This window comes from Miscanthus floridulus, chromosome 1, assembly GCF_019320115.1.
Source record: "Miscanthus floridulus cultivar M001 chromosome 1, ASM1932011v1, whole genome shotgun sequence".
Lineage (NCBI taxonomy): Eukaryota > Viridiplantae > Streptophyta > Magnoliopsida > Poales > Poaceae > Miscanthus > Miscanthus floridulus.
In genome coordinates, this window is record NC_089580.1 from 20,844,803 (window position 1) to 20,914,718 (window position 69,916).

Consider the following 69,916-nt stretch of genomic DNA (forward strand, 5'->3'; position numbering starts at 1 on the left):
ATCCGCCATCACTTTCTAAGATATCATGTTGCTAAAAATGATATATCACTAGAAGGTGTAAGAACCGAAGATCAATTAGCAGATATCTTCACTAAACTGCTAGATGAGGCTACATTTTGTAGATTGCGGAATGAGCTCAATGTGCTTGATTTTAGCGACTTCACTAAAAATTGAGCTTGTGTTGTCCCTTGCATTGCATTGTAATATACAACATGTTTAACGCTTTATAATGCATATAGGGCTTGTCTAACATGGTTAAGATAACCACTGAAAAGCGTGTGAAGAAACTTAACCTTGGATCAAACTTGACAAGCAACTAGATTTACTTACAAGTATTGCATATGCATGAATGTTGTTTTGTCGTTTTGTTCCATTTGCCCTCTTATTGCCTATTTTCTTAAAAAGAATTATAGCCTAAGGCAAAATATTTTGAAAAATATGAGGGTTTGAGAGAGGTCACTCACATCCGTCCCAATTGGTGTTTATTTGGATCTTAATTGAGTTGGGACTTGATTGAGAACAGACAGCGCGAAGGAACTTTGAAGATTTGCTGGAAAAGGGTGACCGGACGCTGCACTGGACTCTGTTGTCCAGCGTCCGGTCAGTTCACAGGAGGTGAACTCACTGCGAAGGAGTGACCGGACTCTGTCTTTCAGCATCCGGTCAAAAGACGTCTCAGCGTCCGGTCGTGTGAAGAAGACGAAGGCTAAGTTGACCGGACTCTGGCTACGTCCGGTCGGTGTCCACCGGACGCGTCCGGTCACGATTCTAGAGGAATTGGACCTCTTTGGAATCGACCGGACGCTGGGTGGTAGCGTCTGGTCGCTACCACCAGAGCGTCCGGTCAGTAGATTTCATGCGGCATCAGATCTCTTTCCATGTCTCCTTTTCTAACTCGTTGGGGGACCCTTATTTAATCCAAATCTTGTGCGTGTGTTTGCCCTAACCGCCAACATCGCCGAGCCTTTCTAGTCCCAAGCCACCGCAAGCCCTAGCCACCGAAGTGCTGCCCGCGCTTGCCTCTGCCCACGCCGCCGTGCCTCCACCGCCGCTGTGCCTGCACAGCACTTCCCCATGCCAGCGCCATCAAGCTCTGCCCGCGTGCCACCACGAGCCTCCCCATGTCTGCGGCGCGCCCACCTCCATGCCACACCTGTGTTCACCGCACCACCGCACCCTATCTAGCGCAGCCGCCATGCTCTGCCTACCCACATCGCAGAAGCCACCACAACAGCACCACCCAGCATGTCGTTGAGCCACGCCAACGCCCTAGCGCCATCTGTGCCACTGCCAAAGCTCTAGGGCCATCATTGCAACCCTCGGCCGTCGATTCACCGCATTGCATTACCGATCCTCACCGACTAGCTAACCCTAGTCGATCCAGAGGTTCCTCGCGTGTTGCTTCTCTTTTTCTTCAGATCATCGGTTTGTTAGGTAGCAAGCTAGTCGATTCAATTTCGTACCTACATTGCTTACTCTCATAGGGTTTCGCATCTATTAGATATATCGTATTTACTTGTATATCCTTCTATTCCATCATGCAACGAGTCGGTGCCATTGAGGTGTCAGTGGCAGTTGACAGTCAACTTGGAGCCAAGCTCATGAGTACGGATCAAGGCCAAGCCTCGAAAGTGCCAGTGGATAGTTGATCTTGTCAGCGACAGTGGTTCTAGTCAGATCAGATGGCTCGCACCAAGAATATTGGTGGTGGTCCAGGAGATGATGATCGGAGGCCTCTACCTCGCCTGCCTACAGGTCCTAAAGGCAAGGCGATGAAGAAGACTGCATCAAAGAAGCGCAAGTACCCTAATGCAGAGACAGCGAGAGCAGTAGTAGTTGTAGAGGCCGTAGAGCGTGCCGAGAGAGGAGCCCGCAGTGGAGTTGTCATTGCAGATCATCTATCACCAGAGACACAGGGCAGACTTGAGCATATTGAGCATCTTCATGGTAGTCCACCTAGGACTGTCATGATGGCAGGACGATGTCTTCCCATTGTGGATCCTCAGCCTTAGGGGGAGTCACAGTAGGAGTCACAGCAGCAGCCCCCACCCATAGAGCCTCAGCCAGCTTAGGAGACACAAGAGGGACAACCGTCACAGCAGCCTCAGGAGGGTGAGGAGGGCTAGCAGGCCGAGGAGACCAAGCAGGCACCCTAGCCACAGCTACGCCGCTCTAGTCGTTCCCATGTTCTAGTCTCACCGAGGCCACCGACACAGCGGAGGGGATCATGTCCACCGCCTAGACCACAGGGTTCGCCTCTAGTGACCCACCTTGACTTGAGGGCCACCACAGCCAAGCAGGTTCAGCAGCTGAGGTTTATAGAGTTCGAGGTATGGTTTCCGCCCAGGAGGGATGAGAGAGCATCTGAGGAATTCTACACACCACTCCAGGAAGATTTCTACAATGCATATCTGAACAGTGGAGCAGTTTTCAGATCTCAGTGGGTTTGCAGCATTGAGGCTATAGTCACAGCAGCTGGAGAGCATATTTGCCCCTACCTTGCATATCTACCGAGGCTGACAGACCTGATTGGCCAGACAGGATTGTATGTACCATCTTGGGTTCAGCAATTCTATGCTTCGCTCTACATTGACCCGCATCATAACTTTATACACTTTGCATTCAAAGGCAGAGACTACAGGGTGATGAGTCAGAGGGCTAGGGAGATACTGAGGTTACAGGAGCAGCCTATCAGGTTACATGAGGTATGTTATGGACAACAAGAGCCTCCCAAGCACCCTCATGGTGGTATGGTGCCCCCTACAGATCTTGTGCGCCATTGCTTCAAGGAGCCCTTTGGTAAGGGGTCGAGGAGGAACCCCAGTGACCTTACTCCTATAGCTAGAGTGCTAGAGGCTATCATAAGGAGGACACTACTTCCCAGGATGGGATACAGAGAGGGTTTGACTTGTCTCTAGCTTTGGCTCCTCAACGCCCTGATGCAGCAGACAGTGTTTGATATTTGGGACCTCCTTCTATTAGAGATGGAGGATACTATAGCTGAGGGTTTCAAGGGTCGTAGGCAGCTTCCATATGCACATTGGATCACATTCCTTATACTCAAGGCTGTGCAAGTTAGGACACCAGAGATGGTTGTAGAGTACAGAGGTGCCACCACAAAGTTTCTATCTTATAACATGGCATAGAGGATCAGGCATAGCACACCTCAAGCACCCACTCAGCCTCACTGTCGTCCAGATGTACCAGAGTTCGTAGCTCAGCAGGATGAGATTATCAGAGGCATAGCCGCTACTGAGGAGGAGCAGCTTGAGGCTCAGGAGGAGAGGAGCGAGTCTAGTGATAGTTCAGATGACGACTACCTACCTATTCCTTAGATGCCTCCATGCAGACATGATGCAGAGGCTGGCAGTTCTAGCTCAGCTCTACCTGCACCACAGATGGACCCTGCTTTGATTGCTATCCTTGAGCGGATGCAGCAGGATTAGGCTAGCCAAGCTTAGGAGACCGCTGCCAACTTTGCACAGTTTCAGGCTCGTTAGGATGAGTTTCAACGCCAGCAACAGGTCCTCCAGCAGCAGATGCATCAGCAGCAGTTACTCATGCAGCAGCAGCTTTTGTGATTCATGCAGCATGTAGTGACAGCCATTGGGGCCCCACAGCCATAGCTTTCGCCCCAGATTGGTTAGCCTACTACCACTATGATGACTCCAGCAGTACAGACCAGTGGGTTTCAGAGTCAGGGACAGCCTCTAGCTCTGTTTGCTTCACCGACTATATAGGTGTCCCAGTGGTTATCCTCGCCAGTGGTAGCCTCGCATTTCACACCATTACAGACAGGCTTCACACCGGATCAGTCACCCTCGCTATTTATGCCTGACACATCAGTCTCCAGGAGTCTTGGAGCATCTTTTAGTGAGTGGACAGGGATGCCTACACCGCCACATATGCATGCCGTCGGTCCTTCTACAGCAGCTCCCATCATCATGACTACTCAGAGGCTCCCTTCTTCTATCGCATCTTCAGATCCTACGACAGATATACTAGCAGCATCATAGGCTGTACCTACCCTAGCTAAGACCTAGACCGCTTCAGCGATGCTTCTAGCCATAGAGGGTCAGTCAGTATAGAACTCAGGGTCAGATGATGATGGCGTCTAGTTCCAGCTTGCCCCTCATACCTCAGTGCCCGGCTCGTCCGCTACAGCCCTGCCAACCGACCCTTAGGTTTTGGTGTTTGACGCCAAAGGGGGAGAGGGTTCGAGTATGTAGACTCAGGGGGAGCAACTTTTAGGGGGAGCCTAGTTAGCTATTAGTCTATTATATATATTTGGAGTTTTATTTGTGTGATACACTATTACTATTATGCATTCGTGTGTTTAGTTTTCTGCATACTATTATATCTATGTAATAGTGTTATCTACGTGATTGTGATATATGACATGTGTGCTCTCTACTTTGAATTCCTTTATATGTCATATCACTTGTGTTATGCTCATTTGCCTTTGCTTCCGCGCTTTACTCCAATGCAAATGAGCTTTATTACTTGTACTCATGCTTATTTCATATCTTTTGAGTACATCGTGTTGGCTTGGGTCATATAAGCTTGCCTAAATCCTTTGTTCTTAATGACAAAAGCTTATATGAACCAAGCATGTCAAAAACCTCACTCTTTCACATACTCGAGGTGGTATTGTCATCAATCACCAAAAAGGGGGAGATTGAAAGCATCTAGGCCCCTTGTTGGGTTTCAGTGATTAATGACAATACAAGATTACTATGACTAACGTGTGTTTTGCAGTGGCAATTAAGTTAGGTCATGGTAATGGAGATCAATTGGGCAATCAAGGTGGTCATGCCCCTACGATGGAAATCATTTTGGTTTTCAAAGGATGGATGACAAGGTTAAGGATGACTAGTTCTAAGTGTCAATTGGAGTTAGAGAGACACTTAGAGTAGTTTAGGACTTTGTTTTTCCTTTGGTCGTATTATTAAGGGGGTATGGACGGGTAGCTTGACCTAGGTGAGTCTAGTGAGTTAGGTGTGGTGCACACTTGTTAAAACTAGCACTAGGTAGCTCCTATATATGCCTAAGATCCTTTGGAGCAAACTTCATTCATATATGATCAAGAGTTGGAAGTGAATGGAGGGTCAAATATTGACCGGACGCTGGCTCCGGCGCGATCGGACGCTGGTCATAGGGTCCAGTTAGTTCATTTGACCAAGGAGATTACATCTGGAGCGATCGGACGCTGGAGTGGTCAAGTGACCGGACGCTGAGGTCCAGCGTCCGGTCGACTCTAGTAGGGTTCCAGAAGAGAATATCTGCGACCGGACGCGTCCGGTCAGTACTGAGCGGACCCTGGGGTTTCAGCGTTCGGTCGAGTACAATAAGGTTCCAGTGAGGGTTTAATGCGACCGGATGTGTCCGGTCAACACTTAATCACTGGTGTGCGGGTTGAACTGACCGGAGCGTCCGGTCAACATGACCGGAGCGTCCGGTCACCCCGTAGAAGCACATAACGGTTCGTTTTTCAGCCAGTGTTATAAATAGAAGCTCCACTCGTGTGTGGAGTCACTTTTGCTCATTCCAACAGCTGAGAAACACGTTTGTGAGTGCCAAGAAGAGCAAGGTCCTAGTAAGGTGATTGAGATTTGAGAATCTAAGAGAGTAGCCTCATTAGTGAATCAAGAGTAGCAAAGTGTGCATCCACCGTTCTCATTAGGCTTTGCATGGTCAAGTGAGAGTTCATGCTTGTTACTCTTGGTGATCACCATCACCTAGACGGCTTGGTGGTGATTGGGAGCTTAGTGATCACCCGATGGAGCTTGTGGGTGACCCAACTCAAGTTGTGAGCGGTTGTGGGTGATTCACCACGACGGAGTGTCAAAGAATCAACCCGTAGAGAGCACTTGATCCTTGTGCGGATCAAGGGGGAGCTACACCCTTGTGCGGGTGCTCCAACGAGGACTAGTGGGGAGTGGCGACTCTCCAATACCTCGGCAAAACATCGCCGTGTTCCTCTCTCTCTATTTACTTTGAGCAATTACTTTGAGCATTTACTTTGAGCAATTCAATACTTGTTTTTACATTCATAGAATTGCTATGCTAGAGTAAGTTTGGGATATAGATTGCAAGTCCTTTGTGCGTTAGATTAATAGAAACAATTTTCTAGGCACAAGGGGTTAATTGGGCTAACCATAGGATTTAATTATTGCAAGAAAATTTAGAATTAGCCCAATTCACCCCCCCTCTTGGGCATCTTGATCCTTTCAGTGGGCACATGTATGACATGGGGCTGGACTGACCCAACGTGAGATGTTATTATTATCTCTATTCACATCATGTATGTTATGTCCTTAGACCTAAGATTGTTGTATGTATTCAAGATGTGAAATGACCTACTCAGGGACTATCAAACGCTACTCCATAACAGGGTAGTTATAAAGGTAGTTTTTCGGGTTTGTTGGGAAACATGCTATGAGACATAGACAATCAAGAAGGAATTTGTCCTTCTCTATATGAGAGAGATATCACTAGATCACTCTAATGATTAGATCAAGAAATGCATGGCCATGCTTGGGTTAAGTGTTAACCTATGAGTTGGACCAAATATCGTGAGGCAAGGGAATAACAAGTATGTGGTTTTGTGGTAGTTCGTCTAATATGATCTTTGCGTATGCATAGGAGTTGGCATGCCATGCTAGAGGCCGCTATCAACTAATGGCCGAGTAGGAGTACTCGGGCCATGTCTATGTGTGCGTGAACCCATAGGGGTGCACGCTTAAGGGACTAGAAGCCTAATTCAGATTGGATCTGAGTTAGACAAGGCTTAGGGTTACTAATGGGCCTCCAACTCGGGAGCTCATTAGGGACGCCTATAAATAAGTGGGGTGGGCAACAGGGCTAGGGATCCACGCCATTTTGGTAGCCGCCGCTGCCCATCCTACGCCCGTGCCTGCTGCTCCTCGTGGACCTAGCAGTCCGGAGGCACGACGCTTCCTCCCTGTACGTGTGGATACCTCAGAGTTGCTACAGCTGGAGTACAAGAATGAACCGCACGAAGGGGACAAACGTATGGACGACCTTGCAACTGCACGACACTGCTACGACGCGTACGACTACATCAAGTCGCTTCTGCTGTACCTGCGCGTCTAGTGCTAATCCCGTGATCTATAACTAGCAGTAGATCCTGGTTTATGAGGTTGAATTTTTTTTGTTTTCTGGCTAGCGTAGCATCCTCATAACCCTACATGTTGTTGGATATCGATGTCGGTAGCGGCTCTGCTCTGATCGATCTGGACGGTGGCGACGGTGGTGGAGGGGTGGAGCCGATGCCATCGGCGACAGCGATAGGGACACCGGTCAGCTCCAACAGCATAGATGGTACCTCATGCCTTGTGAAAGGTCCTAATGGCTAGAGGGGGGTGAATAGCCTATTAAAAAAAATTTACAACAACACTTAACAAACCGGTTGAACAATTATAAGGCAAAGCAAGTGTTCGGCTAGCCTACTAAAATAGCAAGCCACCTACCATAATTCTAGTTTATATAGTTTCTATCCACATAATAGCTATGACACTACACTAAGTTAGTGTGCTCTCAAAAGCTAACTAAAGAGCCACACTAACCAAACTAAGAAGCTCTCACAACTAGCTACACTAAAGAGCTTGACAACTAGTTTGCGGTAATGTAAAGAGAGTGAGCAAGATGTTTATACCGCCGTGTTGAGGAAGGAGCCAAACAATCACAGGAATGAATACCAATGAAGACCAATCACTTCAGAATCAAATGATGAACACAATGATTTTTTACCGAGGTTCACTTGCTTGCTGGCAAGCTACTCCTCGTTGTGGCGATTCACTCACTTGGAGGTTCGCGCGCTAATTGGCATCACACGCTAAACCCTCAATAGGGTGCCGCACAACCAACACAAGATGAGGATCACACAAGCCACGAGCAATTCACTAGAGTACCTTTTGGCTCTCCACCGGGGAAAGGTCAAGAACCCCTCACAATCACTACGATCAGAGCCGGAGACAATCACCACCCTTCGCTCGATGATCCTCGCTACTCCAAGCCATCTAGGTGGCGACAACTACCAAGAGTAACAAGTGAATCCCATAGTGAAACGCGAACACCAAGTGCCTCTAGATGCAAACACTCAAGCAATGCAATTGGATTCTCTCCCAATCTCACAAAAATGATGAATCAATGATGGAGATGAGTGGAAGGGCTTTGGCTAAGCTCACAAGGTTGCTATGTCAATACAAATGGCCAAGAGAGTGAGCTTAAGCTGGCCATAGGGCTTAAATAGAAGCCCCCACGAAATAGAGCCGTTGTACCCCTTCACTGGACACAACACGGGGTGACCGGATGCTCCGGTCATATTGACCAGATGCTAGACCTTAGCATCCGGTCACACGATGCGTGCCATGTGTCCCCTCTCTTCAAATGTTGATCGCCCGATCTCAACGGTCAAGTGACGATCAGACGCAGTAGTTCAAAGTGACCGGACGCTGAACCCCAGCGTCCGGTCGTTTCCAGTAAGCATCCACAGACGACTTTTCACGACTAGACACGTCCGGTCATGCTCGACCGGACACACCCAGTGTCCGATCACTCGGTGACTCCTTTGTCTACTGCCATGTCAGAGATTGACGCTGCGCGTCCTTTGCTGCCACTGACCGGACGTGCCGGTCCAACCGAGACCAGCATCCGGTCACTGAGCGGCCCAGTGTCTGGTCAGAGACCGATGTTGTGCGCCCTCTGCTGCCACTGACCGGACATGCCGGTCCAACCGAGACCAGCGTCCGGTCACTTATAGTGACCTCCATCTTTTCTGTCTAGGGCGCCGGTGGTACCGTCGGACTGTCCGCACTCTATGGGCGGACACTCTGCCGGTGAAGTTTCTAACCCTTGCTCAAATATGTCAACCATCAAGTGTATCACCTTGTGCACATGTGTTAGCATATTTTCAGAAACATTTTCAAGGGTGTTAGCACTCCACTAGATCCTAAATGCATATGCAATGAGTTAGATCATCTAGTGGCACTTTAATAACCGTATTCCGATACGAGTTTCACCTCTCTTAATAGTACGGCTATCGAACCTAAATGTGATCACGCTCTCTAAGTGTCTTGATCACCAAAATAAAATAGCTCCTACTATTTATACCTTTGTCTTGAGCCTTTTATTTTTCTCTTTCTTCTTTTCAAGTCCAAGCACTTGATCATCACCATAGCATCACCATTATCATGTCATGATCTTTATTTGCTTCACCACTTGGAATGTGCTACCTATCTCATGATCACTTGATAAACTAGGTTAGCACTTAGGGTTTCATCAATTCACCAAAACCAAACTAGAGCTTTCACCTTGGTAAGCGTAAATCTGGGGCCTGGGTTGATTTTGATGAGATCTATGAGACTGTGAATGATCAAAAGGTTCAAACTGCTGCTATCTGTAAAATATGTAAGAGTAGATTGTCTGCTAGATCTTTTGCTGGCACTGGCCATTTGATTAGGCATCAGAAATCTTGTAGGAAAAAGGTTGATCATGCTGCTAGGGTTCAGTCTAGGCTTTCTTACAATCCTGATGGATCTGTGCATAACTAGGACTACAATCCTACTGTTGCTCGCTCTGAGTTGTGTAGGTTGATTGCTAGGCTTGACCTTCCATTAGGTATAGGTGAGTCATAGGCATGGGAGGATTACATTGTTCTTACTCATAACCCTAGATTTGCCAAGGTTTCTAGACAGACCACCACTAGAGATCTTGGTAAGCTGTTTACTGAACATCATGATAAGCTTAAGAATTTTGTGTTGTCTGCTGCTTCTTCTATTGCTTTGACTTTAGACATTTGGTCTGGTAATGCTAAGGACTATATTAGTGTTGTTGCTCACTATATGAATGCTGATTGGGAGTTACAGAAAAGGATTATTGGTCTTAGGCTAATTGAGGTTAAACATTCTGGTGAAAACATTGCTGAAAGAATTACTGGTATGGTTGAGGAGTATTGTCTGATTGATAAGATTTTCTCTGTCACTCTAGACAATGCTTCTTCTAATGCTAGGGCTATGAATACTTTGACACCTCTATTTGCTTGTTACTTGGGTCCTGGTCCTATGGATCCTAGTAACCGTAAGTACAGTCTTGTACATCAACATTGTGCTTGTCATATCATTAATCTTATTGTAAAATCTGGCTTAAAGAGGTTGAAACCTTACACGGAAGATTTTAGAACTGCAATTAATTTCTTAAATTTCTCTAATCAAAGAATTGCATTGTTCAAGGAATACTGTAATGCTAAGGGTGTTAGACCTAGAAAGTTTGGCTTAGATATGGATGTTAGATGAAATTCTACTTACCTGATGCTTACACACTTGGTTCCATACAAGAATGTCTTTTTTGTGTTCATTAATTCCCATTATGGTTCACAATTGTTGACTATAAATTATTGGTATTTTACTGAGAAGTTACTAGAGTTCCTGGAACTCTTCTATGACTCAACTGTTGTATTGTCTGGTGTTTATTATCCTACAAGTCCACTTGTTCTGCATCATATCCTAGAGATTGCTTCTCATTTGCATGCATGTGAAAAGAGTATAATCTAAGAACTATTGTATTACCTATGAAGCTTAAGTTCCTTAAATATTGGCAAGACATACTTCTATTATATTCATATGCATTCATTCTTGATCCTAGAGCTAAGATGAGAGGTTTCTTTAATGTGCTATAATTACTTGGTGAATACACTAGTTCTGAGTATAGTTCATACTATGCTGATGTCAAAACTGAATTGTATAAACTGTTTAACAAATATGAGAGCAAGTTTGGTGCAGCTAGGTCTCAAAGGGTTGCACAACCATCACATCATACAGGTAAGAAAAAGTAGGCCTAGGGAAGAATCTTTGACCATGGATCAGGTGTTGTTGGTCCTTCCCCTCTCCCTGCCACTTCATCTTCATCTACTTCTGCTGTTTCTGAGCTATCAGCTTACTTAGACAGTGACAATGTCACTTCTTATGAGGATGATTTTGACCTACTTCTGTGATGGCGTGACCATAAGCTAACCTTTCCAATCATGTCTATAATGGCTAGAGATATCCTATTAGTTCCTGTATCTACTGTATCTTTGGAGTCTTGTTTTAGTTTGACAAGTAGGATAATTGAGGAACGGCGGCGGCGCTTGTCACCAGAGACTGTGGAGATGCTGACCTGCTTAAAGGACTGGGAGTTAGCAGAAAAAAGGGAACAACATGTTGTTGACAACCAAGAACTTAAAGACTCATTCTAGAACTTGTACCTTGATGAAGATGGACCTGCTAGTGGTGCTCCTAGTACTTAGTGAGGTACTAAAGTTGAGACTTGCCTCCTGAGTGTGCGTGTGTATGTGATCTGTGACTGTGAAAGGGTGTGTGTGACTATGAAAGACTTGTCTATCATTTGAACAATGGTTAATTAAGAGATGGCTGCACTCTTTTTTTCCTTTCTAGGGTTTCTCACAAGGATGAGTTTTACCTAGAAAGATTTTTAATGAGGCAGCATTGCACTAAATAGCTCATTTTGGTTATGAAAGCATCTAGGCCCCTAGTTGGGTTTCAGTGATTAATAACAATACGTGATTACTGTGACTAACGTGTGTTTTATAGAGACAAATAAGTTAGGTCATGGTAATGGAGATCAATTGGGCTATCATGGTGGTCATGCCCCTACGATGGAAATCATTTTGATTTTCAAAGGATGGACGATAAGGTTAAGGATAGACTAGTTCTAAGTGTTGATTGGAGTTAAAGAGACACTTAGAGTAGTTTAGGACTTTATTTTTCTTTTGGCCGTACTATTAAGGGGGGTATGGACGGGTAGCTTGACCTAGGTGAGTCTAGTGAGTTAGGTGTGGTGCACACTTTCTAAACCTAGCACTAGGTAGCTCCTAAAAAGCCCTTAGATCCATTGGAGCAATCTTCATTCATGTATGATCGAGAGTTGGAAGTGAATGGAGGGTCAAATACTGACCAGATGTTGGCTCTAGTGTGACCGGACGCTGACGCAAAGTCTGGTCAGTTCATTCGATCAAGGTGAAGTCATCTGGAAGTGACCGGACGCTAAGAGGTGAAGTGACCGGACGCTGAGTCCCAGCGTCCGATCGACTCCAGTAAGGTTCCAGAGAGGGAAAATCTTGACCGGACGTGTCCGGTCACCACTTGATCACTGAAATTCGGGGTGAACTAACCAGTGCGTCCGGTCAATATGACCGGAGCGTTCGGTCACCCCGCAGAGGCATATAACGGTTCGTTTTTCAGCCATGCTTATAAATACTTCCTCTATTCGTGTGTGGGGGTACTTTTGCTCATTCCAACAGCTGAGAAACACCTTTGTGAGTGCCAAGAAGAGCAAGGTCCTGGTGAGGTGATTGAGATTTAAGAATCCCAAAGAGATCCCACATTAGTGAGATCAAGAGTAGCAAAGTGTGCATCCACCCTTCTCATTAAGCTTATTGTGGTCAAGTGAGAGTTCGTGCTTGTTACTCTTGGTGATTGCCATCACCTAGATGGCTTGGTGGTGATTGGGAGCTTGGTGATCATCCGGCAGAGCTTGTGGATGACCCAACTCAAGTTGTGAGCGGTTGTGGGTGATTCACCATGACGGAGTGTCGAAGAATCAACCCGTAGAGAGCACTTGATCCTTGCGCGGATCAAGGGGGAGCTACACCCTTGCGTGGGTGCTCCAACGAGGACTAGTGGGAAGTGGCGACTCTCTAATACCTCGGCAAAACATCACCACGTTCCTCCTTCTCTTTTTACTTTGAGCATTTACTTTGAGCAATTAAATTCTTATTATTTACATTCATAGAATTGTCATACTAGAGTAGGATTAGAACATAGATTGCTAAACTTTTGTGCATTAGATTAATAGAAACACTTTCTAGGCACAAGGGGTTAATTGGGCTAACCGTAGGGTTTAATTATTGCAAAAAAATTAGAATTAGCCTAATTCACCCCCCCTCTTAGGCATCTTGATCCTTTCAGGTTATTTCTGTTGTCTATCGGCTTTGGACTTTGATTCTGTGAATCAGTGAATGTATGAAACTATGATCTGTGAATGTATCGGACATTTCGACTTTGATTCTGTGAATGTATGAAAATGTGACTGTATCAGACAAGTTTTGGACTTTGATTTTATGAATGTAAGAAACTATAATGATGTATTGATGCGAACTGTGAATGTATGAATTATGAAACTGTGAACTGTTATCTGTTTGTGAAACTATGATTCTGTGAATGCAACGGGTAACAGGTCGTGGACTGGCACAGCCTGTGATTCTGGCCGTGCTTTGTGGGCCGGCCCGGCACAGAAATCGGCCCAAAGGGCCGTGCCTGGGCTGAAGGCCATGCCCGTGAGACACGGCGTGCCGTGCCGGCCCGTTGGCTATCGGGCCGTGCTGGCACAGGCCCGTGCCGTGTCGGGCCAGGCTGGCCCGTTGGCCATATATACTTTTATCATATCCTCTTGCTTCTTTTTCTCTTTGTCTAGTGGGGCCAAACTGTCAGCGATCCGGCTCCACCTTCCTCCTCGCCGCGCGCCAGCCTCGTGTCGCGCCGACGCCGGGGTGGAGCTCGCTCGCCCGCGCCCGTGCCCACACGGGGGTGGAGCTCGCTCGCCCGCACTCACGGTGGCCGGGCGGAGCTCCTCCGCATGCGCGCCCGTGGCGGCTGGGGCGGTGCTCCCCCCTGAACGCGCTCGCGGCGACCGGTCTTGGCGAGTAGGTCGTCGATGGCGGAGAAGATGACGAGCTCGGCCTCGGCGCGGGAGGACTCGAGGTCACGCGATGGTGGGATGTAGTGCTGCATGTACGGTAGGCACGTCTCCTCCCTGAGCCCGAAACGCTCCAGCAGCCATGTCATGAACCGGACACTGTGCTCGTCGAAGCCCGGCCACACGCGGGAGAGCTCCAAGAACGTCGTGAACGGGATGCGGCAGTTGGGTTTGGTGCGGAAGCACACGAAGTACACCAGGTACACCGCACGCGGCCGGAGCATTAGGTACAGGGGCTTGAGCCGCTTGAACTGCGCCGAGGAGCCACAGTGGAGGAGGGTGCGGGGAGGCGGCATCCACGACTCGTGAGTGATCTCCACCGGGCGCGCGAGACAGTGGCTGCGGCGAGCTCTACCGAGACGCGTGCAAGACAATGGCCGCCGCGAGTGGAGGGCCATCTAGGCCGGTAGCGGCAGCATAGTCGGGCACGATGCGATGCTCAGCAGCGGCCATGTCGGTGCAAGGCAGCGCGAAGCAGTTAACATGCGCTTCGGCAATGGCGTTGGCAGCGGCGCGATGTCGCCGGGGTCAGCAACGTGGGTAGCAGCGCGATGCCTTCTCGTGTTCGTGCTCACTGTGTCTCGCGATCGCCAGTTGAGGGGACGCGAGCCGGGGCTCATCGCTCTGGGCGTTGGCGTCTCCGCATCTCTGTCGACCTCGGCCTTGGCCTCCTGCACCGCTGAGGCTCACCGCCACGCCAAGCCGGGAGACAACCTCACCTTCTACGACCTCATCAAGCGAGCGTTCAAACCTACGGCCGCACCACCTCGAGCACTCGGGACGGCAACGAGGCCGGAGAACCAGGCCGTAGCGTAGAGCTCCCTCTGCCCTTCATGTACATAGGAAAGAGAAGAGAAAGAGAAAGTTTGGGTGGCTGACAAACGAACCCTGGTAAAATGGTCATTTCACATGTCTGTTTGACACCGTTAAATAGAAAAGCGGACGGAATGGTTTGGAGAGCAAAGAAGTTTAGAACGATGGCATTCATGGGAGCTTAACTTTTTTAATGGTTTATATGTAATTATAAACTTTTTTTTAATGGCATATAGATAAAAGCCTCTAATCTAATTCATCACTGCCAGCCACAAATAAACTTCTACTACTAGCGTAGAGATGGCATGATGTCACGAGGCACTTTCAAGTTAGGCAATCCCATTGGGCCAACATCGGGCCCACTACAAAACCCTATAGGGCTATAGGAGTCCACCCTCGCATCAGGCGGCGCTTGGCTTCGTTGCGGGGAGAGTGTTTTTTCAGGCGGCGGCGCGGTAGGGGGAACCGGGCGACCGAGCAAGCGACTGCCATGGCGTTCTGGCAGGCGCGCGATTTTCTCTTCTGCGGCGTATGCGGCACCCTCCTCACCTTCGACTCCGTCCGCTCCGCCTCCTGCCCTCTATGCGGCTTCAAGCGCGATGCCAAAGGTCTCTTTCCTCCGCCGCATTCTCCTGTGCCAGTGTCCCCTTCGCTGATGTGTGAGATTAATCGATAATAATGACGCATTTTTTCCCGGTTTCGCAGAGATTGAAGGGAAACAAATACAGTACACGATGACTGCCGAGGTAAAACTCACGGCTCCCTTTCTAGTCCTGATTAGTGATTCCTGAGGCTATTCTCATCGCCTTGTATTTCAAGCTAGACGAAAACGCATAGCCTAGAAGAACCTCTCTATCAAAAATTTCCCCATCCTGAAGCTATGCCATTGCCAACCATACTGCTGAGGCCATTGGCGAGGTCTAGGTTGATTTTCCTTTGAATTTCTGGGAGAATACCAGAGTTAAAACGCACAACATAGGAAGATGGGCATGTTTTCTGAAATTATGGAAATTGCCATCAGTGGTGAATTCTAGTGTAAATTTAGCGCAAAGTTTTGTGTAGTACGGTAACAGTTGAACTAAGCACTGATGGCTTTTTAGGCTAGTGCATACGGACCATATGCTATATTGTCCTAGGAATTCTATGGGATGTGTTACCAAGGAATTCTATGGGATGTGTTATCAAACTAAGCTTTTGCAGTATGCCTTAGTTGCTAAATAGAAATTTCAATTGCTGGACTTCAGGTGCTTTTTGGTTCAATGCTGGGAACAGTAATGGGAATGTAATCGGTTGACAGTGCTAGCTTTTGCAGTAGTATGGCATAGTTGCTGAATGGAAATTTCAATTGCTGGACTTCAGGTGCTTTTTGGTTCAATGCTGGGAACAGTAATGGGAATGTAATCAGTTGACAGTGCTAGCTGTTACAGTGGAACCGAAAGCATCATTTGTTCGGTTGGCTTTGGGAATGTTTTTCATTTCCATTAGTGTTTTGATAGGAGCAATGAGAACTGCAATGATCAACATTAGGGTTTTGAAAATATGGCTAGGGTTTGGAGAAAAGGTTGCTATAGAGGGAGAGGGAGGGGATGGGGGATTGGCACTCAGCAGTACTCACTGGTGTGGATGCAGCAGGGCAGTTGGAGTCGCCGGCGCATGGGCGCTGGTGGTGAATGCGAGCAGAGAGGGGTCACGGAAGTGGAGAGTAGTCGTGTCCGTGCGGCATAATCGGATAACACAGGGAGGTGGACGGTAAAATTGTTTCATAGGCCCATATCTGATCCCTTGGTTATCATTTCCGGCCCAAACCAAGCAAACATGATGTGTGTGATCTGATAGCAGCGTGAACCATTACAGGTGCAAATACGCTGAGCCGAACAGATCCTCACATCCTGTATGTACTTTTGTTCTAGCAGGAACGAGGAGTTGTCTGATATACTGAATTAGACTGGTTCAATCATCAGTGTGCTTCTTGTTTTTTACCGTGTGCTGTTTTGCAGGACATTCGAAGAGGGTTAAAGACACCAACGGAGGACATTGTTGTGCAAAGACCACTGGTAAGTAGTTTGTCCTTAAAATATATTGCTAGTCTAATAAGTTCTGTTATTCTGGGATATTCACAAATCTGGTTTTTGCAAATAGACAAATAAATCCTGTAAAAACTGCGACCATCCAGAAGCCGAATATTACAGCTTGCAGGTTAGCAACCAATCCTTCAGCATTGGATGGCCACTCTTCCTGGTTTTATGTATTCAATTATTGCTCCTGACACTGGAAATTGCAGATGCGTTCAGCAGATGAGGGAGAGACGATATTCTACACGTGTACAAAATGCGGCCTTAACTTCAAAGAAGACTGAGGGACTTTTCAACCACTTTTACGGATATGGCATTGGTGCTAAAGAAATTTCGAGCGTTGACCTGACAATTGATGTTAAAATAGTAGTTGCAGTCTACTCCTTGACATTGTTACATGGATGCGCTGATCCATGCGTTGTGCCAAACTTCCTTTTTTTTTTGTAACTGCCAAACTTCCTTTTGATTGAACCTGTTTTGTATTTTATTCGAGCGTGCACATGTCTGCTTAAAGCTTTCCAATCGCTATTGACCTGAGCTGCATTTTCGAACCGGTTCGTGGCCGTAGACGTTATTTGTCGGAGCCTTCTGTGTTAAGCTTGTTAGTTCTTCATTATTCTAATTTCTAAACAAGAACAGCAAATATCTAAGCTCGGGCTAGCCGGGTTAAATGTCTCATCCGTATTTAAGCGGGTGTCCATTCTAGTTCTTATATGCGGACCGTGGCCCGTGGGTGTCCATTGAGTTCCTGTATGACATGACACTGCTCTTGGCGATGCTAAAAAAACTATCTAGCCTACCCAGCTATAAGAGTTCGAGTTCTGTGAGTTTAATAAAGAACAGGTAGTGCGAAGAGCAGGGTCGATCGTTTTCATCAACGACTAGTTGCATTCGACATGACATTGGACAAACCGTTGCGGTTCCAACTAGCTGTACATAACGTCTGTAGACAGCCGTTGGACTGTTACAGCCAGGAACTCATATATAGATGGCCATCGAATTCTGAATTGCATAAAACGCTGGTAGCGTTTGATATCCTTATAATGTCGGTTGGTTAATATTCTTCTTATAATGTCCCTGATTCTGTTGGGACACTGGACACATTTAGCAAAATGCTATATTCCACGGTCATCAAAATGTTGTGATCAGTTCTGGCCGCAGGAAATCCAGCGGGCCACCAGCTTAACGAACTATCGTCAACTATATGCCAGAATGGCAATTTTCTGAAACCCACCTACATCTTCAGGGGTTGTATTCTGAATACAGTAACCTTGACCAATCTCCGCAAACCCAAGGCTTATAATGGGACTACAATTAAAAAAGAAAAGAAAAAAAGGCATACCCAGTGCAGAGAGCTTCCGCTCTGTGCGGGATCTGGGGAAGGGTGTTAGTGGCAAGTCTTACCCTCGCCTGTGCAATGCGAGGAGACCGCAACTCGAACCCGGGACCTTCCGATCACACGCGGTAAGACTCTACTGCTTGCACCAGGCCCACCCTTCAAAAAAAAAAAAAGGAACAAAAAAGACAGCGCTCCTAGGTCTCATGCCAAATTTGTTCAAGGGTGATTCACTGATGATGGCATGGCAATTGTCATGAAAACAAGGTAACAGCAAAACTGTACTAGGCTCCGCGAGATGTAGGAACAGCCTCAATAAGAACAGACCATGCCTCACGCTTTGATCTGCAGAAGTGACAGACAGTAACAGCTATAACATTTTGAGAGATAGTCAAGTGCAAATAGAAGAGGTGATATAACAGTGAAGTGCCTACTTACATGTACAAGACCTACATCACGCGAGCACCTTGTAGACTGTTTGATTACTCAAATGAGTCAATCAAAATTTAGATTGATTGCTACGTTTCTGTTCTTGGCGGTTGATCATCCTTCAATCCTTTGGTGAGCATATCGTAGTTGATGGAAGCAAGTTGTGATAGATTCTGCACCAAAAATGATGTCAGAAGAATGTTGTGGTACAATCTTCTAGGCAAGTTATCAATGGATAGCGACTTTGTTTCTCTCAAACTCGCAGATCTACGTATCATCATATTAAGAAGAAAGGATACTGCCTTTGTAGCATTCAAGATCTAGCTCACAGGTACTACAACTGCGGTAACATTGCAAATGTTGATATTTACTACTTGTGCAAATATAGACTTTTGCCTATTGCTGAGATGCAAAACAAAGAGAAGAGTGAAGTGGCTAAAGTTGAGAGGGAATCAAGTAAAAGCAGACTGCCTGCTCTATGATAATTTAATCTTGTAAATTGCCAAGCTTTGATTGCTGTCAAAGACATGATACGAAATCATAGCCCAGTATATCTACCTTGAACGAGAAGTTGCTGAAAGAATAATTGACATTTGCACTAGATTCAAACTCATTGAGGCCACCGCTGTCCTCCCCCTGGTACAAGATATATGGAACAGTTACAAAGGAACTTAAAAACAAAAAGCTAGATCAACTATGCACAATACAGTATTCTTTTTTACTTTTTTTCCCCTCTAAGACTCTAAGGTTAGTTTTTATTTGTTGTTCAGCAAATAAATAAGAAAATTACTCATACCATGTCATCTTGGCGGTTGCTCACACAACTACTGCTTCCACTAAGGCTTCCATTATCACTGGAATCCTCAAACTCGTATGCTTCATATATGTTTTCATCAGATGGATTCCAAGAATAGCGACTGGTGAAGTAGCTAGTATCAGATGCACTATCTGAGGAGGGAACAAAGGCAGCCTGCAAATGATTTTCTGTTATCCCTGGCATACATACAGAAACAATATGCACTACAAGTTTGAAGAGTTAGGTAAATTTTGCCCCTTCCTCACCTTCTGCCTAGCAAGGGTATCCCAGCTAATGTCTTTGAAAAACGGATGTTGTTTAACCTAAATGAAACAGGATTCCCGTCATGTCCATATCATTTAAAAAAAAAAGAATAACCAAGAAAGATGGTCTGTAGTGTCTTTAAAATACCTCTGAGGCACCATTTGCTCCTAGTCGTTGATGAGGATCTTCTGTCAATAATCTGGACAAAGTTGTTATAAGATCTTCAGGTTAGTTTTATTTAATCATAGCAGAAATTAACTTCCTATAATAATTAGAAAATGGGTATGAACTAGATAAGTAGCACTGCAATTGAGATTTGTATTGTCGATGGCATATGCCTGTATTAACATACAACATCCGAACAAATATAAGGGAAAAGCCATAACTCTGAGGAAGAAACTAGAGTAATTTAAAACAACATAACACAACTGATGGGAGATAGCATATCCTATAACAGTTTGATGCTCTCATTCTCAGAATTTAATAGATAACATTGATCCAACCGCTAATAAAGTAATAGGCTAATAGTTCATTGATGATTTAATAATTAATATATGGAAGGACATATTTATGTTCTCTTTTAAGCATATTTAAATAGTTAATGAAGAATGTTGGATCAAATAACATTGGTAATATGTGTGGACTTTGAAGCCTGAATTGCTACACTAAGTTAAAAGGAATGCCACAAACAAAAAGAAAAATGATTAACTGCAAAAAAAAAGTAAAGAAAATGCAAATCAAACATGCAAAAAACATAATGTGATTAGCCTTAAACTGCGTGCACTATTAAGATACTTGCAAACGAGCATAATTATCTACTGAATAGACATTTGAACACAAGGGGCTATAACATGAAATCCAATATCACAAACAATTGAGTGCTGAAAAAAGGTTTGACATATTTCTTACTTGTCAATTAAATCTTGTGCATCAAAACTCATCTCTTCTGGAACATGCGGCCAAGGTATTTTGCAATTCAGAATATTGTCAAAAATTGTCTACAGAAACAAGTAGAAAATAACAATAATGTTAAGCTAATTCTAAACAAAGTTTTCAGATAATTGATCTACAGAGAAGTCTGATAGTATAATGGTGAATATTTGCTCCAATGGCCAATACACATTGATAATGAACACTTCTTTCCAGAAAATATCTAATGAGCCCTGATTGGCTGCAACTGTGTTAAACTGATAATTCGATGTTATGATTTATGACCATGTAAGAGTTACTGGAAGATTGATAAACTAGCTGCAAACAATTATTCACTTAACATAATGTACAATACCTGGGGGTGTTCTGCATTGAACGGAGGTATGCCAACAATGAGCTCAAACAGAATGACACCAACAGACCACCAATCTGCACTGCAACCTAGGAGTATATACATAATAATAAAGTAGTTAGTATCAAATAGTAATCAAAATGAATAGGTATAGTGAGCCTAAAAACTGACTTTGCTCAGAATTTACCATGTCCTGTCCCCAAAAGGATTTCTGGTGCTAAATAATCAGGAGTTCCAACAGCAGAACGATTTTGTCTCCGTGCTCGGTGATCCATTTGCTCAAGTTCATTCATCTGAGGCTCATCATCTCCATACAGTGAAGCCCCACTAACAGCAGGACCAGACAGATCATCTGTGCTGTTGATCAAACCAACCTTGGACAATCCAAAATCTGTCAACTGGATAAATGAACATTAATAAGCAGCACACAGAGAAAACACACTAGTACAAGTAACCAAGTCAAATTAAGAACAAAAATGAATTTGCATGTCCATAGAAGTATAAAAGGAAAAGGATACTCCCTCCGTTCCAAATTATAAGTCGCTTTGACTTTTCTGATACATCGAATTTGCTATGTATCTAGACATAACGTTGGTCTACATACATAGCAATTTCGATGTACCAAAAAAAGTCAAAGTGACTTATAATTTGGAAAAGAGGGACTATTAAATTAGTGACATAAAAAATTGAACAGTAAAAGTAGTTTGTACTTGGCTTTTTTGTGAAATACAACAAAGTGCTGCCTTTCTTCAAGGAAAAAAATCTCCAAGAATAAGCATGGCCTTATATTCAGTATGTGAAGTTAAAAAAAAACATATAGCATCATTCTAAACATCCATCATGATCTCTAAAAGTAAAAACAACTATCCTCAATAGTCACATGTTTTCTCCTGTTACAAATCTAGTACATGCTGTTCTGACAACTGCCAATAACTGTTATCATTGTTATAAAAAAAATGTTATCATTATGCATTTTGATTGCAAGAACTGAACATATCAAGTTATACATCAAAAATATTCAACCAGCCAGACAACAAACAAACAAACAAAATATAACAAGGAGAGAAGGTTTAATGAGCATGTGCGTGTCTCTGAACCTTAATATGTCCATCATGGGCTATCAACAAATTGTCAGGCTTTAGATCTCTATGGACTATGTGCATAGAGTGCAAATATTCCAAAGCTAGTACCTGCAGAACAAACTGATCATGAGACCAAGGGAACGAAAAAGATGGAAAATTAATGGATACTACAAACTTACAACTTCCGCAAGATATACACGAGCAACATTTTCATCCAGGCACCCTAAATTCCTCAGTAATGAGTAAAGGTCCCCTCCATTCAGGTACTCCATGACCAGATACAAATTCTCCCGTGAGGTAAACGAATAGAAAAACCGTACCTTCCAAAAGCATGAGCATTTCAGAATAAAATTATTAGTGTTCCAGAACAGGGCAGATTTGTATGTTCACTCACCACAAATGGGTTCCTGACTGTAATCAAGATATCACGTTCAGCCAATATACTCTCAACAGCATTTTTCCGAATCATATCTGCCTTCCTAAGAACCTGCTTAAAGTAGACATCTCGTTAAATCAACCAACAAGATAGCAATGTGTGCCCTCGAATGAAAGGAAGCAGGATGCACTTAAGGATTTGTGAGAATTTTCTATTATGATTATACAGGAAAATAAGCTGATAAATGGTAGTGAAACTGGTGCCATGGTAGTGCTACTTGCTAGAAATCCACCTACATTGTTTCAGCAGAGTCAGATCCCTCCTATGTTGTTTCAACATTGCTGGTACCAAGCCCAGGTGAAAGAGGAGGTTTGTGAGTTGTCACAGACTTGGCAGGCCAGCTTAAAAACAGTAAAACACAGCCGCTCTTATAGAGATGAAACCAAAATTAAAACTGTTGTTGTATTGCTACTTGCTAGACATCTTAGAATAATGCTTGCAAGAAGCAAGCAATATGTTATATATTCAACAAGAAACCCATACCAGAAGTATTACCATTAGCATTAAAGGTACTTAGCAATAAAAGCTATCATGCAAAAGTTATCCCAAGAACAGCACAGACATGACAGGGTGCAATCTGAATCTGTAATAGACACTTGCAGGTACCAGTTGTGAGCTCTCAGATGATATGCAGTAGAAAAAAGAACATTGAAATTGTTACATATCAAGACAAAGCCATGGTCCAGAAAACACAATTACAATATGCAGCACAAGAATGCAAATGTTTAATTGGATAGTCAAATCATAATGGGTGTGGAAAGTGATCAGCCAAGCTGCAATAATCGTTTCCTCTTTAAAAGAATTGTTCAAGTTCAACAAAAACTGATTACTGGATAGGCTTCAATGACAGCCATTCGGCTTGAGTGTAACTTCGTGAGAACAGTTAATGAATCGATGGTGCAGGGACAAGGCAGACTCACATTGTAGATCTGAAGGTGACATAAGGACATCAAACTAATTGGACAGCAATCACAGCACTAAGAAATATGTGCACACGACTTGGAAACAAAGTAATTGGATGAACCCCATGCTATGAAGCAATACGGAAAAGTTTCAATTTCTGGGGCAGAACTACTTGCACAAGATCTGCCAGGGTATGAACCATAAGGCTAGTGCCTAACGAAAGGTATGCATGGTTGCATGAAAGAACAAAAAAGTTAAGCCAATGAATACCTTTATAGCAAAAAGGTCTCCTGTAGTTGTTTTCTTGGCCAAGAAAACACGTCCAAATGCTCCACGGCTAATAGGTTTCATGATTTCAAAGTCATCAATTGAAGTGCGATCCTTCACTGGATGGACAGGACTTGCGCGCAAGCTACGAACAACGTCGTCTTCTTCATCCATTATGGTGCTTGCTGAATCAACCTTGTCCATATCGACTGAGTCACAGAGCTGCAGATACTTCTCCCTGAAGGATTATACAAATGCGAAGGATTATACTGTGTTGATAAGCTTCATAAAATGAAGTGGCCCGCAAGAATATTTTTTATGTGGTCAGAATATCAACTAAAACAGAAGGCCAAGTCCAAATAAGAATATCACCTGTGTAGTTTTTCTATACGTGTTCCAAATGTCTGCACTGTGAGAGCCTCATGCTTCCTGCAGTTAACAATTTCTTGAAGATCTTCTATGCAGGTAACCATTTGGGATAATGCACTTTCTTCATCCAGAGGAGTATTCGCTATGCATCGTGCAATATCAGCAAGTTCAACAATCTGCACAAATTGAAGGAAATTATTATTATAGCAACTCCTAAAGTTTGATATCTAGATTCTACAATTCAAGGTGGAGCCAAATATCCAGAGTAAAAGTGTTAAACACCTAAGTTTGTTTTCCTTACAGGCAAACAAGGAATAATGTGAACACAAGAATGCGAACCTTTTCAACTACTACCAATACCAACTAAAAAAACTAAGGCCCACTCTTACACCAGCAAGGACTGTAAAATTACTGTTCCAAGATGAACCATCATTTCTGGTATGACCTACGTGTTGGAATCATGCACCCCTTGTGTTGCCTACTTGCCGTCTAAATCTTGTGCTCTCTCTAGCATAACCACATATCCCAAAAGTTTTATATATGTTTTTTCAGTCTGCACGCCCACCAATGCAGAGGACATCTCAGACCATCAAGCCATAACCAATTCACCATGTCACAAACTTACTTCAAATATTTCTGTGTCCTGAAGTCTGTGGACTTCTGAAATTTTCAATTTCATTGCTTCTGTCATTTCTAGCAAATATTTGTCGACACACCACTTTAATACACTACTCTAGACACTTTCAGAGTACCACAAATTCAATATGTTTGAAACTTCCATACAAACATATCCAGCAAAACTCAAGTCAGTAATAGGATTTACAAGATAAGCCAATCTCTTTTTTTGTGAAGCGATACAAACTATTCAAACCTCATGACAGGGTGCAGTTCCATCGGTTCTTCAATCCTAGTGAAAAATATACCATAAGGGAAATTTCTAGGAATTCCACTCAATGCCTCACTGATATATGGATCCTGGTCCTGGGCGAATGCAATGGTTTATGGAATCCCATTGAACAGAGCAGTATTTCATAAACTATCAGAGTTATAGAGACCAAACTTTCAAGAGAGAGACACAGGGTGTGTGGACAGAGTTGCATACTATGGTTGTGCTAGAGCCCTACATCCCTACCAAGTGTGAAATGTCACAAGGATTAGAAGTGGGTCATGGTGACTAGAAGGGAAGGTCAATAAGTGAGATATCAGAAGATAATTATGTTTCTCCTCGCACCTTTAACTAGGAAGCCTGCATATTTGCAAAAGCTTGAAACTAGGACAGCTGTACTTGAACTTAAAGTAGCAAACACGAGACCTAGCATATTGATAAAATACACCAGCATTTAATAGACTCTGGTAGCATGCAATTATCTAACATAATAGCCAATACATTTTAATAGAATAAATCTATTGACTGTTTCAAATTGCCTGGATCACATGCTGATACATGCTCATTTATTTTTTACAAGTGATATGCAGCAGCAGCTGGATGGGGAAAAAAGTCAATTGCCATAAACAGCAGACAAGTATAACGATATATTTGACTTTTGTTGTGGTCAATAGCTTTGCACATTTCACCAGCAAAAAAAATGCTACTTCTTTAGTCACGTATCAAATGACGAATTTGTAGCACAATCATCATCAGGTATGTAAAGAGAAAGAGAGAAGAAAAATACAGAATCTGTATCTCTTACCTGCGGAAGATCATCACTCTCATTAATTGCATTTTTACCGGCTAAAAGCATGTCTATATGATTTGATCTTGGAGTTGTTAATGGAGACCTAGGAGTCATACTTCCCGCAGATGATGTGGCCATTCCATGATCAGATTTTGGTCCAAAACGAGTCTTACATGTCATTGAAGGAAGATTTTTAATGTCATCCAATGAAATAGTGTTATCAGCCTCTTGGAGATAGTCAAGCATATCGGCAGATCCTCTTCTAGACCAATCAGACAGTTTAGGAGAGGGACCATCAGATTCTTCATTGATGCTTGAACTTGAAACTTTTGCAACATCTGGGCTGACTGCAGCATTTGGCAGGTCTTTCGGTGAATAAGATTCTACCATCTTTTCTAGCATTTCCGCAACTCTGATTAAGCGTTCATCAACACTAACACCTTTTTGATCGCACCTGTCAGCAATTGCACAGACCCTTGAATGGTCTTCTACATAATGTGTCGGAACATATTCTTCACATATGCGGCACATTATTGAACCCTCTTCAGAAATATTTGGCTGGTCAGACCAGTGTCCCCATGAAGTTTTATGTTGATGCTTGACAGGAAGCTGTTGTTGTGGTAAAGATTCAACTGGACTGCTTAATTCAACATGGCTACTAACTGTAGAGTGTGCATCTGTTTTCTTATTAGGTGATTCCAATTTAGTAGGGGTAGATTCTTTTGGGACCTTTGTAACAGGCGATGGAAAAGGTTTCCAGGAAGATATCCGTTCTTTGGTTGGAGAATCAGGCTCTTTCTTAACATCTGTGTCAAGTGGTGGAAGAAGCTTAACAGGCTTTATCTCCTGGCTGCGCTTCCATTTCAAATTATGCTGCTCCTGACTGTATGATTTTCTTGCATCACTTTTACTGGCTCTGGATGTTGTGTCATCCGCACCTGGTTGAGTTAAAATCCGCCTATCTGCAGACTGTATAATCTTATCACGCTGATCGATAACAACTTCATCCTCAGCAAAACCACTTTCTTTGTGGAACTGGAGCAGCCTTGTGCATCTTGTAAGGATAAAAAGCATTCGGGTGTATAGTTTCTTCAGCACACCCATTGAGAGCTCCTGACGATGGTCATCCAAATCTTGCACTATACCTTCACACTGAAGCCAGAATTCCCCGGGTGTCATGACACAGCAGGTACGTGCAAGTATTAGCAAGTCCTCCAAGGTTTCTTTCCACTCAGGATGAGAGTCTGCATACTTTTCCATTACGCTAACCAAGTCTCCTGCGAAAACTGCCAAATCTGAATTTACCTCCTCCTTTGCCTTCTCAAATCTCACCTGGATAACTTTTATTACCTCCTGCATAGATAACAGGAGACAGTATTGTTATTACCTAAGAAATATTTGAAAAACTGGAATGGGTAAAAGAAAAAACAAGGCGACGTATCATTGACCCTTGTCTCACACAAACGGTGGACTGGGATTACCTTTAAGTTGTAAATGCCCCGAGGTTTCCAAAAAGGAAATGGGCGCACCCCTTTAGAGTTCAGCTCATGTGAAAAACTTTTTATATCTGCAGGGTGTCTCTTCCTCGGTGCACTAGTAGCCTGCATAATGGCTTTAAAGCGTGGAGACTCGGATTCCTTTGGTGTCTCACACGGATCATATGCACTCTAAAATGCAAGCAAAAAGAGGCAAGGATGGATTAGCCATTGTTTATTTAAATGAAAGTCGTAGAAAAGAAAAAAAAATAGAAATATCACTACCGCAGCCTCTGGTATGTGAGTAGGTGTCCTCAAATCTCCAGAATGGTTCCGCTGTGCACTAGGTTTAGCTGTGTATGAGATGGATTAGCCCATGTATCACATAAGGTTGTGGAGAGAGAAAAATAGAACAAAGCCCCAAAAGGAGAGCCCACCAATTAGCGTTACAAATATTTTCATATCACAGACAAAAAGAGGAGGAAATATTGGAGAAATTACTACGGGCATACACAAACAAGATATCTATGCTGCAGAAGCAGCATTTGACTAATATTTTTGCAAATCAAATCTGCAACTGTTAGATACTGTCCTATGGGCAGCCCAATGGGGAAAAGTAAGACTTGCTGCTTGCAAGCCTAACATAATGCAGCTTCATGTGGGATGTGCAGAAATATATAGGCACAGATCACATAAGCATCAGCTATTTGGGGTAGGAAATGCATCCTTGTAGTAAACCACTCTCACTCAACCACAAACTACCATCCAGTGTGCTATGATTCTCAAAACAGATTGATTTCTTAAAGCGTAATAAGCAATTCAGAGTATTGACTTCCACGGCTCCTATACACATTGATAAAGTGTCAATGAAGTAATGTAAAGTGTGGATGGTATCTAGCATGTGCTAGAAGAACACTTCAACAAGCACAAATCCAATGAGCTGCATATAGAGAAATAAACAGGGCTTATGAGCTCACTCATTAGAAATGTCTCATATTCAAGCAACAAAAAGAGCAAGTACTAGCTAACTCGACTTATAAATTATAACCCTCCTAGCTTGCTGATTTCACTTTAAACAGGTAGAAACTTCCTTCGTTTGCACTAGTGTTTCAAGTGTAAACGGCTACAGCATAGTAAGACAAATCGATGCAATCTCAACTCCTAGCATCTCAGTAAGCATTTGAGGGAGTAACTAACAGCTATTGTTTGCTCACACATTTTCCCTCATCCCTGCCTAAACAAGAGCTCAAAATAGCAAACTTTTAACCCCTAGCTTTGACACAATCAATAACCAGCTTAGAGCATCTCCAAGAGATTGTCTAAAATTAGTTGCCAAATTCCATATTTTAGCTATTCTGTAAAATAGAAAACTCCTCAAAAGAAGAGGACTCTACAACAGCCTAGCTATTTCTCATCTTCTATATTGAAAAGTTCAACGTCACCTGCCCAAATCCCAACCGGGCAAACTACCGTGATGGTGCCTGAAACACAGGTAGTAGCATCTTCATCGTGCTCACATTAGAAGCAGCTCCTTTACAGAGTTCTTATCGATGACATTGCAAAGTACAGATCATTGACATGGCTCAGTACAAAACTGTATATTCCAGCACAATATAGATGAACTTTGTCAAGTCTGATCACTGCAATTTCCAGAGCTAGCTGCTGATCTCTTCGATTTGTTCTACTGGAGTAGTAGCCTAGTACTCTATTAAAAGAACAGCATTGCTGCTAGTCTGCTACTACTGGAGCCGTGCAGGTGCAGCGCGGTGGCCAGCAGAACCAGCAGCATACGAGTTTGCTACAAGGCGCCAGAGTTCGGCGGCCTCCACAGAGCCCCTGGTGCGGGTGCGGCTGATCTGATGACTAGTTAAGCTGTGCCTGTTCCCACCGTCACCCGCGCGCCGCCATGACCGCCTCCTCCTGCAGCTCGGCCGGTGTGGGGCACTGGGGCGGCACGGGGACAGGGAGGATGATGGCGAACGCAGGCACGCAGCTACGTGAATTTGCGTATCCATGACAATGTTGACGAGCACCGGCACCTAGAGGGAAGCGACGACGCCGTAGAGCACGACGGTGGTTGTGGATGGGAAGGGTCGAAGCCAGACAAAGCAGTGTACCGGCAGGTTGTCGGGAGAATAGAGCCACGCGAAGCGCTCTCTCGCGGGAAGGACTCCCCGCACCCAGGAAATCGCGCGGGAGGAGCGATGGCGAGCGTTGTAGGTTTGCTTTATTTACCTAGCGGAATTCATGGGATAGCCGGCTGGGTATTTTAGAAAGCTAGATACAATATCTGTTGGAGTCTATTTTATACCACAAATTATCTAAACTGGATTCAAAATCAAAAATAGCATCTCTGTTGGAGTTGCTCTTACAGGCTCATGCTTGATAACTAAACTAAACTGGTTTTGGAAATGAAAAAACAACAGACAGAATTGCTACCTTTCACAGCGCTCTTCCCTCCTGCTCCCAAGCTCGTCCCAACCGCACTTCGCGTCGGCAACTCGGTCGTCTTCCCTTTCCCGCGGCTGCTACTACTCGTATCCGCCCAGGAGCTGACGCCCTTTCTCCCGCCGACGCCGGCTGAGGCAGCCCACGGTTCCGCCTGGCCCTGCCCGCGCGAGAGGTTGCTGCTCCCGAGCGCGGCAGCCATGCGTTGGCCCTCCTGCGGCAGCGGCCCGGATCTCGTCTTGATCCGGTTGAGCCCCAGAGAGGACGCCAGGATCGGCGAAAGCGCGGCCGCCGACGCACCACCCCCCGCCCCCGCCGCCCGCATCCCTATGATGCGGCACGGACCCCTTCCTCCCATCACCCGCCGGGCTTGACGAGGCCGACGACGCGGCGCTCTTGGGGGCGGTGGCCGCGGAAACGAAGAGCTTGTCGCGCTTCTTGGGGGTCTCCGATTTAGTCTTCTTCTTGTCGGATCTAGAGGACGACGACGACGCCGGCGACGCCGCGGATGCCGAGGCCGGCGCCGAGGTAGGCGTGCGCGGGCTGTTGCTGCCGTCTGGACTGGAAGAGGACTCCGACGACTTGTGTCGCGACGAGAAGAAGCGCCCCTTGAACACCATCGAGCCCCCTCGCCCCGCCCGCCGGGGAGGGGTTTCGTCGAACAGGCAGGAGAAGCAGAAGCGAAGCAAGCGACACAGACAGACGGAGGAGAGCGTGCAAGCGGGGGAACCGGGACTGCGGGAGGAAATTGCAAGGACCGAAGGAGTGACTAGTGAGACTAGATGTAACTATGTAAGTATAGCGATGTAGATACACAACCTAGGCTGCTATCAAATTTACAATTTGGCTAGATAAATAGAAGATAGTGTATGACTAAGATAAGACATTGACAGTAACTAGACAAACATAATATTATAGAATTATAATGACTAAAGATTTATAATATGCTTAAAGAGAGATGAGAGCATGACTGCATAAGTGGACATAGTAAGAGCATCTCCAGCAGCAGCAGAAAATCTCAATCCCAAAACTAGTTGTTGGGGGAGGTATAATTTTGTTTTGAGGGTTTTAAAATGCTTCATCTCCAACGGAAGAATAAAATCTCACCTTCAATATCTCCTCTGACATATGAGGTCAATTTGTCATTCGTAACATCGTTTCTTCTATTGTTTCTCTCCCCACTCGTTCCTTCTCCCCCCGACCTCCGAACACCGCATCTCTTCCACTGTCGCTCCTCTTTCTCCGCCACTCCTCATCCACCGCGGCTCCCTCCCTTCCTACGGCCATTCTCCGCCGCAACTACCTCCCTTCCGTTGTGACTCCCTTCCTACGCTCCTCTTCCGCCGCCGCTCCTCTTCCTCCGCGAATCTGAGACCACCGGTGACTTTGGAAGATGCCAGGTGCGTATTGCAAGCGAATCGAGATCCCCGGCGGGCGGGGCTTGGTGCTTGTTACTATTGGAGGTTGCCATCTCCTAGACGGCTTGGTGGTGGTCTCCGTCGAAGCCCACAAGAAGCTTGCGCGGTGCTTCAAAGAAGAGCTTTGTGAGGGGCATTGTGCTCGCCCCGCGGGAGCCACGAAGAGCAACTCTAGTAAAGCGTGTCATTGAGCTACCCTCACTTTCGGAGTAGGTTCTTGCGGTGCCCGACATGCAGGCTTGGCGGGTGATGCCAATTAGCCGCTGAACCACCAAGTGAGCGGTCGACACAACAGGGACTAGCGTGTTGGCAAGCACATAAACCTCGGGAGAAAAATCACCGTGTCAACTTTGTTTTTCCCGTTGGTTTACATCCTCGTTACACAAGCTTGTAATTACTTTCATATACATTGTGCTTGTGTAGTTGCTCTTGTAATTAGTTTATTATATAGCTCACTAGTTACCTTCTTGCTTGTGTAGCATAGAAGTAGCTCCCTTGCGTGACTAATTTGGTTTGTATAACCTTGTTAGTCACATTGCTTAGTTTGTGTAGCTAAGTATTTGCGCTCTCTAATTTAGCATTGGTTGCCTTGTTATTGAGCATTGCTAGTGTGCTTAGTTGGCTTTATACTTTTGCTTACTAGCATGTGTAGGAGCTTCCCGTTGCTTAAAGTACTAGTGGCATAGGTTTGTGCTATCTTACTTCTAGAATTGATTTGGTGAGCTCTAGCTACCCTGGCACCTTAGTTACTTAATTAGGATCTTTGTAAGATGCTAGAGAATATAGATAGAGGTGTGTAGTCTTAGCTAGACTAATTATTTTAATTTCACACTTGTTTCGGTTAGCCGGCGTGATTAGATTTTAGAAATGACTATTCACCTCCCCCTCTAGTCGCCATCTCGACCCTACACACTGCGAGCAAGGAAAATGGCAAGCTGGTGCGCATGGTCCGCGATGAGGTGAGGCGGCCAGCCCGAGCTCCGTGGCAAGCCTCGCGAGCTCCGAGGGTGAGGTTGTGCGAGCTCTGCAGCGAGCCTCGCTACCTTTGTGGTGGCCTGCGCAAGCTCTACGACAAGGTTGCGCGAGCTCCATGGCGAGGCAAACCATCTTCACGGCGAGGCTACATGAGCTCCGCGGTGAGCCTCGTGACCTCCACGGTGGCCTAAGCAAGCTCCATGAGCCCCAAGCTAGCACTGGCATCTACGTCCTCACAAGCAAGCAAGCAACGTAAGCTTTGAGCAAGCGAGAAACTGCGGATGAGATTAATCAATAGAGCAACGCTAAAGCAAGCAAGCAACACATGTGGCTACCATAGGAGACGCTGCCGCGAGGTCCACCAGCGCTGAAGCCAAAGCCAGTGACCTCCCCGTCAATCGCGCCCATGGGCGGCGACGAGGATAAGCTTCGCGTGCGTCGAACTTCTCTAGGCTCGGCAAGCCAGCATAGGGCCGTGCCCTGGCAAGCCGACGTTGCCAGGATGGGTGTCGAGCCATGGCAGGGAATGCGGCATCGGGCCATGGCTAGAGCTCCCATGCTCACGGTGGGTGGGTAGGGGGTGTCTGCTCGGTGACATCCGCGCGGATTGGCGGTTTCGTGCTCGACGACGTCTTGCTCGGCGGCATCCGCTCAACAGGGTCAGCACGTGCGTGGGAAGGGATGCTGGCGGTGACGAGGAGCTAGGGCCACGTGGTGCAGACGGCGGGGAGGTCGTGTCCGTACAACGTCGCGCCGGGGATTGGCGTCCGTGCGAGGTCCGCGACGGTGGCCACACGAGCGATGCTTCTGCTTCACTGGCGATGCGAGCTCCCACTGGTGGTGTGCACAGGATCCCCAGTCGCCCGATGGAAACAGAGCTAAAAGGATCAAGATGCCCAAGGGGGAGAGTTGAATTGGGTTAATTCTCATAGTATTTGCAATAATTAAACCCTACACTTAGCCCACTTCACTCCTTGTGCCTAGAATATGTTTCTAATGTTCTACCGCACAAAAGTTTTGCAACCTAAGTTCCAATCCTACTCTAGCATGGCAATTCTATAAATGTAAAGACAAGAATTGAATTGCTCAAAATAAAGAGAGAAGGATGAACGTGACGATATTTTGCCGAGGTATCGGTGAGTCGCCACTCCCCACTAGTCCTCGTTGGAGCACCCGCTCAAGGGTGTAGCTTCCTCTTGATCCGCACAAGGATCAAGTGCTCTCTACGGGTTGATTCTTCGATACTCCGTCGCGGTACATCATCCATACCGCTCACAACTTGAGTTGGGTCATCCACAAGCTTCACCGGATGATCTCTAAACTCCCAATCACCACCAAGCCGTCTAGGTGATGGCGATCACCAAGAGTAACAAGCAAGGACTCTCACTTGACCACAACAAGCCTAATGAGAAGGGTGGATGCACACTTGCTACTCTCTTTTCACTAATGAGGCATAAACGTTGGTTTCTCAAATCTCAATTACCTCACTAGGCTCTTGCTCTCCTTGGCACTCTCAAAGGTGTTTCTCAGCTGTTGAAATGGGCAAGAGTGACCCCTTAAGTGAATAGAGGAATTATTTATAACCCCTCATTCAAAATGAACCGTTACGTGCCACTGCGGGGTGACCGAACGCTCCAGTCAAGGTGACCGAACGCTTTGGTCAGTTCTCCCCGCTACCGAGCAATTAAGTTGTGACCAAACTCTGTCCAGCGTCTGGTCAGCACTGACCGGACGCGTCAGGTCATGAAAACTGCTCTCTGGAACCTTACTGATGTTGATCGGACTCTGAAACCTAGCGTCCGGTCACTTTGCTGCTCAGCGTCCGGTCAGTAGTCGAAACCTGACCAGCATCCGGTCAACACTGACTGGACGCGTCCGATCAGGATTCTCCCTCTCTGGAACCTTACTGGAGTTGACCGGACTCTGGCACCCAGCGTTCGGTCACATTTCACTCAGCGTTTGATCGTATCTAGACGACTTCTTCTTGATCAAATGAACTGACCGGACTCTGCATTTGACCCTCCATTCACTTCAAACTCACAATCATATGTGAATGAAGTTTGCTTCAATTGATCTAAGGGATACTTAGGAGCTACCTAGTGTTAGATTTGACAAGTGTGCACCACACCTAACCCACTAGACTCACCTAAGTCAAGCCACCGGTCCATACCCCCCTAATAGTACGGTCAAAGAATAATACAAAGTCCTAAACTACTCTAAGTATCTCTTTAACACCAAACGACACTTAGAACTAGTCTATCCTAACCTTGTCGTCCATCATTTAAAAACCGAAACGATTTTTATCGTAGGGGCATGACAACCATGATTGCTCAATTAATTGTCATTACCATAACCTAACTTAATTGCAGCTGTAAAACACACATTAGTTATAGTAATCTCGTATTGTTATTAATCACCGAAATCCAACTTGGGACCTGGATGCTTTCGGGAGCCCTCCTTCCCAACGCTGTATGCGATGGTTTCGACTGGCTTGTCGCGCGTGTGGACGTCGTTTCTAAGTTTTTTCCCTTCTCTCCTCGTTAAATTAGCCGTCACATCAGCAAAATATCTCCGTTATAAGTTAATTAATAGAGATAGAACATGCTGATTTCTACTTTGGAGTGCTCTAAGCACGTGCTCTAAAATATCTACATTATAAGTTAATTAAGTGCGTGTTTAGTTCATGAATTTTGAAAAATTGGCTACGGTAGCACTTTCGTTTTTATTTGACAATTAGTGTTCAATCATGGACTTATTAGGCTCAAAACGTTCGTCTCGCAATTTCCAACTAAACTGTGCAATTAGTTTTTTTTCGTCTATATTTAATACTCCATACACGTATCGTAAGATTCGATACGATGACTACTGTAGCATTTTTTGAAAACTAAACGAGCACTAATAGAGATAGAACATGCTGATTTCTACTTTGGAGTGCTCTGAGCACGTGCTCTATCATTGCTGGTTCGTTTATGTGAAAGAAAAGTACTGCTGGCTGATTCGCATGAACAGTAGCCATGTGAGGGGCTGGCCAGCCCCAGCCCAGCGATCAGGCTGGAAGTTGCTCCGCTAGGCTCGGCCCAGAAAGCAGGCGCGGCACCATGCCACCATTCCATTCGCCGTACCGGTAGTCGTGCATTTATGCTTACCATTTCTCGAAGCGTTGAACCTTCCGTCCGGCTCTCTCTTCTCTCCAGTAAAAGCAACCAGGCTCTCTCTTCTCCCCAAAGCAACCAGGCTCCATCCATCCGGTGCACGCCGCCGCCGCCGTCATGGGAAAGCGCAGCTACGAATCCGATTACGAGAGCGTCCGCAACGCCCACATCTCGGAGAACAAGGTAGGCGCACACGTTTCCCCATGCTTGGATCTTCATTCATCCAACGAACACGAAGGATTTGATCGCGCGCGGCACCGCTGATCCTCGGCAAATCTTATGTGGCACGCAGGCTCGGATGGAGATGCTTGGGCTAAGCCGTACGAAGGAGGAGCTCAACATGATGACCCCGCCCCCCGCCCCCCGCCCCTACACCTACAAGCAGTACGCCACGGGCCCGCCCCGGCGCTCCCCGCGGCTGAACGGGCTGGCCGTGCAGCACAAGGCGCTGCCTCTCAGAGGTCTGCCATGGCGGGCGTGCATTCTCTGTGTCTCGATTGGAGGCTGTTCCCGACTGTGTCTGAGATTGAAACGCATTTGATACTGTTGCCTCCTCGTAGGTCATCTGGGCAAGGCGACTCCTATGTTGGTGGACTACGACAGCGATGCGCCGGCAGTGGTCGGCGGGGAGATGGCGCCGGCGCCGCAGGACAATGGCGGCGAGGAGATGGGGGCCGTGTATGAACCTGTTCATGGGGAAACTGCCACCTCTGTAGGTACAGTCGTACAGATGCCATTCCTCCTACCATCTGTACTGCTGATTTATATTCAGCAAGTTCTATTACTACTGGTATACAAGTAGCAACGACAGTCGTTTCCTTGAGCGAAGAACGTATGGAGTCAGATATTCAGATTCGCAATATAGCTTGCTGAGAAAGCTTGGTTGTGTGATCAAATGCAGGTGAAATCGTGCTGCGCGGATGACTGCAAATCGGTGCGTGGAACGAGGCCTGAACCGGCCGTGCATAGGTAAATGTCAAGCAGCAGCAAGTATCTCTAATATCTATCACGTTTTCCACATCTCCTCTGATAATAGTCATCACTTGGATTCATCTTTTGCAGGCATGATGCTCATCTTATCTACCACCAAGCTTCTGCCTTGATCTCCAGCTAAATACATAATCACCCCGTGTCTAGTAGTATTAGAGTCGATTCCATGAGCTTTCGTTTCAGATTAAGGTGTCAGGATAGCAGGCAACGCAGAGGTTGGGTTCAGGTACCAGACTCCAGTCTCCAGGTGTGTTTGGAGCATGCTATGGTATCTGAAATTTTGTGGCTGAGTCTCTGTTGAATTCCTGTAAGGCTGTGTTTAGCTCGCGAATTTTGGAAATTTGGCTACTGTAGCACTTTCGTTTTTAGTTGGCAATTGGTGTTCAATCATGGACTAATTCGGTTCAAAACATTCGTCTCGTAATTTTCAACTCAACTGTACAATTAGTTTTTTTTTCGTCTACATTTAATGCTTCATGCACGTATCGCAAGATTCGATGTGATGGCTACTGTAACACTTTTTGGGAATTTGGACGTTAACTAAACAAGCACTGATTCATCGTGCACCTCCGTTCGCTCCCTTTCCCCGTCGGGCCTATGTGATAAAAGCTTGCTTGTTGTCTCAAGTTTTACCAATGAAGCTCATCATCAGCTTCCCGTAGTGTCACAGACGAGTAGCGCCGGCCTTTGCAAAATGCAAAGTACAGGTGCGTTGTGCGCGTTCGGTTCGCCACTCTCCACTTACTGTACAATTGTGAGGCCATTCTGTGGGGCTGTGAGCTCTTCTCAACTGCTCGCCGTTACTGTCGCAAAGCCTCATTGTAGTCGCTCCCACTTTACCTCGGTTGATGTTGCACATGAAAATTTCATACCACCTTCGCCATGGTAGAGAAACTAAAACCAAACTTGCTAAAACAACAAAGAGTAAAATACATGGATGGTCCTTCAAAATATCGTAGTCGAGGTTCATAAACTAAAAAACTGCACATTAGGGTCTATGGTCCTGCTAAAGGCCCTGTTCGCTTCTCTTATAATCCGTACTTTTCAGCTTATTTTTTCAGCGGGAACAATGTTTTTCTCTCACAACAAATCAGCGGGAACAGTGTTTTGGCTTTTTTTCAGCGAAGCGAGCGGGGACAAAATGTATTGTATCACAGCTGAGTCTGAATTACCTAAATACCTGGCTTGTTAGTTGTTACCATGAAATCTACACACTAAACATGCACTTAGGATTTCTGGATAATGTATCTAACAAGTTTAGGGACCTTAATCTGTATTTACAAAGTTCACGGGGACTGGAACTGAGTGACGCTTCATTATAAGGATTGTTCGTACATTTCACTTTAAATTAAAGGGTAAAACTAGAATGCCAAAAAGAAACCCTGGACAGACAAACATACAATTATTTTTGGCTATGGCCTATGGGTATTGATACCCATGGTCTACTCGTTTGGTAATTGGTTAGGGTGTAAATGCCATGGTGTTCTCTATTTGCATTTCGGAAGGTCGGAATCCTGTGGACCTGGCCAGCTAGCCTCATGTGTATATATGCATCTGAGTATGAGGATTTGACCAAACTCATGGTGTGACACGTGGCATAATTCATGGGTGAATGATCCCGAAAGGAAACAAAATAACAGGTGCTGCAATATTATTGGGGCTTAGCTTGTGTCCTAACGCCCGCGCCTGCAATCATTTTTTCACGTTGTTTTATGCGCTCACGTGGGGCCGTGTCACTCCGAACATCATCAGCATCGAGAAGAGAGGGAGAAGGCGGCAGATGCCCAGTCGATGCCGGGTGGAGGAGACATCGAGACGAGGCAGCAGAAGGCAAGGAGGGAGATGCAACATCTGATCTACTTTTGAAACATTCAGATACAACACTTACAACATACGTTTAAAGGCACATAAAACACTTAAAATATACATCTGAAACACTCGCAAAAACACCTGAAAAACACTTGAAACCATTGCAAAAGCATACACAACATCCAGATAAAACACTTGCAAACACATATGCAACGTACAAATAAACACACTTGCAACATACGTCTGAAAAAACAAATGAAATATTAGAAACAAAAGCTTGCAACATACGTATACAACCATTGCAACATATGCAACATCTCGACCTACTTTTGCAACATCCATATGAAACACCTGCAATATATCTCTGAAACATTTAACAAACTTGAAACAGTCGCTTGCAACATGCGCTTTCAAACACAACATCTACTTGCTGCCTGGACGAAAATAGAGGCTACAAAGTGACGCGGAGGTCGCCAGTGTGGAGGTTGTCGGCAGCACGGACCTCGGTAGGGAGCGCGGCAGGCGGATGGAGTCGACCGCAACAGGAGGCGTGAGTACGAGTTGGGGAGGTCGAGATCCGTCCTGCGAGCAGGGGCGCGCAACGGGGAGGACGGGATCTGTCCCGCGAGCAAGGGCACGCAGCAGAGCGAGCAGGCAATGCATACGGGGTGTTGTGGGCGGGGTCCGTTCCACGAGCGGGTGACTCAGGCGGGGTCCGGACGAACGGACGACCGAATATGAGCATTACCCTTTATTATATGAATTAGCCGTCCTTCTTGGAAGATAAAAGAAGAATAAAAAACTAGCTGTTTTACTCCCTCACTCCAGACAAAAAAAACAATACGTCATGGTCTCATGGGCAAAATAGTAAAAAATATAATACTCTTCGAACACTTCTGCGGCGCCCGACGCACATAAAAAAAAATAGAGCCGTTTGTTACCTTTGTTCCATTCAAAACTTCACAGAGCCAAGTCCGACTCAGCACTGTACCACCAGAGTACAGATCTGCCGAGCACCGCAACCAAATCTTTGCAAGCCGTCCAAAGCCGCTGGCCTGACGCCGCCGCCATGGGGAAGCTCGGAGCCAAGTCCGACTACGAGAGTCTCCGCAACGCCCGCATCTCCGAGAACATGGTAAGGCGCAGGCACCCTACCCGAATTCGATCTCCACCGGATGAGGAATTTCTTGCGTCATCTCCGATTCTTGTTTCGTGGCGTGTGTGCAGGCCAGGATGGAGATGCTCGGCCTTCTCCGCTGCGCGGGAGAGCTCAGCGACATCGCCTCCGCCTCCAGCCACCGCGCGTCCGGGAGCGCGACGCCTCGGAGGACCCCCAGGCCACGGGTGACGAGCATGACCCCGCTCCGCCGCTCCGGCCGCCTCCTCGCCGCGACGCGCCGCTGTTCCGCCCGGCTGAATGGGCAGGGCACAGGTTGAAGCATCGAATGCCCTCTTCCGTGGATCGACTCGTGTTGTTTGTGACGGGAAACAGCTCAAGTAAGTTCCTTTTATTTTCTGGCAGGAGCTCTTAGTAAATTGACGGCGGCGGGATCGGAGGAGGAGGATGATACATGGGAAGATGATAAGGAGGGGAAGTGGGCGACGGCGGTGGCCAAGGAGAGAGTACAGGCGCTGCAGGAGAGGCGGTGCGACAGCAGGGGGAGGGGCGGCGTGTACGACCCTGTTCTTGGGATCTGCTGCCATTTCTGCAGGTACTCATCATTACAAACATGAATCACCGATTGGTGCTTCCGGTTGCGTTCCTGAGAAAGATCGCACGGGATTAGTGTGCAAGTAGCTGACAAAAGTCGTTCTCTATGATCAAAGGCAGAAGAAATTGTGCGGTGAGGAGGACTGCAAGCGCTGCGGGGAAGGAGACCTGAAGCAACCATGTTTAGGTAAAAAGAATCCGTAAAGGATTATCCTCTTTTCCCCTAATTTCCGCATCTAGTATGATCATGTCAACACTCAATACTTTGGCAAATATTTGACAGGAAAGACAGAGTGCTCATCTTGCCATTCTTCTAATGGGATACTCTGCCGTGCTTGCCTGAAAATTAGGTACGGCGAAGGTAAGCGGACTTGCTTAGTTGCTCAACGCTGAAATGGCTTTGTTCTTGGTGGATTTTATCGGCCTACTTACTAAACTTTGAGATGTGGTAGCAGAGATGGAAGAGGTGAAGAAGAACAAGAACTGGCTGTGCCCTCACTGCGTTGAGGAGAAGGGTATCAAGAAATTCTGGATATGCAACAGGTGAGCGTTTCACCAACCTTGCTCTATTTAGTTCTACAATCAGAGGTCTGAAATGGTGCTGTCAGGATACGTAGTGTTTTAAAAAATTCAGTTTCCCACCACTCACTCGGTAACCTTTGGTCACACGACGATGCAGCTCCTTCTGCTTGAAGAAGAGGAAGATACCACCGACTGGGATTGCCATATATAATGGTAATTCTGATTCTACTCCTGTTCACATATGTGAAATATGCTGTTCTTGCTGTCACTGATAAACATATCTGCCTCTTTTTTTCACTTTCTTTGCCATTGCAACAGCAAGGGAGCAAGGATACGATTCAGTTGCGCACCTTCTCATGGACAGGCTGAAGCGACAAGCTTTCTGATGACGACTGGCTCTGGCACGTGCACTTCTACAGCGATGATGATGATGATGAATTGATGATATAGAGATGTAAGTGAGTCTCGTCTGACGAAGTCTGGTTTTGGCATGTTCACTTCTGCAGTGATTTAATGATGGTGGTAGAGATTGTAGCGAGTCCGTTTTCTGGCAGTTCAGCTGATAGGCATCTTAGCCTCTAGGAGAAAATGTTTCTGTTGAAATGAGTCCCACTTTTGTGCCCAAGAATGTGAAGCTAGGAGAACAGTCTCAGTGGCCTTCTGAGTGGCAGCTTGTCTGTTTATTGTAACCGGATTTTGTTGAGGGTCAGAGCAAGGATTAATGAGAATTACCATTTTTACTGTATCTGTGATAGAACTAGCTATCTGGTATCAGTATAAAATTCAACTGGTCTTGAATCTATGGACAAACGGAATCAGCTATCTGTCTTCAAACTTATATATACTACCAGTATATTTGTTATTGAGGCAGTGTAGTGTGGAGTCACCAAAATGACTCCAGATAGCTAGCCTATGGTTAGCTAGAACGTTTTGTATTATTATTTCAGCAAATGACCACAGATGGATTTTTCTGAGCGTAAGGAATCACACAAAATTACCCATATTCTCAACTATATTTACATTAATTTCCTTTATCTAAAAAAATTAGCCAAATAAAGCTGCTTGTGTAGGACTTGCATATTGAAATATCAGTAAATACAGGGCCAAAACTCATTCCTCCTTGCTGTGCAAAGCTCTAGCTACTTGCTTAGTCTTTAGTTTTAGGGTCTGTTTGGCAGGGCTCTGGCTCCTCTGAAAATGGCTCCGGCTCTGGCTCCTCTGAAGGAGCAGCTCCTCTGGAGGAGCTTAAGTCGTTCTGGAAAACGTTTGGCAAAACGGCTCCTTCGTACTAGACGACGTGAACCCACAACAAGGAGCCATGTGAAGCTCGTTTTTGAGACTTCTCCTGCGCAGGCAAAAAATGGCTCCGGCTCTTGACCGGCTCCCCATGCGGAGCCCTTTTTAAAACAGGCATTTGGCACAGCTCCTGCAGGAGCCGGAGCTGAAGCTCCTGCCTTAGCAAAGAGGCTCTTAGTTGGGCCAAACAAGCTCTAGTTCCTTTAGTTTACCAAGTTGGACCGGGCCTGACTATAGGCTACAGCGCTTAGTTGGACAACTTGAATTAAAAAAAAAAAGTTGGGCAACTTGAATCCGGCCGGAGGCCGACGCGGTTTGGACATCCCCACCTACCGGATGCACCGCCGGCTTGCCCTTGCCACCGCGGCCGCAGCGCCCGCGCTCCGGCGGTTCTCGCACCACAGCGCTCCTCCCCGGCCTGACCTAAGGCTAGCCTTCCTCCGCTCCGAGGTCGACGATCTCGAGCTCTCCCCCTCTCATAAACCATCGCCACGGCCTCCCCATAGAGAGCAATGCCAGGTTTTAGAAGAGCTAAGAAGCGGCCTTGCTCTTGCTGGAAACGCTCCGGCAGCTGTGGATATAGCGCACCCGTGGCCGGAGTGGGTTGCTCTGATGGAGCACCTCCTCCGTCGGGGCCACGTTGACCCCTCCACCTTCGCCGCCGCCTCGCTGTCTTCTAAGGACGCCAACGCTGTCCGCACCGCCTGCCTCCAATTCGGGCGCCAGCGGCCGGAGCTCATCAGGTGAGGTGGCCGTGCTCGGACTAGTGGTTTTGGGGTTGGGTTCTTGGCCTGGGTTGGTGTGCGCGTTGAGGCCATTATCTCTGCTGGGGCTATGATTTTAGCTGCAAGCTAGGTGTTTGTTGAAATGTGCTAGCCATTCGCGGTGCCTTTTTTCTTCCAGGCACCCCAGCTGTGCATGTAAAAGTGGTTGCATGTTTACCATGAAGGGAACAAACTTTGGCGGTTGTTGCAACATTTTGGCTAATTATACGTGCCCTGACACTGTGCCAAATTGATGTGTCACACTTCAATAGCAACTCGTGGAGCAAAGCTTGCCTAATAGTACCATTTCTGGGGATGGTAACAAGTGCAAAGTACATTATGGGTTTCCTCAAGTTATATCACTGTACCCTACAGAAACTCTTAGATGTGTGCGATTACAAGACATTGTTTCAGCATGTAGAGTAGTACTGCTATCTTTTGTTTCATGAGTCCCAACTTTTAACTAAAGGACTTAATGGATGCTGTAAGCTAAAGTTGAAAGTCTATTGTTGCAGGCATATATCAAGATGGGATATTCAGGTTGCCATGCGATGTGGTTGTCCCAGCATTGACAGGAAGGTTGTAAACTCTGGGAAACGACTGCGGGCCTATGTAGGACTTGATGAAGGAGAGGTAACTACATGGAAATATGCATTGAAGATTTCTCTTGATGCACTGAATTTTTATATTCTTTTAATTACCACAAACTTTAAATATTCTGAATGTAAACTCAAGGTTTTGTGTAGGATCTACGAATCAACACTGAATTATAGACACAAAAAAGAATAGTAGACCAGGCTTATGCCCAAGCAAAAGCTTTGTTAGGCTTGTGTATGGTAATACAATTGTGTGTGACCTTAATATGTTTGCTTTTAAATCTCATGTTTGAACTCTTTGAATACAAACATGTGGTGTGAAGGAATAGAACTGGTCACCTATTTGACCTCATCAACAACCTTTCTTTCACTAAATCCACTTCACACTAGTGAACTGGCTAGTAGAAAATATGTGCAATATGGATTTTCCTTTTTCCTTTCTCAGGAACTAGAAAAATATTTGCTTACTGTGCAGTATAATTTCCCAAACCTGTTGGATCCTCGATCCTTATATCGTAAATACATTAATTTTGTTTACGCTTGAAAGTTTGGTTGCTCTAAATCTAGGACATTAATTTATGTAGTATCAGCTTATGCTAACAGGTTTGCAGCCAATGCAATTTAAGAGGAAGCTGTGATAGGGCATATGTAAAGGCTCGGAAAGAGGAAGTTGGAAGAACTGTGGATGTTATGCGCGTCCTTTTGACTTATGGTCTTGATGTTATTACCGGCAATGTAGAGAATAGAGCATGCCTGAACAAAAATGTCAGGGAATCAATAAAAATCCTACTAAATGAGGTTGTCGAGGTTGATTCTAGGGGACCTGGTTCCAGCACTGTGAAAGCTGCACAACGCAAAGGTCAATCTGCTGTACCCATGAAGCAGGGTGATTGGAATTGTCCCAAGTATGTTAGAAAAGTTAATATGCGTGTCTACACATATCCTCCTGGTCATAATGCTTTGCATTTATTGTCAGATGTGACTTTCTGAATTTTGCAAAGAATATCAAATGTTTGCGCTGCGATGGAGAATTCCAAGAGAGGTATCGGTTGCTGCATGAAGACCAAGAGCATCTACCTCTCAAAAAGGGTGACTGGATATGCAAAAGGTGAGCCTGCTTATAGCTCTAGTTTATGAGAAATATTTACTGCAAGTTCTGTTTTTTTTTCTTTCTCTTATACTGACCTTAAAGTTTCAGGTGCAACTTTTTGAATTTTTCTAAGAACACAAGATGCTTGCAATGCCATGAGAAACCAACAAACCGTTTACTCAACCCAGGAGAATGGGAATGTGTGTCGTGAGTGCCTATTTCTACTACACTATTATATCTGCTTATTTGTTGAATATTTGAACTGTTCTGATGTCTACTGCCAATACAATCTTATAGTTGAAGATGGTGTTGGCCTTGTGTGACTATCCTTTCACTGCTATGATTTTTATTTCTAGAATTCTAGTACATTTCAGAAAATGGAAGATAACTATGTTTATGTGTTATGTTCAACTACAGGTGTAACTATGTGAACTTCAAGAGGAATGGATTCTGCTTGAAATGTGGTTGGAAAAGACCAAAGTCTCTAAACAATCAAGATAGTATTGAATCACGTCATGATTTAGAGCATAGTAAGAAACCTAGTATTTCATTTGTTCAAGATGGCGTCCAGCTGAAGAGGTGGCCAAGTCCGCAAAAGAATGCTTCACCATCTGACGAAGATTCAGATTTCTGGAGCGCAGACGATGAAGGAGGTGATAGCAGGGATAATGATGCACTCCTGCAACAGAAGGACTACAGATTCCTTGAGAGTTTTCCCATTGTTGGGGGCAGGACTGCTAATTCCCAAGATCGTCTTGCAAGGGAGAAGTGGAAGGACGAAATGTCCAGGAGAAATAAAGGCCTTCAAACTACGGAATCACGAGAAAGCAATCGGCCTTCTAGCCCCGGCCGTCTTCCAAGAAGCATGGAGCTGGTTGAGTCTGATGATGATATCGCTTCTTGGTTTTCGGGTGGGAATAATAATAGGAACTTGGACAAGGCATAACCAGATCTTGTAAGCGGGTGCAACTCGTGAATTTCTTCAATAAAATTTGCATCTCTTGGAATTATTGAAATCCAGCAAAGAAAAAAAATATTAAAGCTCACTGGAGAACTGTACCATTTAGTGTTTCGGAATTCTGTTATGGGCTGCTCAGCAGCTCAGGGATGACATGCTATGATTTTTGCAAGGGGCTTGTATACCTGCTCTCATGCAATTAAGTTTTGGGGACCAAGCTAGTAACAAGTGTCATGTGCCTACGTGCGAGCGTTTGGTTCGGCTCCGCGCTTGTCTAACTAGATCCAAAATTGCTTAGGCCCTGTTTGGTTGAGCTGTGGCTGTGGGAAAAAGCTGCTGTGGGCTGTGAGCTGTGGAAAAGCTGCTGTGGGCTGTGAGCTGTAGAAAAGCTGAAAGTTGTTTGGTTAAACAAGTATAAAATATACCTTTTATCTTTATCTCTCTTGAAACAACTATGGAAGAGCTTTTTATTCCACCAATTTCGGAAAGCAGAAAGCCAAAAACTAAAAGCAGGGTCAAACCAGCTTTCAAAAATGAACTACGGAAAAGCAGCTGCTTCTGAAAAAGCATCCTCCAAAAACAGCCCCTTTGGTTGGGCTTTTGGCTTTTAGGGCCAAAAGCCAAAGCCAAAAGCCCAACCAAACAGGGTCTTAAACTAGAAGCGAAATGTAGCAATATAACAGAGGAGGCCAACGCATCCTTCGCATCATGAGTACCGACGAAGTCATCTTTCACTATTACTGACGAGATCAGACCAACGACTTATTCCTCACGATAATGTCCTTCTTAGGGCTTCTCCCAACGCTCCGGCTTGGGCATGGGCGTTAGGTAGGGTTGCAATAATATGAGTGTGCTTTGGTTCCTTTGACTTCCCCTGTCTAAGGTCCAGTTTAGTTGCAAAAAATTTTACAAAATTTTTTAAGATTCCCTGTCACATCGAATCTTTGAACGCATGCATGAAGTATTAAATATAAATAAAAAATAAAACTAATTACACAGTTTAGACGAAATCCACGAGACGAATCTTTTAAGCCTAACTAGACTATGATTGGACACTAATTGCCAAATAACAACGAAAACTGCTACAGTGCCATTTTGCCAAAATTTTCAGATCTAAACAAGCCCGCTCAACGGAGCTAACTTGGGCCTGTTTAGTTGCCTAAACCGGCCTTCAGGGCACGCCCAACAATGTACCAACCATACTGAAGCCAGACCAGATTCAAACGTGCGCGGGGGGAGTGTTCCTCTCCGTCGAAGTCGGAGGTCCTGTAGCAGCCCCTGGTCCGGACGCCCTAGCGCTCACCCATCTTCGACCTAGGCCTGCACACGCGCCACAACCTCGTCATCTCTGCCTACCTCTTCCGCATGCTTGTCTTCATCACCCTCGAGTTCTTCAACCTCCACGCAGTGAACTCCCGAAGCAGTGATTGAGTTAAAAACTCACCTTCAAAAGAACATGGTGACTGTATCCGAGCTAACCAGCCAACCAAACAGGATCTATACAAGCTAGGCTTATTTAGGATAAGCAAACCAAACAACAACCTCTTTTATTGCAAGAGCCAAGTTTTAGCTACCTGGCTTAGCTAGCTAGGCTAGGTTTAAGACGAGAACCAACATACCCTAAACACAAAGCCCAAATATGGGTGGGTGGATGTTGCACACAAAGGATGAAGTTAATACCCCACGACAGTGTGTGGGGGCGGGGGCGGGGAATCTCCTAACTTGACAATTCAGATTCATAGCTAAGAGCCTCTTTAGCATGGCTCTAGCTTCTTGTGTGACTCTTGTTTATGGAACCGTGTTTAATGTCCACCTTACAATATTGCTACTGGAGCTGTTTTTATTGAATGTTTGTCAAAATGATTTTAGCTCTACTAAAGGAGTGAAGCTGTTTTAGAAGGAATTCAGAGCCACGACAAACGGTCTCTAAAGTGTCAATTATTTTAGGGCAGGAGAAGTATGTATTTTTTTTTCAATAAGTGGGAGCTAAAGCTAAACAACTCCATTTATTCTAACCCTCTTTCTGCTGCATCCGGTATCCCTTCCCCTGTCTCTGCAGACTGCAGCAGAGCAGTTCCTTTCTTGCTGTTTTTCATGTTATTAGGATCGGACCGGAGATTGAACCGGCAAGGCCATTGGTTCACTGGTTCACTGGTCCAACCGTTAAGAACCGGTTGAACCGCTGGTTCGATAGTTTTGGACCGGATGAATTGAACCGCCCACAAATATTTTGAACCAGTGTAATATAATAATATACAATAAATAATCAATAATATATAATTGAATAATTGATTACATATGCAAATTAGATGATAAAGAAACATAAAATGCGCATGAAAAGATAATATATGGAGTATTTATAAATTGGTAAAAAAACTAAATAGTAATTTAAATATTCATCATTGTAAAACAATCTCAAATACTGAAATGGAGTGCACTATTGTGAAGAGGTCATTCAGATAATCAAAATGGATATATTCAGCCTGCCTGTTGGTTTCAACCAGGGCTTATCAGCCAGCCAACAGTATTTCTTTCTCATAACAAACCAGCACCAGTCAGGTTTATCAGCCAAAAACCAACTATCGAAAAAAGTTTTGAATTTTTAAAATTTAAAAGACACGTGAAGGTCCAGTACTCCGAAAGTCCAATCAACGAACCATCTGCGTGAGCGCGTGCACAACAGGTGGGGCCCTGTGGGGACCATCGCAGCAGGTGCACAGCGGATGCACGCCACCAGCCAGAGCAGACTGCACGCACAGCAGTACAGCACCATTCCGGACCGGCCGGTTCAATGCAAGATTTGGAGCCAATTTCCAATAATGCCCCTAACTAGATAAGGTCGTACTCAGTGCACAGAAGGGTAATTTTGGAAAAACTCAAAAACTCATCGGTTCGTATGGAACCGGCCGGTTCATCGGTTCCGTAAAAAACCGGCCAGTTCAACGGTTTTTAACGGTTCAATTGCACAGACGGTCTTTTAAGTGAACCGGACCGGTGTAGACTTAGTTCGGTCTTTTAGCGGTCGAACCGCCGGTCCGGTCCGGTCCTAATAACTAACTGGTTTTTTCTACTCAGTCCCCAGTCGCCACTCGGACCTCGGCGTCCCACCGAAGACGACCTCACGCGGGGGCGGGGCTTGGTATATTCCTTCTCCTCCCTGCTCGGTTTAGCACGGCCGCTTCCATCACGCATCCTCGCCTCCTCCCGTCTCAAGAGATCGCAGGGGGCAGCGTCGAAGCTGGAGGAAGCGGACGGGTTCGCCATGGGGTCCGAGGGATCCTCGGGTCCGGTTATCGGTGAGTAGCAGTCTCTGTCCGTCATTTCTCCCGAGGTGCCTAGTTGCATATGGTGTGTTTGTGTGTTCGTCGGTCTGCGAATTCGAGTGGAGAGTCGGGATCTCTGTGGCCAACAAGGCATGGTTGTTTGGATTCCCGATCGGATATGGGCGCCCTTCGAGTAAGGGAGGAGCCGAGGAGAGAGCTTGGTGGGAGTGGGCTCAGGGTCACCTGGGGCTGCTTGGGGAACCCGATCCGGCATTGCCTCTGATTGGAATTGACGCCACATCAAGATTGCCGTGCGCAACTTAGGTGCAGAATTACCGTTTGTACCGCCATGTAGTCAACAACCTCTTGGGCTAAAGATAGGTCTATCCGGAACTAGGATTGCCTTCGGATGGGATTGTAGACTTGTAGTGCCGAGGTGGAATCTGGGGGCAAATTTAGCATCTCCCCGTAGCTGTTGGTGAGGCCCAATTGATCCTTCCTTCAAATATAAATGGTAGTTATGTAGGTTTTGGTCGAGACTTGGAAGCTACTTGGAAGCTTGTTCCTTAATGGATATAAGCAAAGAAGAGTTAAGTTACTTGATTATTGGCGCGATTCTAGATGGATCGATTGGTTAGGGATTTGGCTGGACCACCTGAATCTGTTGCGCAGTCACACTCATCTCTTGTTGGGAATCATTGCTCTTGAAATAGTTTCGTAATCTGAGTTATTTCTGTAAAAGTTTCTGGATGGTCGAGTCATATATTGATTTGGGTACTAGTAATTAGTGTGGTAGTGAACTAGCATGTATGTACAGTGCCTGTTATCCTTATCCAGCAGGAATGCCCATTAATCCACAAGTGCAATCTGGTAATTGGAATCAAATTTCCATGTATATAGTAATCTAGTGTATAGATCATTATGTGTAGCTACAGTAATGGTATTCAGAATTGAGTCAAGGTTAGCTATTTCTGACCACCATGCCTCAAATAACCAAAAGATAATTCTCCAAATTGTAAAGAAATGAAGCTGAAATTACTCCTAACAGTTTTTTAACATTTAAATAGGACCCATGCTTGCTCTTCTTGGCAGTGACGCCGATTCTAATATTAGTCTTTACCTACTTGTTAGTCCTATGCCTACCCATGGCCATCTTATCATTTTCCTTCATTTCATTTGACATTTTGTTAGCCATTCCTTGATGTAAATAGCATGAGTCCACAACTCACCTTGATCAACCAAATTTCCTGAAACCAGCAGTAGCATGCGCTGAGTCAATGTGTGGCCTTACTTACGTAGAAGAACCTCTATGAGATTTTGCTGAAAGATTTGCATCTGCTGGCCTAAAGTAGATAAATAGACATTCACTAGCTCTGAGCTAAAGAGCAGCTTTCCATGAGGACAAGAATAGTGAGATAACATGAATGTACTTTGGTGTAGAGTTGTTGATTTGGTATCTTCAATAGCAGTGGTAAATGTAATTCAAAATTGCTGTGCACATGCATACATGCTTGCTTGGGAGCGGTGTTCAATGGCCTAGTCCCTAGTCAATGGTATTTTTTTAATCCCAATATCGCAATTTTATAACTATACTGATTAACTGATCATCATGAAGCAGATTCCAATCAAACTTATTTTTATACTGTCCCAAAATAAGTGCACACCTCATATTTCGAGCTTGGGAGCAGTAGGGTGTTCACTGGCCCTAGTCAACAGTCTTCTTTTAAACCCAATATCACAATTCCATAACTATACTGACTAGTTCATCATCAAGCAGATTTCAATCAAACTTATTTTTATACTCCCTCCGTCCCAAAATAAGTGCACGTTATATTTCGAGGAGTCAACCAATCTCAAGTTTGACCAAATATAAATACAAAAAAAGTACTAATATTCATGATATCAAATAAGCATCATTGGATTAATCACGCCATGTATTTTCATAGTAAAACTATTTGGATATACAAATGCTGATAATATTTTATATAAATCTAATCAAACTCAAAATTAGTTGACTCCTTGAAATGCGAGATGTGCACTTATTTTGGGATGGATGGAGTACCATTTACTTCATGTTCACTTCCACCGGTACTTTTCCATGGCCCAACAACATATTCTGTAAGGCCATCACATAATGACATGTCAGCCCGCTATAGCTGACCGGAGGTACCTGGTAGCTCATAGCCGCATACTCAAAGATGTCAACAACGTTGATTTCACTGACTACACAATTAGAGTTGGGACATGTTTAGCGTATGTGGCTTATTTGCTAAGTTTAAGGTCCTTGACTTAAAGTCCATTGCCCCCAACTTATTTACGACAGCCTATTAAGTTTTAAGTGTCAGAAAAGTTGTCAGAAGGCTGGGATAGTTCTGAGTGCACTCATAATTTGATTGGGAATTACATGTTTGGTCCTTCATCTTCATTTTAGAGTAGCTGCAAATTCTAATTTCCTGTAAAAGATAAGGCTATCAGCCACCTGTTTATATTCTGACCAAACTTCTTATATTGCCCCAAATATAAAGCATGGTATTTATGCTACTGATTTGGAGGCACTTGGTTCATACAAAAGGATGCCTTGGAATTTGTGGGAAAGGAGGAAATGTTTTCTACCTTTAATGCCTCCAGAAGTCTAGATCATGTTCTTATAGTTTTTTGAACTTGCAACTATTGTCCCCTCAGCCTTCTTGCCTTAATCAGGTCATTGTTTTGATATTTTCTATGTGTATATATGGCACCATTTCTAAAAAGCATTAATCAGGTCATTATACACATAAGTAAGCTCAATATAACGCACCGATATCTCTGTTCTTTTATAGCAATGTACAGTATGATTTTCTTTTTCAAAATTCCAAGTCTCATGGGTAACCAAACTAAATTCCAGTAAACCATGAAACTTTGTTGCTCTTTTATTTTGTTCACAAGAACAATGAATTTGAACTCTGAATACCTGCTATGCATGTTGGTTGCTAATAATTTACATCATACTTTGTTTTATTATGTTTTCTGCAGTTCCCAGAAACTTTAGGCTGCTAGAAGAACTAGAACGTGGTGAGAAGGGCATTGGTGATGGAACTGTGAGCTATGGGATGGATGATGCTGATGACATATATATGCGGTCCTGGACAGGAACTATCATTGGTCCTCCCAATGTATGCTGCAGAAATACCCATAATTTGATACATAATACATTTGCTTTATTATTCTCAAACCTAAGAGGTGCATTTTTCGCAGACTGTTCACGAGGGACGAATCTATCAATTAAAGCTATTTTGTGATACAGATTATCCAGATAAACCACCGACTGTTCGATTCCAGACTCGGATCAATATGACATGTGTGAACCAAGAAACTGGATTGGTACACGTGCATTTTTTTGTTTCGTAATTCTTATAACGTGCAACATGCCAAGGAAATTTATGAATGATATTAGGCCTATTACTACTTAACTATCACCATTTCTAGGTTGAACCAAGTCTATTTCCTATGCTTGGAAACTGGGAAAGGGAACATACAATGGAGGACATCCTGGTCAGCTTAAAAAGGGAGATGTCGACTCCTCAGAACCGCAGGCTGTACCAACCTCATGAAGGTATTTTCTTTCCATTCCTCCAGTAGCTTATATGCTGACAATGCTGTTTAACTGTAGCTACTTGAAGTAATCTGTCTTGAATATCTGAAATCCTTTCCAAGGCTAGATTGCCAAGCCAAAACATAACTCGCTTCTTGGAAAATGACTAGCAAGAATCCCTAGTTGAATTTTTTTATCGCCAGAAGCTGGCAGCATGGCCAGATACAGGAACCAAATGAAATGAGCATGATCATCAGCAATTTTCTTCATCATGGACTGTAATTAGTGTTAGTTATCTATGAGATCAATTAGTCATATTAGCTTATGCCCCTTCCATCTTTGTGAAAGTGCTCCCTTTAAACTGCCCCTGTCAGTTGTTAATCTTAGTTTCTTCTGTGCAGGTAATGAAGATCAAAGAGTAGAGCAGAAAGGGCTTTCTCTTAGATGTGTCATCATGTAATCTATGTGCATTGCAATGTACAGCATTGAATTGAGTAGCGAGATGCCGAGGTGAAAGACCCTCTCAGGAAATCCTGTAATTCACCTTGATCATGCCACCGTCGCAATAAAGTGTCGATGACTGTTAAATTGCCTGCACACCATGAAACATGTAACCGATTCAGATTCTGTGGAAGACAACGAGTTAAGTGTGCGTGTTTCGCATATCTTCATCTGCCTGTTTGGTACACTCTGTAGTCTGTTCTGATGGGTAATCTGTCTAGGCCTGGTATTTTCTTCAGGAAACACCGTATGATATCACAGCTGCTGTTATTGTTCCTCTTTCTACTATGTGTCTGCGAATGATATCGATTCTGAATAAGTTGCAAAAGGCTGATAAAGTATCAGAAACACACATGCTAGTCAGTGAGCATCACCTTGAGAAATCGGGATGAGCCGCGTGTATACTAGTATTCATTCCGACCAGCTGTTTGCAGAAAGATCTGAAATCAATTTCGACCAATTATGCAGTAACTCTGAAAAGCTGCCCAAGTCGATCTAGAGGCTGCTGACATTTCGCCGCGGAAGTCCCTCTCATGAAGGACATGGACGGAGAGGAGGAAAGGACGGCCGGTCGAAAAAGGCGCGCCCCCGAAAGGCATGGGAACATGTTGCCGTTCGCGCCAAAAGCCCCACAGCACGACAGCACGAGCAGAAGAAAGCGAGATGCTCCCGGCCGCCGCACTGGTGCTTCCCCCCATCATCTCGCGCTGCAACATGCGAAGCTGACGACGCATCCAATATTCCTATCCTATGGAAATGGAATCACCGCCGTGGTCGACTGTGCCGTCGTCTGCTCAGCTCTTCTTCGCTCGCCGGCTCGCCGGCCAACTCCTATGACTATGAACACTTGTCTGTCGCACAGAACGATTGGCAATGGAAGCTAAGGCTGCATTACTGTGGTAATCAGAGAATTCAGCAGAGCTGCTGTTCTGCACTAACTCAGGCACCAGTCATTAGACGTATAAAGCACGTCAGCACCGATCAATGTCTCCAAATCCCTTTCCAGCACTCTGCAGTCAGAAACTGCAGTAGTGGCCAGTCAAGTTGGAGAGGCACCGTTTGACCGAAAAGATGGAAGGCCCCTGATGATGTAATCACTAAAAATGAGCAGTAATAAGAGGGTGTTTACGTGGTTTTGGAATGGCAAAATTGTTTGCCATAATCTTTTGCTGTAAATCTTTTAGCATTTAAACTTTTACATCTGGATGTTTAGATGCACGACAAAATTTTAGCACCGTACTAAATAAAGACTGATTTGTCCTTATTTAATGCATGATTTGGTTCATTAATTGTCATCCATGCATGCTCATGCTGGGCTGCTGCTGCTCGCAATTGCTTGCTGCTAGCACTTGCTGCAGCTCGCCATTGCTGCTGGTAGCACTTGCTGCATGTCCGGCAGTGTTTTCAAACAATCAAATATTATACTTTATTGCACAATTATTGAATAGTTCTGTCGGGATCAATACTAGGATACCCAAAGAGGAGAAGCTAATGATCATCAACATTGATTCATCCAAAAAGGTCAAGAGCGCGACTACAGCTCCGACCGACCCCCAGATGCACGGGCTCCGCCTCGCCCGACCTCTGGGTCGGGGGCCTGCCTTGCCCAACCTCTGGGTCGAGGGCTCCATCTCGTCTGACCCCGAGGCCGCGGGCTCCGCCTCGTCCGACTCCGAGGCCGCGGGCTCCGTCTCGCCCGACCCCTTAGGTGTGGGCTCTGTCTCACCCGACGGGGACCCATACCGCCGCCAACCACTCCTGGTCCAAGCGTATGGACCTGGGTCAAAACTCTGACACCAATGAACAGACCGCCATGTCCCGATGTAACCTATGGCCATGACGGGCCATACATGAGGATTCACATCAAGAACGGCGTCGGGCGTGCCAGTACTGTTTTGCCTAACCCTTGTACGAACGCTGACAGGCGTGTCAGTTCACCACGACGCCCGCCGGGACATAATGAGACGACATGACTAACACATGACGCCTGCGCATGGCGCCAGTGACGAACAGGGCCGCGACGTGGAGCCATCCCTGTTGACATCTATAGGATCGGCGGGACCCTTATGAAGGAGAAGAAGGACCCAACGATCCTGGAAGCCTTCCTCTCTCTCTCTCTCTCTCTCTCTCTCGTTTTTCTCCTTTTCCTCCGCTGTAACCCGCGCTTTCCCTTCGCCTATATAAGGGGAAGCAGGGCGCCCCATGGAGGGGGGACCCGATCGATCTAGAGCCGCACGAAACCGAACCACGAGATAAAAACACAAGAGCACGACATGAACACACGGCTGAGCAGCGATCGAGCTCCCAGCACCCGTTCACTCCTTCCACCAGAGACTTGGGATCCTTTTCCTCTCTTGCCTATTTGTAACCCCTACTGCAAACCAAGTACCGGTAATACGAGCAGCAGCAAACTGGATGTAGGGACGTTCCGCCCAAACCAGTATAAACCTTTGTGTCCTCCGAGCACACCATTCGAGCCAGACGCGCAAATACAAATTTACTCGTCGGTCCAAAAACACCGACAAGTTCAACAACTCAATTGTCCTCAACTATACAAATCACTCATACACGGTACATTTGAAGTACACCATTCCAATTGTCATGATCGGTTTAACAAACCAAGGGCAATCAAGTCGCGGAAAGCATTCATCATTGCAGATTTATCCCTTGCCGGCGTTTGACAAGTACATGGCTGAGAGGACGATGCTTTAGGTGGAACATAGTTCTCATCACGATCACAACGATCAAAGTCCCTATCCACTATTTCACTCGTTCTAATGAAGTTATGGAGTGCCATGCATGCAACGATAATTTGGCTTTGCTTATGAGGTGGATAACTTGGCATTTGCAACAACATCCTTCACTTCATCTTCAAAACTCCAAACAACCTCTCGATAACATTTCTAAGAGATGAATGTGCGTAGTTGAAGATCTCTTTTTTAACTTGTGGCTTTGGGCCGTCTCGATACTCCGGAACATGGTACTTGGTTCCCTTATAGGGCGCAAGGTAACCTGGACGGTTTGGGTAGTCGGAGTCCACCAAATAAAATTTTCCTATACAATGGAACAGTTTGTAAGTTTCACCTAGTTCAAGTAGAAGCTACAAATGGAACAACATGAATGTGTTTACCTATAGGTGGATGTGGAAAGACGTGCATGTACTTGGTCATAGCATCAATGAACACTCTTATATCATGTACAAAACCAGGCCATCCAGCAAGAACAAATGTGAACCTTATGTCAAAGTCACAAACAACCAGCACATTTTGTGTTGTCATGCCCTTGCGGCGCATGTGCTGAACTAGCTTATTACTTTGCACCACACATGGTATGTGAGTGCCATCTGTTGCTCCTATATAATTGTTGAAGAAGGGATGGAACCTAGGGTTTCTCAATCTAGGATGAATTGTTCTGAATTCTAGGTCCACTGGCTTAATGATGTCTGCAGCTAGCTTAACTACACATTGCAAAACTTTCTCAAAGTTATTGTGAACTGTGTCTAGTGATCTCTCAAATCTATCCTCAGCTTGCCTAATTGATTGTGGTGCTCTAAGCATCCAAAGGAACATTCCTAAAGCCTCAACAGAGGTACTCTTGGTACTAGATTTTAGGCCATATGACTCAATCAGCCGATCATGAAGTCGATGGAATACAATTGGGCGCATTCTAAACATGTTTGTAGCAGCTGTTTCTATCTCCTAGCTTTCTCTCTACCCATTCCAGTCCAGTTAGCAGTGGTTGCCTCCTCCCAGTCCTACTACAGTATTTGTCATGATGAATAGCAAACAGGTACATACCGTTCATAAAATCGCTGTCATCATCCTTAAGAAGCATTCTGTAGATATCCTCATCACTTGATTCATCAGAATTATCCTCATCCTTCGCTGCATGAGCATCCTGACACATAAATGCATGGCAATCTTAGTTATATATACCAGTAAAAAATTTGATCATGCATCACAAGCTCACATCACAATCACAAATGAAATTCATCACATAGTTCAATAGACATAGTACAAACTCTCATGACATAGTGCAAATGACAAACAGAGTTCAAATGACATAGTGCAAATACAACAAACTTAGTTCAAATGACACCCTTACTACAATGACTGGCATAGTTCACATGACATGAATTGTTCAAATGACAGACATAGTTAAGATAAGAGGATCTAGCTGTTGACCCCAGCAAAGTACTCAATGAAGCCTGGCCTTCCTGTTGGTGTAGATGTTCCAATGAAGAACTCCATGTCGTCGTCATGTTTGGTGATCTTGTGCACAACATACCACAACTGCTTGTTTCCTTCGTCTACACCACACTCTCGAGCTAACTACTGCACATACCTAATCTTTTCTGCTCTGGCAACCTCCTTCTGCTGGGCAAGTTGATGGGCAATCTGCTGCTTGTTTTTCAAATGTTTCTTGAATATCATATTCCTCTCAGCTTGAATCCTAGCGTTCTCTCATGAACTTGTCCATGCTCCTAACTGCTGGGCTCTTGGACTTCTTGTTGGGACTAGAGCTAGTGGTGCTTGTGCTGCTTGCTCTCTTGTGGCTATTGATGCTAACTAGGGTCTGAACATCAAGGTCCTCAGGTGGCTCCTTCTCCTCTTCCTCATCCACAGTGACACTTTCTCTAGGAACAAATGAGGTGGAGCCATTGTAACACCCCAGGTGTTTGCCACCAGTTAAGCAATGGGTTTGAGCTCAAACATGGCATATTAAGTAATGATGAAGATGTCAAGGTCAAACCTATAGAAACGAGTCCCAACCTAAACTTGGATATGTCACCTGTGCTCGCCTATAGACCCCTTTTCAAGATATATGCTTGGGTGGTGTGATTGGGATATCTTCATGTGTCTCACATCAATACCCATCTATATTGGGCACTCGAAAAGTTTCATGAAGTTTAGAATCAAAAAGTCACATGAAATGACGAGTTATGTCCTTGCTTGAATTAATTTATAAAGTGAATGGAATTCTCGATCATCAACCAAATCTTGCAACCATGCCCAAATGACTCTAGATGAACTCTACAACAAAAGTCATGAAAGGTTCATGTTGGGCAAATGCCAAGAAAACGCTCCAATGGATCAAAAAGGATAATTTAAGCTTCATCGTGATCCTACTTTGGTCAAAGTAGAACAGCAGGTTCTATACCAGTTTTGAGGTTGGACCTTAAATGAAAGTTGTAGTTCATATCATGTAGAACAAACTTTGTTTTTGGACCAAGAGCTAGATCAACTTGGAAATAAGTCAAACAGAGGCTCAAAGTTGGAACCTGCTGCTGACTTCAGCACTTAGAAATATTCTAAGTCTGAAATTCATCGACATCGGCATTGACGTCTCGCGTTCTCCAAATTTCGTTAAGTAACTTGACTTGACCCCAAAATAAAAGTTGGAGCATACATCGAGAAGAAGACCATGTAAAAGGATGGCACTCGTTTGACCTTGGTATGGCCCTCAATTTTGGAGTTTGTTAATCGCCGTCAATGCACTGACAATGCCACTTTGGAGATTAAATTAACCACGGTTATGTTGCTCAAATGACTGGAGTGCCTTAATGAAAAATGTAGAGCAGGCTGAGGTGAACAAACTTCATTTTTGGCCCAAGGTCTGATTCAGCCCGGAAGCGGCCCAAATCGGCTCCCCACGTCGGTCATACCGTCGCTCGCCACGTGCTCGGTAGAATGCCTCAAGGACGCCGCGTGTCCGTGGACATGGCCACCATTGCCGAGCTTCCTTGCCGCGTGCCCTGCCTCCTCTGCCACGCGCCCTGCCTCCCCTGCGCGGTATAGAGCTGGACGCCGAGCTCCCCACTCCCCAGCGCTCTCCCTCACTTGCTCTTCCTCGCTCTGCTCCGCGCCAGGACGCGAGTCCGCCATGGCCGGCTGGCCGAGCTCGCCGCCGACACGTCCTCGCCGCTCCAAGCCCCCACGGCCGCAGCCACGTGCACCACCGCCTTTGCCTCGTCGTGCTGCACCTCGCGCGCATGCTCGCCCAAGCCATCGGCCGTCGTATCGCCGTCGCCACCGGAGGACCGCAGCCGCCGCCGCTGTAGGTCGCCGGGGTGCGTGGCCAGGCCGCGTCGGGCCTCCTCAGAGCAAGCTGCGGCCACCTACGGGTGCGTGTGGACCCACCGGTGCTCCCCCGCCCCTCAGCCGCCGACGCCATGGCCTCCTCCGGCCGGAGCAGCGATCCCCGGCGATCCTCTGCTCCAAATTCGCGTCAGGGACCTCGCGCGACAATTCGACGAAAGTCAAGGGCCTAACTGCGAAGTCAGTGACTCATGTGAATAGTGCCGTAAGGACTGGTTTGTAATTATTTTGCAGGAACTTTGGAAATTCATAGTAAATCGTAGAAAATTCGTAAAATAGTAAATGAGGACTTTTTGGAATCCTTGTGAAATTGTCTATGCAGTGGATCTATAATATGGCATGTTTTAGTTTAAATATTTTGCGGTAAAAATATATTTGTGCAGTAAGGTTGTAATGCTAGTTGAATTTGTTATTTTTCATAACTGTAGATCTAGGGCTCCAAATGAAGTGAAATTTTTGTGGCATGCTACTCATGTGATAGTTGATGTGTGGTAAAAATTTCATGAGTATTGGATGAAGTATGAGTGAGTTATTGGTTTATCTTGCTCTCACATGAATTCTTGCTTTAGCAACTTGTCTTTTTTATAGAGGTTGCTATACATATCCAAATGGAGTGAAATTTGTACAGTAGACTATTGAGAGGATATGTGAGCCACTGTAATTTTTGTAGAAGTTATTGTGCACTTTTGGTATATGTTCATTAAGTCACCTTGTTATCTAAAATAAATTAAGAAATGTATTAAAAGAATTTATTTGGTCATGGACACTAGGTTTTCTAGTGTTCTTTAGTCATGTGTGAAATGTTGGTAAAGTTGGTTTTGCCCAATTATGTATTTGCAACATAAGTTAATAATTATTTTCTTGCCGATGTGGTTTATGGACAGATCTGGGAACTTAGCAAAGTTCTTCATGATAATTTGCTTTGTTGTGAAACTTGTTTATACAAAAGTTGTAGATAATTCATGTATCTAGCTTCTATTAAATTTTGGTGTCATTTGGCCAAGTAGTTTAAGAGTTACAGCTGTTTAAAGTTGGGTTTCAGAAATGGCTGTTTCCTGTCAATTGTGGACCAGTTTCTATAAATGGATATATTTGACTTAGTTAACTTAAGAATCATGCTAAGATGATTAAAGATGAATTGTAGAAAATTTCATAAGCTTTCCATAATGTCTTCTTGCAAGTCATTTGGATTTGTTTAACTCCAGTTATAGCTAAATCTTGTAGCTGCTGTTTGCATATCCAGAAATTGGCAGATTCCAATTATAGTGCTTGCTTGTATATTGTTAAGTGTAACATATGCCTTGAATGATGACTGAGTTAGAACACTTGAGATCAGGGGAAACTTGTGTCATGATTTGTGTTGTCGTCTTCTTTGCCATCTTAGCATGATAGATTGTGTGATGTTTAAGTTAAGCATCGCAAAATACTTAAGTGTGTTAGTGTAAACTATGCTTGTTTTGCTTGCTATTTTGTGATGTGTCTCATGGTAATATTCTTCATATTTATGCACTTGCATATTGCATCTCATCTAGGTATGCTAAATGAACCACGTGAAGGACATGATGTTGGAGCCAAACCCAAAGACGGTGTTTGATGGATCTATCCCGAAGATGGAAGGACTAAGCGAATGCTAGAACCGGAGATGTTACCAGGATGGTGCAAGCTAACTGAACTAACTTGTGTCGGATCCCAGGCAAGCCCCGGAGCATTATAAGTCTCCTAATTATAAAAGCAATTCTTTCTATATACGAGTTATATATTGTTGCATTAAGTTGTAGGAGTTGATTGAAACCGTTGATGCATTTATTACTATCCTTGCCTACCTTATTACCTTTTTACCCTGTTAGGTCAGGATCAAATAACTGCTTAGCCTTGCTTAGACCGGTAGCGATCGGAGATATCTGGTCACCTACATTATAGGTGGTTACTGGAAGAATTTAGCTATGGAAAGAATGATATCCTGGAATTAACCATGTGTGATGGATAATTGGAGACCGGACGGAAAAAGTTGGAGGCAACCAGACAGGGTTCTAGGGTGCTGTTAGTTTCCGTCTGTGTCGATTAAGGACCGACCATTGTTGGGCCTCGAGTCATGTTGAACGCATGCCTTACATTTAGCTGGCCGGATAAAGTACCTTCCGACCACGAAGCTGGGAGATTTTTCGGGCCGAGTAGATTGCCCGCAGCGCACTGTGCTGGAGCAGGTGTGGTAGGACACAGGGGCGAGATGATAAGACCAAAGTGCAGTCGGTCGGCCTCCGGGTACATGTGGTTCCTGGCAAACTCGAGATTCCTGGAAAGTTGACTTGGTGATCAATATCTCACTTTAGCGGGTGAGTGAGGTTTGTGTAAGGAATAAATCACCAGCTGGTTAGGAATCGATTCGAATCGCCATCGCTCCTGGATAGTGAGCACTTGACTCGAGTTACTGCATCGTAGTAATTATTAAGGAACAATGATGGTTATCTGGATGGTATGGGATATGCTAAATCTAAATTGGCAACTGGATGTTATTGGTTAATCAAGTGATTGCTATAGTACAGGTGCTTACCTAGATGGATAGGCCATAATAAAGATGATGCAAAGTACTTAAAATGGTTTCTTTATGATAGCTTATGCTTTTCGCAAACAAGTCTGCTAGCCCACTAAAGAAAGCCTTGCATAATCCTTGGTGTCGCTTTATTTTGATTTAAGACGGGTAAGTCTGGCTGAGTACATTCAAGTACTCAGGGTTTATCCCACCTTGTTGCAGGTGATGTTCTCGACCTGTTGCTGATGGTGGCTAACCACCGGTGGGCTAGGTGATTCTATACTTACTTCTCATCTATATGCTTTTGTCGGATGATGTCACTATGCTAGCAATATATTTGGAACTTATATTAATGTAATCATTTGAAAGCTATGTTGTTTCCACTAAGCAGTTTTGAAACCCCAAACTTGTACTATTATTTGTTAACCCCTTTGTAATATTATTTCCGCTGCAACCCGATGTATGTGATGTGTATTTGCTTAATCACGCGATCTTGGTTGTGATGTTGATTTACCGAGGTCTTTCGGGACACTCGGTGGACTACCAGGTTTATATGAGTGAAAGTATGGGTGTGTCAACGTGTTAGCGGGGACAACCGTACTTGATCTTGTATAAATTGGGCGGTTCTGTCACAGCCATCAACAACTACACCTTGGAACATTTGGTCCAATTCATTGATGTAACCTAGCCACCCACACTTGCATTTCTTCCAGTCTGAGTGGCCCTGCAGAACTTATCTTTGTGAGCAAGGGCAGATCTTACTAAACATAAACAGCAAACAAGCAGTTTGGCAATTACCTTAGTGTTGTCTTCCCACCATTGATCAGTGGCATCAACATTTCCATCAGATCTACGGCCTAAGCCAGTGTCATTGCACAGTCTTTGTATGAATTACCAATATCCCTTCAATTGCCTAATCCTATTACCGATCTGGGATCTATCATGAACCAAATTGGTTGCAAAATAGTACCTTCCTATGACCTTCCTCATCCCTATCTTGTTCATGACACCATTCATGCAATTACCTTTAGTAATTTGGTCAACCCAAATCTCACACAGTTTTTCGGTATTTGGTTCTGACCAATTCCACCTGCCGACTCTATCCTAAACAATGCATAACAAGAATACGTACATATATTATGAAAACGGCAAAAATCAAACAAATAACATATTTTCTTGGGTTCTGAAAAAATACCGAGATTTGAGCGTTTGAAAAGATCTGTTGGATCTCGTCATCATCAGCTTCATTTGGGTTGACGTTGAAGTTATCTTCCGCAACAGCTGACGTCGTGGGTCATCGACGTCCACCGCGGCTCCTAGATTTGGCAGGCGTGCCGGATGCAGATCCAGGCGAGGCGCGCATGTCGGCGGTCACAGGAGGCAACGGAGGTCCACGGCCACCACCGGAGGATGACGACAAGGCGCGAGCGGCCGTAGCGCCTCCTCCACCACCACTGTGAGCCACGCCGTAAGTCGAGGGTATGACTGTCGCTGCAGACGCGAACGGGAGGGGGACCTATGCTGCCGTCGGTGCCTCCACCTTGCGGGCCGGAGCGAAGGAGTCCCTCATAGCCCGCCTGGCCATGGGAGTTGAGGTCGAGCGCTGCCATGCTCGCCCGAGGAGCATTGACGCTGCTCGAGCCTGGAAAGGGATGTGCCGCGTCGTTGAAGTTCTTGTAGCCGCCAGCGTGGGAAAATGGATTAGGTTGTGAGAAGAAGTCCCTGGTGCGGTCGCCATCGTCGTAGCCATCGCCGTTCCCGTTGCCATCAACGTTTTAGACATCCATCAGCAAGGCCGGGGAGGAGGACCTGGCTCAGGGCTGCGGCGTAGGAAGAGCTGTATCTAGGGCCCGAGGAGGAGCTAGATCTGGGGGCCGTGGAGGAGGAGCTGGATTTGGTCGGCGACGGAGGCTAAGAGCGAGAGTGGCTGTGGCGACGGGTGGAGCTAGGGTTCGCGTGGAGGGAGAGAGCGAGAGCGGTGGGGGAATGGATACGGTCCGAGCAGCGGGGTGGGTGGGTGCAGGGGTAGTGGGCGGCCGGCTCGCCCCCCACGCGTTTTTGGCTAGTTTTGGGCCTCTTGGGTCCCAAATGCCAAAAGTTTTAAAGCCCCAGTTTTGCTGTTTTTGTACATGGTGTTTAGGTTTAATTTGCCAAAAGATGAGATAAAATAGCAAAACTTTTGGCAAAACTGGGGAACTAAACAGGCCCTCAGTACAAATCCCAAGTAGTTCAAAGTACAAAGTAAAACTAGCAAAAGCCTCCAAGTCCCAAGTCATCTAGCATCTAGTAGCCTTCACCTTTGCAGCACCATCCCAAAACTCCAAAAGTCATCGTCACCTGTTCTGTTGAAAAAAAAGGAAAACCAGCATCACCTTTCATGGGACAAATTACTAGTCGTCTACCGCTATTCCAAATTTCTAGTGATAGCTGCATGATTAACCATATTTTCTAGAGTCTTTAAGACTTTGACACGAGCCTTGATGAACCATGCTGGGAAAGTGAGGTGTTTCTCCTTTTTTCAAAAAAAGAAAAGGAAATTGTGGCCTTTGTCACTCTCAGCGTAGACTACGAGCGTCGCCTTTGGCCAACAAGGTGGCCGGCTTGTTGTGCAAGGACACTTGCATTGCATGTCGCGTTACCAGGTGATGCTTTTCTTGATGACATGGCCGCCAAATGGCTGTGTTTTCTCCTATTCCTTCTGGTCAATTTTAGGGTTCTAAATTTTCTGTGACTGTGACTCTGTGAGTCGGAGATGATTGGTATGGTCGTGTACCTCGACTGAGGTTTACGACAGGCGGTGCAGGGCTGTCCTGGAAAACTTCGAGGCGTGTGGGCGGCAGGCAAGCTCTCAAACGAGGCCCAAACTTAAGCCATGTTGGCTTGGTCTAATTTTTTATAATTTGACTCTTTTTTTTTGAAGAAAAATTATGTTTGACCCATTGAAAGACTTAAACTCATCTTTGGACCCTGGAGGTCGGTGCCAGGAATCATGGCGTCGAGGTAACACGTCTCGGCGCCACAGATCTCGGCACCGAGGTGCCTGGCCGAGCACAGCTAAAGCTGGACGGAAAACTCGAAGCTCGTTAGCTCGCTCGACTCGCGGCTGGCTCGGCTCGGCTTGACTCGGCTCGTTAGGATAACGAGCCGAGCCGAGCCTAGGTTTTAGCTCATTAGTATAACGAGCCGAGCCGAGCTAGCTCGCGAGCTACTCGCGAGCTCAACGAGTTGCGTTTCCAGGAAAGGCTGCAGGCCGCATTTTCGCAGTCCACGGCCCACAGGCCCCCAGCCCAAGGCCCATGCGCACGGCACATCGGCATCGGCACATAACAGAAGTACAGAATAAAACCCTAAGCCTCCTCAGGGGCTCACGCACAGCCGCGGAGCCGCCTGGCCGCCGCAAGCTCACGAGTCGCGACTGCAGTAGGGGCGCAGGGCCAGCACACGACCGCGGCGACGACGGGGCGAGCGAGACGCCCGACGCTGCGACCGCAAGTCAGGCGGCCGCGACCAGCGGCTCTCCGTGTGCGAGCAGGTCTGGTTCACTCAGTCACTCCTCTCTCCTTTTTCCTCTAGATCTTCCTTTGCCGATTGCTGCTTTGTCAGAGGTGGTCAGGTGATCCGGGGGGAGGGCTTCCTGGGGCTTTACCGTGGCCCGTGGGTGGGGGGCAAGCTGCCTGAAGGTCATGCCACATTCCGGCATCACCTGGGTGTTGTACGAGGCACGGAAGGATGTTCTTCTGGCTGAGAGGAACAAGCCACGCGGCTTAGCAAATTGAGCAATCTTTTTTGAACAATGGAGGCGTTGCCGCAGATGAAGTTTTGCTCCTTTGCTGGGACTTCTGATCTATTTTCAGTTTTGGAATCCCGGCTGTGCCGAATGGGTTGCTGGGATTCCTGATCTATTTTCAGTTTTGGACTGCTGGGATTTCTGATCTATTTTTAGTATATAGGGTGCGTTTCTCTGTTTGGCTGAGTGGAAAGCATTTGTTGTAACATCAATTCTGAACAACTGATTGATTTTTGTTCTGTTATAAGAAAAGGATTTGCGTAGATTGATTGCCTAATGTCTGAGTAGAAAATAAGCCTTGCACACAACCAAACAGCCATATAAAAACAGAAGATGTTGCAATTCCTAGAATGAACAGCAAAACATAAGCAGTGCTTTGTGCCATGTCAGCCACGGCCATGGAGGGCGAGAACAGTGCATCGCCGCGTCCTCCAAGTTTGGAGTCAAGGAGTAAGCTTTGTGGACGACGAACTAGCACTCGGTCTTCATCGAATCCCACTCTGTCCATTGACGTGGTGGTATGTTATCTAATTTATCCCAAAAAATGAAGAATGTCATACTTTATTTTTAATGCAATAGCAATGATTCAACTATATACATTAATACATGTATGTTTGTTTGTGCAGCCATTGGAGAAAGTTTTAGAAGATGAGGAGGATGATGATAACAGCTTCGACCATAGGGATGATATGTCTGAAAGCCTACCTACAGTTGATGGTGGAAGTGGAAGCCAGAGGGGTGATGAGGTTGATGATGGCACATCAAAGGCTAAGAAGGCAAAGACAGGAGGGAAAAAAGCTGGTGTTACATTGTCTCCCAAGTGCAAGATAGCAAGAGGCAAAAGGGCTAATTGCTGGAAACATTTTAAGATTGTCAATGTCCCATCCAAGAAGGAGAGGGGTGTCATGGAGACAAAGGCAAAGTGTAAGTTCTGCTATAGGAGTTATGTGTACCATCCAGGTGGTGCTACAACAACTCTGAACCGGCACCTAGCTAATTGCACACAATATCAGAACAAGTTGGCAAAGGCTAAAGCTCAAGGTACACTAAACTTTGGTCCAGATGATGGCAATTCTCTTGTTGTTAATCCTACTGAATATGATCACGAGCACACTAGAGAATTGATTGCCAAGATGATAATTGCTCATGAGTATTCATTTAGGATGGTAGAGCATAAATGGTTTAATATCTTGATGAAATGGATGAATGGTAACTATGAATTTATTGGTAGGAAGTCTATAAAAAATGAATGCATGAGGGTTTATGAATCTGAAAAAAACCAACTCAAGAGGAGTCTGAAAGAGGCAGAATCAATAAGTTTAACCACTGATTTATGGACGTCTAATCAAAACCTTCAGTACATGTGTTTGGTGGCACATTATATAGATGAGAATTGGGTTTTGCAATGCCGTGTCTTGAACTTTATCGAGGTGGATCCTCCCCACACTGGTATTGTCATAGCTCAGGCTGTTTTTGAGTGTATGGTAGAATGGAAAATAGAAGACAAGGTCACTACAATAACTCTTGATAATGCTACAAACAATGATACGGCTGTTACAAATTTGAAGGCAAAGCTTCTTGCTAGAAAGAATTCAGTATTTGATCCTAATTACTTTCATATTCGTTGTGCTGCTCACATAGTCAATTTGGTTGTTAATGATGGCCTCCAACCAATAGATAATTTGATAACTTGCTTGAGGAACACAGTGAAATACTTTAAGAGGTCTCCATCTCGCATGTATAAGTTTGTGGAAGTATGCAACAATTATTCTGTCAAAGTAGGAAGAGGTTTAGCTTTGGATGTTAAAACAAGGTGGAATTCAACTTATAAAATGCTAGATACGTGCATTGACTATAAGGATGCATTTGGTTATTACGAAGATGTAGACACCAGCTATGTTTGGAAACCTTCAGATTCAGATTGGGTATTGTTTGGAAAAATTAGGCCAATATTAGGAACAATGGCAGAGGCCACTACTGCATTTTCTGGGTCACTCTATCCAACTGCCAATTGTTTCTATCCTTACATAGTGAAAGTTAAGAGAGCATTGATAGGAGCGCAGCAATCTAGAGATACATATTTAATGAGTATGGCTGCTGCTATGTTGGAGAAATTTGATAAATATTGGGAGGAGAAGAACAATGTTATGGTTATTGCTACAATTCTTGACCCTAGGTTCAAGATGAGGTACATTAAATGGTGTTTTGCACAGATTTTTGACCCAGTTAGGTGTGAAATTGAGATTAATGACATCAACCAAGAGTTGGAAAGGCTCTATAACAAGTATGAGATATTAAATCGGCAAAAGATGGGTGACAATGGCATGAACAGGCAATCAACCATAGCTTCACTTGATACAACCAGCTCAATGGCTTCTATTGCAAGTGATTTCCAGTCATTTTTGCAATCTATTGTTACAGAAAGTTCAAAATCTGAGCTGCTGATTTATCTAGATGAACCAAATGAGCCCATAGATAACAAGCATTTCAACTTACTCAGATATTGGAATGTGAACTGTCATAGATTTCCAGTTGTGTCTAGCTTGGCAAAGAGGTTCTTGGCTGTTCCAGTGAGCAGTGTATCATCAGAGTGCACCTTCAGTAATGCAGGTCGAGTTATTGATGACTACAGAAGCTCTTTAAAGCCGGCCACAGTTCAGGCATTAGTATGTGCATCTAGCTGGATAAGGGGCACTTATGAAGACAACAATCATCCTCTTGTGGTATGGATTCATATATATAAGTATATAACTTGTTCTCTCTGTTCAACTTTGTTTCTCCTGTGACATGCTAATATTTTTTCTATTTTTAGGTTGGAGATGATGAAGATGATGTCGAGTCTATTGAATTCCCAAAATGCATGGTGTCAAGCAATTAGTGTCTAGTGGGGTACATGTGCTCAGTTTGTGCATTCTTTTTTTTTCTTGTTGCTTATCATCTTGTTAACACAGTGTTGTTTGTTGTACTGTTATTGACCTATAGGAAAGGGGGAAGGACTGACCAAGGGACATTTTGCCATGGAGAAGTCTTAACTGACCATGCCTTTTGTGTGTTTGCATGGAAATACAGAATGATGGAACTTCAACAATGTGTCATTCTGCTATGTTAACTTATGTTATGTTTATGCGCCCTTCCTATCTAGCTGATGTCGTACTTTGTAATTTGCATGGATGATAGTTGATGGATGAATATGTGATGGAGACATGGACGATGGACCTAATTTGTACTCTATTGCTTGTGTATGCATACGATGCTTGCTGCTAGCATGTATGATGGATAAATATGTGGTGTATCATGTATGACTCATTGAAATGTATGGTAGTCTTCATTTTACATTTTTTTTTGTCCCTGGCTCATGAGCCAAACGAGCTAGCTCGAGCTTTTTCCCGAGCCGAGCCGAGCTAGTTTTTTAGCTCGTTAGGTATAACGAGCCGAGCCGAGCCAGCTCGTTATCCTACCGAGCCAAACCGAGCCGAGCCGAGCCGAGCCGAGCCGAGCCGAGCCAGCTCGATATCCTACCGAGCCAGACCGAGTCGATGCGACTATCTATGCGAGAGTTGCATGAATGTCCATAGCTTTTTTTATTATTATTCTAGAGGGTCTTTGGGACTTTGACACAGGACGATGTGACATGCTGGAAAAGGGGGACCTCTGTCGCTCTCAGGTTAAGTGCTTGCCTTCAAAGTTTCTCAAAAAATGCTACATCACATTGAATCTTGCGATAGGTATATGGAGCATTAAATGTAGACGAAAAAAACTAATTGCACAGTTTGGTTGAAAATTACGAGACGAACGTTTTGAGCCTAATTAGTCAATGATTGAACACTAATTACCAAATAAAAACGAAAGTGCTACAGTAACCAAATTTCCAAAATTCATGAATTAAACATACACTTAGTGCGTGTTTAGTTGACGAATTTTGAGAATTCAGCTACGGTCGGCTTTGGCCAACAACATCCTCGCAGCTCAGCTCGGTGCCCGGTGCCCGGACTGTGGACGGAGACGGACACAGGAGTACAGGACACGACAATGGAACATGCATACATGTCACATTATCAGATGGTTGTCTTGTTTTCTTTTTCGTTTGAACGATGATTACCAGATGCTTTATTTTCGTGGTGACATATATACATGTTTTTCCTCCGAATAATTAATCCTTCTGGTCAATTTGGGGGGTTTAGAAGTTTCTAACGTAACTCTGACCCGGAGATGACTGGCTCGCTACCGGTACGGTGTGCGGCAAAAACCAAATGCTCATTTTTGTTTTGTTTTCTTGCGTTATATTGTAAGGAATAATTCTAAAAGATGTTGGTGTGCTTTCCTTGACTCCTTGGAGTATTTGCTTGGGACATGTTTTTTTTCAAAGATAATTGAGTGGAGTAGTGTTAAAAACTAGAGTAATTTTGCTACCTGTTCGAGAATTTTGGATGGTTCAGTTTGCTTCTAGGAAGGAGGAAGAGATCATCTTCTTGTTGTGAAGGCAAGAGTCCAAAACCAAAGGTGGTTAGGTAAGACCAAAGAAGGATTGTATCACCTGGCGGAAGTTCGCTTGTTTAATTAGGGTCTCGCCGTGCGTGCTGCTTACTGTTCCCGACATGTTTGGTTTCTCATGACTAAAATTTAACTACTAAAGCCAATGACTAAATTTTAGTCACCCTTGTTTGGTTTCAATGACTAAAAGTAACTAAAGTCCATTAAAGCAGTTCAACAAAGACTAAAGTACCCCTAATGAATGCCCAAATTAGTTAGGAACCAGCAATAATAAGGGACAGCCCTTGTCCAATGGGTACTTTAGTTCACTTTTAGCTACTCTTGAGTGACTAATATGACTAAAGTACTTTAGTCCCTTTTAATCTGTTTGTTTGGTAGTTTAGTAGCTAAATTGATTAAAATTTAGTAGCTAAACTTTAATGAGAAAACCAAACATGCCCATAACATTGCTGTACCATTTTTTTTAGTGTCATTGCTGTACCATTCTTGGCGTGGTACTAGTCAATAGAGCCCGTGTTTAGTTGCTAGGCCAAATTCTAAAAAAGTGTTACAGTACCCATCACATCGAATCTTGCGATACGTGCATGGAGCATTAAATGTAGGTGAAAAAAAAATTAATTGCACAGTTTGGTTGAAAATCGCGAAACGAACGTTTTGAGACCTAATTAGACCATGATTGAACACTAATTGCCAAATAAAAACGAAAGTGCTACGGTAGCTCAAAATCCAAAATTCACCCAACTAAACACCCTCGGAAGCATGAAAGTTTGTCAAAATCACAGGTTCTTAATCTGAAGACCTGATGCGTTTGGTCAACTTCTCACCCACACCTAGCTACGTGTTTAGCCGTCTCAATAAATAACGAAGCAGACGTCACGCTGCACCTGAGGCCTGCGACACCAACTATTACCTGCTCAAAGTTTGGATACCGTCGGCTTCATAAATCCAGGGTTCTTCATGGATCAGCTTC

The 69,916-nt window shown here is 45.0% G+C and overlaps 6 protein-coding genes and 1 pseudogene across 6 annotated transcripts; 6 read left to right on the plus strand and 1 right to left on the minus strand.

The window, feature by feature from the left end:
• Positions 1-14,839: 14,839 nt before the first annotated feature.
• On the plus strand, positions 14,840-17,217 carry LOC136475315 (uncharacterized). The gene is made up of 5 exons (XM_066472860.1): positions 14,840-15,197; positions 15,295-15,335; positions 16,587-16,643; positions 16,729-16,785; positions 16,871-17,217. Exons 1-5 carry the CDS (start codon positions 15,080-15,082, stop codon positions 16,943-16,945), a joined length of 348 nt encoding a protein of 115 aa, XP_066328957.1. The 5' UTR covers positions 14,840-15,079; the 3' UTR covers positions 16,946-17,217.
• Positions 17,218-17,614: 397 nt separating this feature from the next.
• LOC136453354 (probable serine/threonine protein kinase IREH1) lies at positions 17,615-30,173 on the minus strand (annotated as a pseudogene).
• A 4,787-nt stretch (positions 30,174-34,960) lies between these two features.
• On the plus strand, positions 34,961-36,405 carry LOC136475324 (uncharacterized). Its single transcript, XM_066472871.1, has 5 exons — positions 34,961-35,152; positions 35,262-35,430; positions 35,530-35,685; positions 35,871-35,938; positions 36,032-36,405. Exons 1-4 carry the CDS (start codon positions 35,087-35,089, stop codon positions 35,891-35,893), a joined length of 414 nt encoding a protein of 137 aa, XP_066328968.1. The 5' UTR covers positions 34,961-35,086; the 3' UTR covers positions 35,894-35,938; positions 36,032-36,405.
• Positions 36,406-38,754: 2,349 nt separating this feature from the next.
• On the plus strand, positions 38,755-40,718 carry LOC136475336 (uncharacterized). Its single transcript, XM_066472876.1, has 8 exons — positions 38,755-38,903; positions 38,996-39,200; positions 39,291-39,480; positions 39,596-39,666; positions 39,763-39,840; positions 39,935-40,022; positions 40,159-40,214; positions 40,320-40,718. Exons 1-8 carry the CDS (start codon positions 38,838-38,840, stop codon positions 40,385-40,387), a joined length of 822 nt encoding a protein of 273 aa, XP_066328973.1. The 5' UTR covers positions 38,755-38,837; the 3' UTR covers positions 40,388-40,718.
• An 872-nt stretch (positions 40,719-41,590) lies between these two features.
• On the plus strand, positions 41,591-44,917 carry LOC136475349 (zinc finger protein VAR3, chloroplastic-like). Its single transcript, XM_066472880.1, has 6 exons — positions 41,591-42,040; positions 42,577-42,694; positions 43,261-43,562; positions 43,634-43,765; positions 43,856-43,954; positions 44,165-44,917. The coding sequence occupies exons 1-6, from the start codon at positions 41,634-41,636 to the stop codon at positions 44,691-44,693; spliced, it is 1,587 nt and encodes a 528-aa protein (XP_066328977.1). The 5' UTR covers positions 41,591-41,633; the 3' UTR covers positions 44,694-44,917.
• A 2,910-nt stretch (positions 44,918-47,827) lies between these two features.
• LOC136475360 (ubiquitin-conjugating enzyme E2 variant 1D-like) lies at positions 47,828-52,204 on the plus strand. Its single transcript, XM_066472884.1, has 5 exons — positions 47,828-48,001; positions 50,981-51,120; positions 51,203-51,328; positions 51,434-51,560; positions 51,941-52,204. Exons 1-5 carry the CDS (start codon positions 47,968-47,970, stop codon positions 51,997-51,999), a joined length of 486 nt encoding a protein of 161 aa, XP_066328981.1. The 5' UTR covers positions 47,828-47,967; the 3' UTR covers positions 52,000-52,204.
• Positions 52,205-65,360: 13,156 nt separating this feature from the next.
• LOC136475369 (zinc finger BED domain-containing protein RICESLEEPER 2-like) lies at positions 65,361-67,333 on the plus strand. The gene is made up of 2 exons (XM_066472891.1): positions 65,361-67,178; positions 67,268-67,333. Exons 1-2 carry the CDS (start codon positions 65,361-65,363, stop codon positions 67,331-67,333), a joined length of 1,884 nt encoding a protein of 627 aa, XP_066328988.1.
• The last annotated feature ends 2,583 nt before the right edge of the window (positions 67,334-69,916 follow it).

What these genes read in the sequence shown, in the direction of transcription:
- LOC136475360 (XM_066472884.1), top strand. Translation starts at nt 47,968, where the DNA reads ATGGGGTCCGAGGGATCCTCGGGTCCGGTTATCG. An exon ending in ATCCTCGGGTCCGGTTATCG is followed by an intron (nt 48,002 to 50,980) that starts GTGAGTAGCAGT and finishes TGTTTTCTGCAG; the next exon opens with TTCCCAGAAACTTTAGGCTG. An exon ending in GCTGTACCAACCTCATGAAG is followed by an intron (nt 51,561 to 51,940) that starts GTATTTTCTTTC and finishes TCTTCTGTGCAG; the next exon opens with GTAATGAAGATCAAAGAGTA.
- LOC136475315 (XM_066472860.1), top strand. Translation starts at nt 15,080, where the DNA reads ATGGCGTTCTGGCAGGCGCGCGATTTTCTCTTCTGCGGCGTATGCGGC. An exon ending in AGTACACGATGACTGCCGAG is followed by an intron (nt 15,336 to 16,586) that starts GTAAAACTCACG and finishes GCTGTTTTGCAG; the next exon opens with GACATTCGAAGAGGGTTAAA. An exon ending in CCGAATATTACAGCTTGCAG is followed by an intron (nt 16,786 to 16,870) that starts GTTAGCAACCAA and finishes TGGAAATTGCAG; the next exon opens with ATGCGTTCAGCAGATGAGGG.
- LOC136475324 (XM_066472871.1), top strand. Translation starts at nt 35,087, where the DNA reads ATGGGAAAGCGCAGCTACGAATCCGATTACGAGAGCGTCCGCAACGCC. An exon ending in CCCACATCTCGGAGAACAAG is followed by an intron (nt 35,153 to 35,261) that starts GTAGGCGCACAC and finishes TGTGGCACGCAG; the next exon opens with GCTCGGATGGAGATGCTTGG. An exon ending in CAAGGCGCTGCCTCTCAGAG is followed by an intron (nt 35,431 to 35,529) that starts GTCTGCCATGGC and finishes GCCTCCTCGTAG; the next exon opens with GTCATCTGGGCAAGGCGACT.
- LOC136475369 (XM_066472891.1), top strand. Translation starts at nt 65,361, where the DNA reads ATGGAGACAAAGGCAAAGTGTAAGTTCTGCTATAGGAGTTATGTGTAC. An exon ending in ACAACAATCATCCTCTTGTG is followed by an intron (nt 67,179 to 67,267) that starts GTATGGATTCAT and finishes TTCTATTTTTAG; the next exon opens with GTTGGAGATGATGAAGATGA.
- LOC136475349 (XM_066472880.1), top strand. Translation starts at nt 41,634, where the DNA reads ATGCACCGCCGGCTTGCCCTTGCCACCGCGGCCGCAGCGCCCGCGCTC. An exon ending in CAGCGGCCGGAGCTCATCAG is followed by an intron (nt 42,041 to 42,576) that starts GTGAGGTGGCCG and finishes CTATTGTTGCAG; the next exon opens with GCATATATCAAGATGGGATA. An exon ending in TAGGACTTGATGAAGGAGAG is followed by an intron (nt 42,695 to 43,260) that starts GTAACTACATGG and finishes TTATGCTAACAG; the next exon opens with GTTTGCAGCCAATGCAATTT.
- LOC136475336 (XM_066472876.1), top strand. Translation starts at nt 38,838, where the DNA reads ATGGGGAAGCTCGGAGCCAAGTCCGACTACGAGAGTCTCCGCAACGCC. An exon ending in GCTGAATGGGCAGGGCACAG is followed by an intron (nt 39,201 to 39,290) that starts GTTGAAGCATCG and finishes ATTTTCTGGCAG; the next exon opens with GAGCTCTTAGTAAATTGACG. An exon ending in CCTGAAGCAACCATGTTTAG is followed by an intron (nt 39,667 to 39,762) that starts GTAAAAAGAATC and finishes AATATTTGACAG; the next exon opens with GAAAGACAGAGTGCTCATCT.